At 38.6% G+C, this 70,991-nt stretch overlaps 3 protein-coding genes across 4 annotated transcripts; 1 reads left to right on the top strand and 2 right to left on the bottom strand.

Annotated features, from left to right (window-relative positions):
- Positions 1-7,571: 7,571 nt before the first annotated feature.
- On the bottom strand, positions 7,572-10,341 carry LOC136048450 (interleukin-8-like). Its single transcript, XM_065736102.1, has 4 exons — positions 10,224-10,341; positions 9,640-9,775; positions 8,778-8,861; positions 7,572-8,183 (listed from the first exon to the last, which is right to left on the bottom strand). Exons 1-4 carry the CDS (start codon positions 10,285-10,287, stop codon positions 8,153-8,155), a joined length of 315 nt encoding a protein of 104 aa, XP_065592174.1. The 5' UTR covers positions 10,288-10,341; the 3' UTR covers positions 7,572-8,152.
- Positions 10,342-29,600: 19,259 nt separating this feature from the next.
- On the top strand, positions 29,601-54,864 carry RASSF6 (Ras association domain family member 6). 2 transcript variants are annotated; one of them, XM_065736784.1, is made up of 11 exons: positions 29,601-29,674; positions 40,564-40,653; positions 46,087-46,165; positions 47,264-47,415; positions 49,350-49,441; positions 49,861-50,045; positions 50,466-50,567; positions 51,595-51,646; positions 52,679-52,797; positions 52,885-52,982; positions 53,783-54,864. In XM_065736784.1, exons 2-11 carry the CDS (start codon positions 40,583-40,585, stop codon positions 53,856-53,858), a joined length of 1,026 nt encoding a protein of 341 aa, XP_065592856.1. In that variant the 5' UTR covers positions 29,601-29,674; positions 40,564-40,582; the 3' UTR covers positions 53,859-54,864. The 2 variants fall into 2 exon arrangements, with proteins under 2 accessions (XP_065592856.1, XP_065592855.1); XM_065736783.1 differs by lacking the exon at positions 29,601-29,674 and adding an exon at positions 36,063-36,182.
- Positions 54,865-58,304: 3,440 nt separating this feature from the next.
- On the bottom strand, positions 58,305-69,007 carry LOC136048885 (alpha-fetoprotein-like). The gene is made up of 14 exons (XM_065736786.1): positions 68,878-69,007; positions 67,427-67,487; positions 67,072-67,207; positions 66,456-66,658; positions 65,777-65,924; positions 65,431-65,528; positions 64,853-64,982; positions 64,055-64,269; positions 63,089-63,221; positions 62,203-62,300; positions 60,909-61,047; positions 60,248-60,471; positions 59,257-59,389; positions 58,305-58,349 (listed from the first exon to the last, which is right to left on the bottom strand). Exons 1-14 carry the CDS (start codon positions 68,960-68,962, stop codon positions 58,305-58,307), a joined length of 1,848 nt encoding a protein of 615 aa, XP_065592858.1. The 5' UTR covers positions 68,963-69,007.
- Between the last annotated feature and the right edge of the window lie 1,984 nt (positions 69,008-70,991).

Raw genomic sequence — 70,991 nt, 5'->3', positions numbered from 1 at the left:
ACATCTGCTGTTGTTTGCTTTATAAATGTCAGTATTGTTAGTAACTAATTTCTCTTTCAGTTACAGTAATCCTAGGTCTCATACAGGGAAATAATAGTAAATGTTATGGTACTACTGTAGACATGCTTGTTAAAGAACTGTGTTGTGTGAATACTGAATATTTGTTTGTTGTGGCTGATAGAAATAACACTGTGCAACAGAGATATTTCAAGGGAAAGCTTGGATTCAAATGCTGATCTGTCATATAAAGGAAGACTTACATTTTTACCCATTTGGAGTGTGTGTGATAAGATGAAGTCATTCTCTGATGCTGTAAAAATTTTGTCCTTTTGACCATGATGACTTCTGCTGTTTGTCATCTACATCCTCAAAGTTTCATGTTTTGTGGTGTGTGGATTTACAGAGACACTTCTCAGCTCTGAAGAGTTAACAACTCGTCTTTAGCATGTTTAATAGTTTATAATTTCTTATATTTTACTGTTTACTATTGGCTACAAACTCACTTGATAAAAGGAAAATCCATCTGTTTCCCGTCACTATCTCAGCTGACCCAGGAAACAAAATAGCCAAGTTTAACTATTCAGCCACTTACTGATTCAACAAAAGATACTACTTCTGGCTGAAAACGGTGCTTCTCCTTAGCTGTATGTCTTACAAAGCTTTCCTGAAAAAATACATCTAGTTTTCTGAAGGCATGAAAAAGGAGGGAATTATACCAGATACTGTATGTTTGTTTTATTGTTTATGTCAAACTTCGAATGAGCTTATTCTGAACAAAATTTGGATGATTCTTTTCTTTAGGGATCTTTTTCTTTATCTCTGCCTCTACATATGTATGCACGCACACAGAGAGTAATTAAAACTTAATTCGTGGTGCTAATTTCTTTGTAATTATTTGCAGCTTTATGTAATTCTGGTGTGCACTGAAGTGCCATTCATTCAAGGGGAAAAAATCCCCCATGGATTACCAATTACAGCCACTGACTTTTTGCCCTCCTTAGTGCTAGAGTAAGCTATTTCCTGAGTGTGGCAGTAACAGAACCGCAAAAAATCCCCAGGACAAAAACGGAGCCAAGAGCCTGCTCCACCTATATGATTAACCCTGCCCTGGGGCTAAGAGTAAGTATCAGTCTAAAGGAGCAGGATGTTTGTAATGAAATAAAAGCCCACTATGTTTTCTAAGAGCTAAAGCGTCTCTTCTCACTAAACTTTTTTTCCAGTATGACACAGTTTCATAAAAATTACGTGAGGATACATAATAGAAATGTTGTGGCATAGAAAGGTTGAGATGTGAAATCAAGCCAAATTCCTGGCACTCCTAACCTGTGTCCCTGGGAGTGCTGTGCTTCACCCAAGTTCTCCCTGTATTCCTTCAACACTTTGCCCAGTATTTGATCCCAGTCCCTGCCTCCATGTGGGAACTCCAAATCCTTTATTTGATTTTGGCTGGGTGTGTTTTCCCAGCAACCATCATAGATGACTTATGCAAATGGAATTGCTGTACCTTTTGAAGGATAATGTCACTGACTGAGCTGATACTGCTGTGAGCAGAGACCTTCCATAGTTAACCGTGTTAAAAAACATGCCACTATGAGAAGAAAGAATTTGGGCAATAAGCCAATTACTGAAAGACTGCTGAAAAGGGAAGGAAATACTTCCTTTGCTTGTCTTTAAGGCAGCGTATGGGATGTGTTCTCCGTGCTGCAGGATGTCAAAAACTATTTTTTTTTTTTACATGACTCAAAGTGTTGTGCAATGAACACAGAAGTCAAAAGTTATTTTTTAGGGTCTTGGCTGGCATCACTTGGAATCTTTGGATTCCAAGCAAAGGACAAGCAAACAGAAGGGATGTGGTCATGTGGTAGGGATTCCTGAGTACTCTGGTGACCAAAAAAGACCATCGTGAGGGATGAGGGAGAGCTGGGCTCCTGTAACTTACTGTACCTGGCTGCCTCAGTTCAAGGTAGATGCTCTAACCTCTGGGCTGATGAAGTTCTTTTCTCTGGTAAAATTAAGAATACATCTTTTTTAGACAAATTCAATTCTCTTCCTTGGAAAGTTGCAATGCAAGACCTTCCCCAGAGGCACAGGAGCCATAGCTTCACTGTAAAATGAGTTAAGCTTATTCATGGTTTGCCCTCTGTGCCAGTCTACACTACCAGTCTTCTGAAGTCACCTTCATTTCCCTGAAAAGGGCTTGAAGTTCACCAGCAATTCCACTTGACCTGTGGTGCATTGCGAATGGTCACTTCTGCTCAAAAACTGTGTACAGTGTTGTGCAAACTCTTGTGGAAGTTTGCTGTGAGGCAACCCGCTGGAAGCAGATACATAGAGAGCAGACTGTCTCCTGAACATCTGTTTTTTACTTAGTGTATTGAGGAAGTCATAACAAGGAAAGGGAAAAAGCTTAGGGCAACTTGTGGGACTTTTTTCACTTTTTTCACACTAAATATAGATGGTTATGTACCTGTAGACTGATAACCACAACTGTTGGACTTTTCTGAATCCCTCTAGAATCACAAGATAGCAGGAGAGCTTTTTTTTTAAATTGATTTACCTTTTAATTTGTAAATAAAGTGGTACAAGTATATACATTTATATTTATATATATATTTATAATAGTTTCAGCTTTGCTTGAAAACAGTCAGTTCTTCATTGTAGTATTCATTTAAAAGACTGTTGTAGGCTAAACAAAATATGAAGTCATTGGCAATGTTATGAATCTAGAAATAAATTATACAATAGCATGCATTATAATATTAATGTAGAATAACTTTAAATATATATATTTGATCTACCTGATATTAACAATGGAGATTCTAAATCCTACTAGAGAGTGTTCAGGGACCAGCAACTAGGGTTTTATCTGCTAGATGAAGGCTGCTTTTATTCCTTTAGTCACATTTTCCTATCATGACTGGCAAGAAGCATTTTGTTACTGCCAAGCAGACTATAGAAGTAAGATGAGGATGTGATGGGAGGAAATGGACAAGAAGTTTGCAGAAGTTTGTCCTGGGAGCTTCTGATTAAATTAGAAGTGAACAGCAGGCAATATACATCACGCATTAATTTCTGATTCTTAAAATGTCATGCTGTTATTCTTCTTTCTGCCTAAACTACAGCCAACAAAGCTTTGTAATGTCAGCTTGAATACTTCCAAGTAGCACAGATTGTTTCAGCCTAAGCCCCTCCTCGGGCAACACACAGAGAGATTGCTGTGCTTTGTCATGCTTCAGCCAGTGGAGCTCTTCATCCTTCATCTTGCTGTGTCTGTCAGTGTCTTATCAGTAAGTGGAAACTAGAGCACAATACGTACCACTTCAGAAATAACACAGGCAGTTTAGTAATTTAGTATTACTAATTTCAGCTGCTTCTTTCTGAAAACCATTAGTTGACTGTCATTAGGCTAACCCTGAGGCTGACAGTGGGTGGCTTAGAACTGCTGATGAGACACAATGAAGCACCTCGCAGAGCATAGTTTAGCTACCAATTTTCTGGATCTAGTAATGAATTCACACCTATCCATTGCTTGCAGCTGTGTTGCATGCCCTGTCAAATATCTTTCAGCTGAAGCCACTTCTAAACACACTTCATCTCCTTTAGTCACTTTCTGACTAATATTCCCCATTTTAGTGAATGGTATCTCTCAGTTATTTAAATATTTTGTTAAAAGATCAGTTTTAAAGATATACTTCCAAAAATTTATTTACTTGGCACACATAGAAAATTAAGCCAGCTTTTGTCTTTGTACTACCCATTATTATGACTGTCAGGAACAGCTGTTATTAAGTATCTCTCCCTCTTTCTCAAGGATGGGTCTTTCTTGGAGAGATGGGTATGAACTCACTTCTACTATGTTCACCCATGGGTGTCTTGCTTTTGAAAGAAAACTCCTAACATTGTATTTGTGTGTATTGGATTTCTTTTTCTGAAATGCTGTTCACTGCTGAACCTCATCCTGCCACTTCTATCATACAACTTCACATAATTCTGTAACCATATCCTAGTGACCAGACTTGAATGCCTCGTTTTTATAGGAGTTTGGGAATTTCTCTTTTTTTAACTGCTTTTGCTATTTCCTGCACTGCCCTTCATCTGGCATTTTACTGCCTACTCTGAGTATCCTAAGGTCCTTCAGCAGTTCATCGAGGTTGATCTTAATCTTTCCTACCCTTCAATTACTGTCATCAGAATACCTTATCTCCTAGCTAATTAGCTTCCCAGATCAATAGTGGATGTGCCAAACCAAACAGGACTGCACACAAACTGGTATGGGAATCCCTGGGTGACTTCCTTTTTCCACAAAAAGCTTACTTTTTTTAATTCTTTCCTTCTTTTCCACATATTCATCTGTTAGTTGTCTAAATCAAAGACCTCTTAACCCCAGTGTCTCATCTCTAATGTTTGCTGAGAGCTGTGAAACTCTTTTGAAAAGGCAATTTGACTAGAACTGTGGGATTTTCCAATCCATAGGCTACTTGTCACCTTACAAGAACTTGTAGTGCATGAAAGACTTCTTGAACCAAAATTTCATCACTTGAACGAATTAGGTTAATATTATTATGTCCACATGTTCTTTATTACTTTCTGCTGTGATCTTCTATTTACTGGTAATTCTCTTCTACACACTCTGTAAGTCTAACATCAAGGAAGTACTGTCATTAACCTGCCAACCAAGAACAAAAGCACAAATAGGAGAAAGTTGTTCAGAAACGAAGAGATACATGGACACATTAAGAAAAGAAAAAATCTTGTTCTTGCGCAAACATTTCTTAAAATTTAGGGTAGGAGATGCATAAAACATGGCATGTAAATATTTTAACTTACTGGCAGAGGTACATTTCCCTCCTAGAAACTGACACAGCTTCTAACAGACTTTTAAAAAACTTTTTAATTCTGAAGGATAATGAATTGAAGATTCACATCTCTTGCAAAAAAATCAACATTCACAGTTTTAACTAGCAGCATTGCTCTTGCAAGTCAGCATAGCATTACCAGCACCCCCTTTGGCCAACCTAAAATAAAATGGCTTTTGCCCTTCTCTAAATCTTGAATTTCTGTCAAGCTTTCTTCATTGAGTTTAAATGCCTTGCACAAAAACTTGTGCCCAACAGAGTTACTTTGACAATGTTGTGGACTGTCTTTTGATAGTTATGATTGTGATCTATATTTTGATAGTGTCTTATTCAGGTAATTTGTTTCTGTTGTTCTGTGAAAGGATTTTGGCTATCATTTTCAGTTTGGCTGAAGGGATTTAGATACCTAGTTCTGTACAAAAAAGCTTTTCTACTCGTTGAGCAGAAAAAGATAAGGTTAAAATGACAGAGGGATTGTCAGCTAAGTCACTTAAGCTATTCTGAATATTTAATTTGTTCTGTCTATGAAAGGAGGGTGTATCTAACAATGTCAGAATAACATCTGGTTCAGATTAGCACAGAGCAAATTTGTTTTTCTTTCTAACATCCTGCAGCTAAAATAATCATAGGTGTTTTAAATAAAAGATGAATAAAAGTCTTAAGTAGAATATCTCTTGAGCATTAAGTATGTATTTTTTTGCTCACTGGGAAATTTAGATATTCTTATTTTTGTGGAGAGAAAAAGGTGATCTCAAAGAAGAAACTGAACCAAAAGGTGATCTGATAAAAGCCAGCATCCATATGAAGTAATTTTGGTAGTTTTCTAAAATTAGTAAAGGAACTGGTTTTGAAAAGGGCTCTGCTAAATTAGAGTCTTGATACGGTGTAGAGGGGAAATTATTGTTTGTTGTGGACATACATAGTGTCTACCTTTTTGTTGTCAGGGAGCAGGACAACACAGGTGGAATTTTTAAGTGTCTCAACATAAAAATATTTTGCTAGGAGAATTAGTCCTTTCATGTCTTCAGAGTTAATATTGGCAAAGCAGGAACAACACACGTGTCCAGCCCAGGTTTGACAAAGGTAATCATCAAGTCAGAAGAGGTATGGTGCTTGTCTTGGTTTGTGATGGGGATCTGAGAATTGGAACTGCGTTTCCAGTAAGAACTGTTATTGCATTCTCAAGAGAGGCCTCTTGTAATTGCATACTGAACAGAATTACATTTCTGTTTTATCATTTCTATCCAGCCTCTCAATCACTTCTCACCTTTGGAGAAAGAAGGGATATGGTTCAGTCTGTACTGATGCTCTACGTGAAGTCCTAGGAGTAATTTGAATGTGAAGCTGAAATTTTGGACAGGAGCATTAAGAAGATACATTCTTTGGCCATTATTCAGCTGACAGTAACTTGGCTGGAATTTTACACATGACAAAGGCCGTGCACGTAATGCTTTACCAATGTTTCCAGTAAAACTGGTCCTAAACCCTGAAGATATACACGTACTTTCATGGCAACGTGTTTGAAGTTTTTCTTCCTCACTTTTTCTTGCTTGCCTCACATTAAGTTACTGAGGTAAGCCAGCTTGTAAAAAATCATCCAGAAACCAGAAGTTTCTGGTCCTCAAAAGCTGGTCCCATGCAAAATTCTGTCCTCTTTACATCTTGAAGTTGAAGTCTAGCAGTCTGTAATGCACTGGGACAGGGGCAGAGATCTGAATGGAGGCAAAGCATGGAAGGGATAGTTGTCATCTTGCGTAAGAACTTGCTTAAACGGTAATAAAAACTGCCTTTTTATCTTCTTGCACCATGAGCAAACATACATTGTTTGTGCAGAGTATAGAGTGGCTCCTTTTTTGGAAAAGGTCAAAGAAAAACAGATATCTAAACAGTTGCTCAACTGTATGATTTTCTGAAGTGTTTGCTTCTGGTATTCTCGCCTTTTCAGTGTAAATCACTGTGTCACAGGGAGGCAGTAGCCTTACAATCAAAGCTCATTCCTTATGATTTCTTCTGGTATAATCCTCCCTTTTCTGTGGATTTCAGAAGGTGCTCGCTGACTCCATTACAGTTTATCAGGTACGCCTGATTACAGTAAGTTAATGAGAAACCTGGTTTTGTGCCAGATCCACAGCTGACATACTGTTTTACACTGCTACTGTGACTGGGATTTCTGTGACTCATCATTGTTTGTTCGTTACTTTCTGCCTGTGGGTTTTATCACCCAGGTCTCTGAAAAAATTAAGTTTAGCAACAAAGGAGGAAGAAAGTTGACCACTTTTGTATTTTTTTTCCTGCTGAAATCATCTGCATGTAGTGCAGACAAGAATTCTCTGATGTACTTATCTGTCCCGAGTCAGCCACCACTTGACCTTGTGAGATGCCTTTATGTGATACAGAAGGAAAGTTAACATATCCTCCTATGTCAATAAGGAAATTAATAACACATGATACTGAAATAAAGACATTTAAACAAGCATTTATTAGGTACCTAAACTTCAATGTTTTTCATAAATAAATAAGTAATGAAAGCATGAAAACGTCATTGTTTTCCCATAAATAAATAAATAAAGCATAAAACCTTCAATTTTTCATAAATAAATAAATAATAAAAGCATGAATACCATCTGCATTCTTACAGTGAAGTATAAATTAATTAATATGAAAGATACAATAAATATCTAACAGAAATCAAATGAATAAAGTGCAGTTTTCATAGTCAAAAATACCATTAAAAAGTATGTTTATAGCTTCACAACAATAATTCACAGTACATAATACCTTGAAAATTATAGCTCCAAAACTGATGCCTCAGACTTCTGGATTACTGACTCTGAAAGCCCTCATTTTCTGGTGTAGCCCACTGTGAGAAGCAGTGACCTAGCTACAGCTGGTGCTGCCTATCAGCACATTCCTAGAGAAAGGAGCTGTTAGGCAATTTCTAAACTATTATCAAAAAGGGAAGATGTCATTTAAAGAAAGACCTGCAGAGAACGCACCACACTGATCCTGCTGTGGCTAGCAAAAATGATTCCAGAATTATCTTCATCTCCTTTTACAAGCCTTTTTTTTTTTCCCCTACTTTTTCTGGTTTCAGTGTTGTTTTTTTCCTGCATAACACCTCTTTAAAAGACATAAACTGTAGTTGTCTATAAGCTACAAAAAGAGGGAGGACATTCTCTAGACTATCATGGAAGTGTGAATGCAGGAGGCAGGAGAGAATGAGCTGCCGGTAGCTGAATGGTGATGTCTCGCACTTCGGACTTCCTGGAGGAGGTAGGATGTTTTTGTTCTTTGCTTTAAGACACAGTCTCAGTCGTGGTGCCTGCCCTATAATGAAAATGGAAAAGAAAAAGATTAAAACTAATGGAACAAGTATCACTTGCTGGAATTGTGTGAAAGGATTTGTGCTGTGTCCAAGTGCCTTGTAAAAGCTGCTACATAAAAATGATAAGGCATGCATTAGTATGCAGTTACCTTTTCACAGGTATTTAGTAACTCAGTGGACCTCAGTAGTTTGATCTTTCATTTAACACATCTTGGGTCAGATTTTCACCCACTCACCTAAATGGTATTCTTTTTGAAAAAGTTATTGTTGCTTTCTACCATTGCAAGGAAAAAAACAATCACTTGATACCTGACATACCGGAGGACTGAGCACTTGAGCTGAGGTTTTCAATATTCTCGTGCCTTATGAGAGCTGTAGCTAGCATTTGCATGGGATGTGTGGCACACTAAGGGGCTGAACCTAATGCTATTAGTAAAGCTCAAAGCAATCACAGTATTTGCTCCGGTTAGTAAACTTCCTGGTAGCAACTTCCTGATGAGACAGAATTGTTGAACAATGTATGCAGTGGCTGTTTGCTAGATTATTCTGAATACTTCTCTTCAATAATTTGTGCCCAGTGAGAAGAAAAGACTCACTTGTCCAAAATTGCCTTGATGATCAGCTTCACCCAGGGAGCAGTGGGATCCAGACACACTTCTCTGCCATCTTTTAGAGTAGCTCTACATTGGAGAAAAATAAGGAAGGCAAAAGGTCTATTTAGTGAATTTTTCCTACTTAGGTAATTTCCCCTTTTTTGTTGCAACATCACGGTTCTCTAGATACACACCGATATGTTCTCCCTTAATTTAAGCTGTTATCAGTTGAGGCTGTAGCCTCATACTTTTCTTTTTTTTCTATGGTTCACATATTGCTGTATGTGTGGATGGATTAAATTATCTTCAGAACTCACTGTTTTGAAAATTGCTTTGGTTTTTTTTAGACAGCTTTGTTCGTATTTGTGATGGTGTTTAACTGAGGAGCTGAATGTTTCCATCTTGATTCAGAAACTGTATTTGCTACTCCATAGAAATGCTGCAACAGTAAGATTTCTGGAATTGTGACTGAACTATGTGAGCTCTATGCTAATGGTTGTTTTCCCATTGACTTCAGTAGAAGTGTGATCATAAAATGCATGTATTGATAAATTGCTCAGTACAGCTCAGTGGCTTTAATTCTCTTATGCCAGAGGAATTCAGAATTTTAGAAATTGGCTTGTTTGATGAGTGCAGGTTTATGCTGAAATATTCCATGTGGTATTTAAGTACAGATTTGCAGAAATGATGCAACATATGACACACATTATGTCATTTGTAAGGGCATCAAGTGTTGCTGTCCTGGATTCTGATTAGCCAGGCCTGCTATCTTGCCACGTCTCTTAGAGAACACTTACATCATCCCTAATGCAAAACCTGTTTCCCTTTTGTTAAGTAACAGTGAAGATTTTGCAAAAGTGCTTACATGACTTCCACGTTCTTGCAGTGAGGTCCGCTAGGGGTGAGGTTCACATTTTGAATGAACTTGGGATGGATGAACTTGGAATGAGTGTCTATGCACTGGCATCGAAGTTCAATCCCTGAACGCACCTGAGCCATACCTGTAAAACAAGGAGAGAAAAAATAAAAGCAGGTAATGTATAGACTGTTTCACTATTTGCACAGAAAACACATCTTGTTTTTTCTTAAAGCATTAGAAATGATTTTTCTTTTTAGGAGTCAGATGACTTGAAAAATGTGCCTTCAGCCATTCTTTTGGGCTGCCCAATAGCTGTCACTATACAAAAACTGTTCTTACTGCAGCAAGTGGTATAGGGAAATGCAAAATGATAATGACTGAGTATCAGCAGTTTTAACACTCAGCTTTTATTAGGCTAAACTTTGTACATGGCTACATGAGATGGATTTACATGGATTTGCTCTTTCCATCAGGGAAAAATCTAGCCCCACATAGAGTTATTTGCTGCACTAAAAGATAGCGTAATATCTCCCCTCATAAGCATTCACATTGGCAATCAGTTATAAGGATTTTAGGAAGGATTTCTTTACCTTTTGTTCCAGCCGTTGAGATCAGAAGAAGAGCCATGACAGCAGCTACAGCCTTGCCCATCATCTTTCAAGAGTTTTTCTTCTGTGTATCACCTGAGTATGGTTCTGTGGTGAGGGGTTTGCTCCTGCAGCCTTGAGGGTGGTCGTGGCTGTGCTCTGGTATCTGCCTTGTTTATATACAGTCCTGGGCCCCCTGCATCATGAGTGGGTCACACCACTGGAAACTCCTGAACCTGTAGCATGCTATTGGAGAGTGAGTCACGGTGGTATGGGCAAACCCCTTTTCTTCAGTGACCATGAACTTGCTTTTCATCAGCAGGAAGAACTTTGTTAACTGAAGAGCAATAAAAACATAGAATATGTACAAAATAGCCCTTTATTTAGCTTTCTGTACTCTGTATTTTCCTGTGTAGCACTTGTTCTCTTGTGAGTGCTCTCTTCCATACCTTTAAACTTTTGCTGTTATTATTATGCTACTCTTTGCAACTTTCCCCTTTTAGTGAAAGGCACGTGATCTGTGACTTTCCACGTGTCTTTGGAACTTTGTGTGGCTTTTTTTTGTGTGTGCGTATATGAGTTGTTCTTGTTTATTTCTTTATGTTATTGTTGGAAGAACTGACAGAACTAGGAACTACAGTTTTGTAGAAATGGCAGATACTAGAACTGGATTTTTTTAAGCTCTCCTCATATGAAGTTTAAAAAATGTTTATTTTCTGGGATGACTTATGTTACTTTTTAGTATAGTGAAGCCTACCATCACTGAAATAAGCAACCAAATACAGACTGTCTTTGGAGTACTATTGAGCATTTTGAACTTTGATTTGGGTAGAGGTGAATTCCAAAAGCTGCTGTAGGATTCTCACTCTGACATTATTGAGACAGTTTTGCATATTTAAATTTGGCCTTGTAAAAATGAGTGTTCTTATGATAAAATTAAAGGAAAGATAAAAATGTGGAGAAGGATTATTCAGGTAGAGTTAGATGTGTACAGACATTTGCATTAATGATACAAAATCATACTACAATCTAAACATAAGATTTTGGGTTTTAATACATAGAAGAACCCTGTTATTGTTTTCTGCCTGGTAATTGAAGACAGGTAAAGGAATAAAACAGGATGAAATAGGAATGAATATATGTTTACTGTTCTTCGACTCATTGTGAAGAACACAGAGCTTTAAGGATGCAAGGTTGAATTCTGCTTAATATTTTCATATGTATCAGTGTCTGTATTTATACAAAAATATATAGATAGTGGATGTGTTCTGAATAGTAGCCAAATAAGATGTGTAGACATGGAATTAACCATCTTTTATTCTATGTAAACTTTCATTTTATAGTGAATACAGCTGGATTAGGTGAGGTAAGCTCATAAGCACTTAATAACAGCCCTTCTTTGTCAAACCTAATGTCTGCCTAGTGAGTATCCTCTCTTCAACCTCAACCATGACCATAGGTTTATGTCTGGGACTATGTAAGAAAAGGACTAGGGTGTTTGAGACTTACTCATATTACAGTCCCATGCTATGCCTGGTTTGATGCCTTCTGACTCTTTTGTTGAAAAAAAGGAATCAGCAATTGATCCTTATCACCAATTTCAAACCCTTCTGTAATTCTATAGTCCTCTATAATATCTCCTCTGGATGATCTCTTGCTACAAAATGCTGTTCTGTTGCCTGTTGCAACATAGATTGGGTTATTCTTTCCTGTGGTTTTTTTTTTTTTTTACTTCTTGGCACACTATTTCTGTGACCAGCAAACAGACTACAGAAATGTAAGCTAAAGATATCAATGGAGACATCTTCTGGGCTACATTCTGGTAGAAAACGGAAGTATGAATGGCATTGCCTGCAGGATGTATACCTCTTCTAAATAAACCCAGTAAACTGTTCTTTGTCTCTAATTTCATTAAAGTTTTTATTAGCTTAAAGATAAACAGCAGATAATAAGAAAGCAGAAAAAATATTTCCATAAAGCAAAATAAGCAGTAAGTTTTACACAAAGATCTATCACCTTCATTGCATATGCAGTACAGAAGCAGTAAGTTTATCTCCAAGTTAATGAATATAATTAAAAAAAGTGCAGTCTCTAGCTGCATAAATGTTTTCTTTGTCATAGGTTATATTACTTGTTGGTGGTAAGGTTTCAGAGAATTATCAGCGCACTGTATGACATATATGAATGCAATCTAGAGACTAATCTAATGTCCTGCAGCTAACTTCTAACACCTAATCTAACATGCCAGTTTGTCACACCCTTGACCAAGTGGTGTGACAAACTGGCATGTTAGATTATTTTGAATAATTCCACAGGTGCTTCTTAAGACTTAAATTTAGCTAATTTCACTAGTGAAGGCTTCCTCATCTGTTTTTGCTATGTCTTAGCAAAAGGTAGGAGAGTGCTTGAGTGAATAAAATGCGATTCTCAGATTATTTCCTAGATACTTCTCCCCAGCTATCCCCAACTGGTGAGTGACTTGAAACTTCACTTTTCCTTATACAACTGTGATCAATGGGGGATTTCTTTCTTTTGGTGTTCCTCCAGCACTGCTTTGACCTCACTCCCCTCAGCAGTTCCTCACCAGTGACTTTAGAAATCCTGCCTCTGTATCTGGAGACATATAAAGGCCAATTGGAAGTAGCTGAATAGCTGAGTCAGTGAATGTGATAACTCCTTCCTTGAGAGAACAGTGAGTTCAGCAAGGAAGTCTAGTACTGCTTCAGCTGTACATTTCCTTTGGGCAAATTCTTCTTATTATTTTCTCACACTTTTGTGACCCTGTATGTAAAATCTATGCATGTCTGTGACCTGTAAAGGGAAAATGTGTCAGCTTCTTTGCATCCTTGTCTGTCAGTCTGCATTTTTTTTTCTCTTTTGGGTGTGAGACTCTACTGTGATCGTTCCTGAGGCAACTTGACTGATTTGTGAGGGACAAATAGAGAATTATCTTTTAGTTACATATAACAGAGGCATATGTCTTGTTCCCCTAACAATTTCTAATTAGGTAGTGACAAAAAACCAAACCCAAACCAAGATGTTAAGTTTGCCTGCTGTCACATGAATTATTTTTATATGAAAGGTATATAAAAAATGGATGTAAATAGAAATGTACTCATAAGTTATGTGTTTAGTACTCGTCTTTCTAATAAGCTTCAGCAGTGTCTGAATCAGCCTTCTGCAAAAATATTTGTTCATCTTTGTTTAGTTAATATGGGATTCCACAAGCCTCACTCATTTGGCTGAGTCCTCCTCCTCAGGAAAGGTTTGCTGAAATTCTTGTGGCTGGCTGTGCAGCTCTTCCTGCAGCTGCTTATGTTCAATATTTAACATTAACAGAACAGAAATCACATTCATTTGTTTCTGGGTGAGCTAGGCATGGAGAATATTGTGTTTCCTAAATAAATCTTCTACCGGGTAGGTGTTATGAAGCTCACTATGTGAGTGATTTAATAAATAAGTATCACTTGGGCGTGAGGTTGCACAAGTTGCCTTATGAGAAGGATGAGAGGCAAAACTCTGCTGTCCCAAAGTGCTACTTCCTCACCACACAGGAGGTGACGATCCCTATTCCTGTATTTTCCGTGTGGTCCCGTGATGCTGCTGCAGAAAAGTACAATTGCAACACTTACATCGGTGAATAGTTTTTTCCACCTCCACTAATGATGAAAGCTCTGTTTTGGAGGCAGAGAAAAGCTTTCAAGTTCCATCTTGACAGGGCTTGGCACGTGGATCTCCCTGCAGCACAAATGAGTGCTCCAACCATAGACAGCTATGTAACACATCTGAAGCTACCGCTATTGATCTTGCTCTGCAAAAATAAATAAATAAATAATCTCTCGATCTTCTACATCATCTGTTGTGCTAGCTTAGTTTATCTTTGTTCATCTATCCTAGTCCAGTGCATTTACTACTCCATCATTCTAAAATCCACTGGTCCCAGTGTTGAGCACTGATTCAGCAAAGTTCCTGAGCCTCAGTCAGAACCCTTATTGTTGACTCATAACTTTGCAGTTTTCAAAATTCCAAAGAAATCCAAAATTGCAGTCTTTTCTTTCTGTGCCCTATGGCCTATTCACAATATAATCAAAAGCCATAGTCAGATTGGTTTTGATGTAAAATATGTCTTTGTATATTCCTGGGGTTTCCCCATGTCTGTAGTAACTACATAGGAAATTAAGTCACCTCAATAAAGGGAAGCAGTATTGAAGCAAAATTAAACAAAACCCACAAAAAATGGACAACAGAAAAAAACTGAAGGGCACTGCTTAAAGAATGATCAGAATGTTCACGCTACTCAACTTACAGCTACTTTTTCAAAACAAAAGGGACTACTGTAATTTAATTGCACTAATTACACTACTTTAAAAAATAACTACTGTAGTAGTATTACTCAGGGACTTTCCAGAATTTCAGCCAGTATCACCATATGTTGTATTTCCTATTAGATAAATATTGTTTTTCATAAGTATGCCAAAATAAATGAACACTAATTACAGTACACAAATCAAAGATTTTTTCAACCAAGGGACATGGCTTAGTGGGAAATATTGGTAATAGGTGGACGGTTGGACTGGATGATCTCAGAGGTCTTTTCCAACCTAGGTGATTCTATGATTCTAGTGCAGCTCTGCTGATAGGATACTGCAGAAACATTATGTGAGTCAGGCAGGTAGCTCTGCCCAAGGAATCAATTTCTTCTGGTTTAGTTACAGGTTCAGCTTAAATATTTGCCTTACTGAGTGCATGGAATCTATTTTGGTAGATAAACAATTTGTATTTGTTCTGTTCCGTGGTATGCTGATTTCTAATATTTGCTGTGGAAGAGATTGCTTTCCCCCTGTTAATGTGTGAAAAATAAGGATTTCTGCTTCTGTTACACTTGGGTATTCTAATTGCTTCTGCAGTTGGTACAGAAACTGGGCAGAACTCAGGAAAGTCAGCTGGGATGGGAACAGACCCTAGGTCCGGTCTCTTCCCACCCAGTCCAGCTCTTCAAGGAAAAGGAGCAAAGAGCACTTCCAGCATTTTTTCTTTTTGGATTTAGTGCAGATAAAACAGTGCTGAAAGGCTATGTTTTTCAGGGAAACCAAATTCATTTTCCTTGCCTCTGGCTTTACTTCTTCTTTCCTTCATTTTAAGTTGTAATTTTATTCCTACATCAAATTGAATATTTACTTTATTCTGACTTCTTGGCAACTCCTGCTGTAAAGAACTTCTTTTAACTCCAATGGATTCTGTAATACTGACTGAAAGTGAACAATTTTACTGTCTATTACCTCAAAATCGATGATGGGTGAGTAACAGTTGAGTATGCCTAATGGCAGACTGAACTAGTGGAACAAGATAGAAACAGTAAATTTCAGCAGTAGGTTGAATGTATGCTCTAGTTATAACCATTTTTACCTTCTCCCATTGCTCATAGACAGTAATATCAAACCAGAATATTTGTGATTTGTGAATTTATTCCTTGTTTTTTCGTTTGTTTGGTTTTTGGTTTTGTTCGTTTTTTGTGGTTTTTTTTTTCCAAGCACTTACAAGTAGCTCTAGTTGTTTAAAGGCTGAGTGTTATGAAGACAGAATTCACATTTTCTAAGCCTCTGTAGGTTGCCTGCCGTAGCACTATTGAAAAGCAGCTGTTTGCACGCAAGATTTCAGATCTAGTGAATTTGACATTAAAAAGATGATTGTTTAGCAGTAAATATATATATATATACTCAACAGTCTTGGCTTAGTTATACTCTGAATCATATCTCCTCATATGCTATTAATATTGTGCATTTACAATTCACCCTGATGCTTTGGGGAAAGTGATGAAGTGATGTTCTTTAACTCTTCAAGAGAAATTGAAATTTGACAATTTCAAGTAGCCATTTTATAATCTGATCTAAACCCTGCCAGCTCAGGATTTATCTCTGGTTAAAAGTGATCTACTTCTCTATGACCGATTTGTGTAAAGTATGACTGTGGGTCTAATGTTCATCGAACCAGCATCAGCCAAGATCTGACCTAGCTTGAACTGTTAGAATGACAGTTGCCTGACATTTTATGCCTTTTCCTAACCATAAGGTGCATCCTGACCTTTGAAAGCCATCATCTCCCTCTGCCAGTCTCACCCTACCCTCTTTCATATTATTCTTCAGTGTTTGTCTGGACTTAGATTCTCATGCATCTGAGCACAGGATTCCATAGAGCAATAGTAGTTTGCCACTGAAGTAGCAGTCAAATTCAAACACTTCCTTAAGTTATACAGTAATCATAGAATCACCTGATGTGGAGAAGACCTATGAGATCATCCAGCCCAACCTTCTTTAACTGCAACAATATAAGCAAAGAAGCCTTTGCCAAAGATAGCTACAGCTGCTCTTACTGATAGTATCAAGCTTCCAGTCATGGCTATTAATGAAGTTTGAATCAAAGATATCTTTGCCCTATTCATTTTAGGAAAAATGTGAGGTCCGAAAATTACTTTTATATATCACTGTTTCTTTTACTTCTAGCCCAGACCTAATTTACTCACATATAAATTATTTTAACTGGAATACACAAATCTACCCACTTCCAAATAAGCATGAATTGTGTGTCAACATGGACCATTAGTGGTGTGTGCCAAACTCAAACCAGGAAAAGAGTCTGAATCTTATGTAAGATATACAAATGTACAGCCAAGAGTTTCATTTTGCCCAGCACTTCCTTCCTGAAGGTCTGCTATACCTGTTTGTTAAGTCCAACCTGCTGAGATCTTCAGTGCTGTTACAGTTAACCAGGAAATCATTATGAGTGCAAGGCATGCACTAGAGGTCGTTACTGAGGGGAATGTTTTAACCACCCACACAAAAACATATCTCTTCCCCATTTTTCTTAATTGTAATAGTAGCTGGAGAGCCTGGTTATTCCAACTTATATAATTTCATTTCTGAAGTGGTGTCCATGACTGTACACTCACTGACAGACTTTCATAAGTTTCATTCTGCTAATCACATGTATTCTTTAGAAAGCATTTCCATTGCTTCTGCAAAGTGTCCACAATTTCTAACGTTTTGGAGGATGAAACCTCCTTGGGTAGAAAGATGACCTCAGGAGGACTTTCTCTTAGATTTTCAGTGAGTAAAAGAAATGTAAGTGATCTAGGACACTTCTTCCTTGGTAAATTTTGTATTTCCATCTACTTTTTTTTTGCTTTGGTGAGATGTTACAGGTTTCCTACTGTAAAGATTGCTCTCATATGTATTAGTTCTATTGTTCTGGTTGGGACTTTTGGCCAAGATCTGTTACACCAAATCTACTATGAATTTGCCAGTCTCGAAAGACACAGATACTTGAGACAAATTTTTCTCCTTAATTCTTAGTGTATTCTTCCTAATAATCTTTCAGATGATCCAAAAGCAGCTCTGACTTTCCCATTACACAGGAGGTCTGATGGAGCAAACCTTATAAAGGGTAAGAAATTTCTCAAGCAACAGTGTAGACTCACCATTCATATCCTTGTTTGTAAAACAGCTCAAAGAGTGAGAACATGCCTTCTCTGTTATTTTGTGATGGTAGCATCAAATGTCTCACCACAAGTTTTTCTTCTTTCTCCAAATCCAACATAGGAAGAAAACTATGTACTTAGATAGCACCTAGGCTTCAGGATAAGGGAACTCTAACTGGTAAATCAGCCTCAATGGGAGCCCAACTCAAGTGCCTGTACACCAGTGCGTGGAGCATGGGGAAGCAGGAGGAGTAGCAGGAGTGTGTGTGTCTAAAGGTCTATGATGTCACTTGCATCACTGAGCTGTGGTGGGATGATTCTTATGACTGGAATGTTAGAATAGATGGGTATAATCTTTTAGAGAAGACAGGCAGGGGAGAAGGGGAGGGGATGTTACCTGCAGTATGACATATGATGATAACCTGATCATTTTGTTGGTGATAACCACACTACACCCTCTCAGCTCAATTTCTGCAATTCTGAAATACTTTCCTCTGTGACATGAGAGTTACTTTGGAAAGTATCGCACAGTAAAATCATCCAGTTCTGTATACCAGGTCAGTCAGAGCAGTTCAAGTGCTTCATCTCTTTTTCTACAGTTAGTGATTGCAAGTAAAACACTATGCAATCAATAATCCATTAGCATTTGTTTGAGATCTAACAACTGAGCTATATTTTTGACTAGGAATGGTTACTAAACTGCAGTTTGAAAACAATTTCCTTCCAGCTAACATTACAAAATGAGCAGGATATGCACTTGAACGTCACACTGTTCACCTTTCATCTGAGTTTTTAAACCACACTGTAGAAGTGTGTGAAGAGGGTTGGCTATAAATTACCCTTACACTCATACATATAACAAAGATTATTTGTTACAATAATCTTTTAATAATAAGGCTTGAACTTCAAGTTATGGAATTGGAGAGGAAGGGGAAAATGACTTCTGGAGTACACTTGCGCAGCCTTTTACAAATTTATACAAGATAAGATTGAATTTATTATGAAACTTTGAAGCATAATGTATCAAAATGTACATTCAAAATGAGAAAGCTGATCTATTCTTTGTTGCCCTGGTATAAATACTTCTATTTAGTATAGTATAGTGATAGATGAGAAGATACTGTACAACGAACTGTAGTTCTTATATTCTAAATTGGTGTTTTGGAAACTTGTTTAGGAAATTAGATGACACACAGTTTTTAAGTACTCTTAAATTCTACCTAGTGCATTCTGAAAGAAATGTTAGTTTTTCCATACCAGCCAGTGCACATCCTACTCTTTTCTCAACACAGTGAGAAAGGAAATGCCAAATTATTGCAGTCATTCAACAAAACAAATTTGAAACGAAAAGCATTTATCTGTTGAAGAATGAATAAAAGGAGATATGCTCTTCTATCTATTTTTGAGTATATGATTGAGTGGTGGGAGCAAGAAACCAGGGCTGATGAAGGCATAGGAACAGTCTAGCTTCCCTGAAGCTGCATACCTCAACCTACTATGAGCAGTAGTAACAGCCTAGAAAATTACTTACTGTAATCTATTGTATGAAGTATCAGACACACTGTGTGGACTGGCAGATAATATCTGAGGGATTAGCAAGGATTGTTCTAAAGCTTTGAACAACTATAGTGTCATCAAATAAGCTGTGGAATTATAAGACATAATGACATTTTTATTGCAGAAGGAATGCTATCTCTATTAAACCTTGTAGAATAACATTTATATAATCTCATTTTTGGCAAGTTCACTCACATTGGCTTGTCCTGCTAGCAGCAGTGGGCATGAAGTGAAGAAGTTTTGGACATACACAAATATGCCGACTCCCTTAACCTTGACACTGACACAAAACAATGAGCAGATACTCAGTTATGCTCAGGAAGCTATCAGATCATACTGTTATTATTTCTAGTTTACAGCAACTATCGTAACTGTTGCATTAGGGCTGGAGCATTGTGCTGCATAGTAGAAAGAGAAAACAGGGAGGCTGGAAGCAGAAGAACAGAAAGGCAAGCAACAGGTGCATCATGTCTTTCAGGCTGTGAATATGACTCCCAACAATGCTTATCTGCAAAAGGTAGAGCTCCAACATCACACTTCTGCAATTTTTGCTGGGCCCTAACCTCAAGCAGACGTGCCAGCATCACTCAACTTGCAAGTGAATCATGCATTGTGAGGACATCCAGAGGCAATTGCTATGTCACTTTACTTGGAGAGAGGAACTTTGTAATGAGTTCCAGAAAGACAATAAAGCTCTACCACATTATGTTGCAATCTCTTTGAGTTGCAGTGTCATCCCAGCCATCCTGTGTAAGAAGTCACTTCTGCACTGCTGGCACGCAAGCACACGGATGCTGTCATTTTGAAACAGCGGTGGTGGTCCATCCTTAAGAGTAGCTGAACAACTTCCTGCCTAGGACACACAACTGGCATTTTAACATTTCTGCTGAGTGCTATTGCTCTAAGAAGATGGTGTTTTCCACCTAAGATCCTAATGCAGCTCATTAGTGAGTTCAGAACAATCATCCATCCTGTAAGAGGCCGCATTAGATCCTCTCTTTCAGCATAAAGCCAGCAAACACAGAAGTTGGGAATAGCAGAGAATGGATATGTGCTGTGTTTCTGACAGCGCTTTCAGTCTTACCAGATGACATCTTAGAGCGTGCAGTGCAGGGCTAACATCAGGTTGTATAACTCCCAACACCTGACAGCAAATATCCTGTTTTGCTAACTCTTCAGGAGTGCTTAAAATAAATGTCCACTTAACAGAAGCAGGGCTTTTTGCACACTGCCACAGCAGAAATGAGTATGGCTGACAGTGATTTAGTGAGCTCTGCACACTGGCCACTGCTGAGCTGCAGCCATTCCAAGTCCTTGGAACCTCTTGCACAACCAGCAGATAATTACTCTTATCTTAAGCAGATCAATTACTCTTACCTTAAGCATCAAAGAGACCCAAATTGCAAGTCTGAGACCAGAACCTGGACTTAAAACTCACATTCCTGTGTCTGTTTGAATGGAAACATCATCTGAAGCCCCCTCCAAAGATTTGAGAAGGCTTTGTTATGTGCCAAAAGAAAATATAGGCTTGTGCATTTTCTGTTTAGAGCATATGAGATGTTAACATTCTTTAGGCAAGATAACCCTTGGGTGTTTGAAAGTTTACACTTGAATCTGTATGTGGGTACTTCACATCTAATTTTCACATCTGCAGTGTATTTCTAACTGCTGATGAGGTTGCTGGATTTTTGTAAAAGCAGTAAGCAGACGATCGAAGTACCTTGCACAAGGAGTGCCCATATGAGTGCGTGGACCCAGTAGGAATTTCACCTTCATGGTAGTCCTTTAAGAAAGAAAATATAAGAACCACCCAGGACAAAATCAGCACATAAATTAGTTTTATTGACTTTACATGATGCGATATATTGAAGATGACCACATGCCTGGAGTGTTAACCTGGAACACAGAAGGTTTCAGGCTAGCTCTTGGCTTTGATGCAGTTTTCAGACTCTGGGATTGTCAGGATAGGAACTACAAAGATGCCAAAAATGGGACTGTCATTGCTTAAGGCAATTCCAGAGCAAATTAACTGCCTTTAAAATTTTGGGTTTATTTCCTTGCACCCGACTTCCCCTCTATAAAATGACCTAACTGCGGAACTAGAAGCCACCTGTCTTCCAGGAGAATTTGAGTTGAATTTGAGTTACCACAGCTGTTTTCCAGAGGTTCAGAAAAAGAAGCACTCTGATGATTACAGCACAAAGAAGTGTTAGTTTAAGGGCTATAAGAATTCAGTGAACAATGTTTCTTTTAGTAAAATACATGTGTACTCAAAAAAAAAAATAATAAAAAGTAAAGAAGGAACATGGGATTGTTGTGGGTTATGTAATTCAATAAATTATTAGTACAGCTCTTAGACATAACAGTACTGACCGCAAACACTGCAAGTTAATCTGGGTTTTGTGAGGTCAACAAGTAGAATTTAAAATGTGTCTAGAATGCCTTTGAAAGACATTATCTTGATTCTCCCCACTGTTCTCGAACAAATGCAATTTAACAATATGAGCATTTCTTTAACACAAAACATTTTAAAACAGATTCAGAATCTGTCATTTAGAAATGCAATAACTTTTTTTCCTTTGTTCTAAAATATATCTACCTTATCATCCTCTAGGAAGGATTCCAGCACTGCATTTCACCCTTGTTGCATTTTATAAACAAGCTAAAACAGGAAAATCAAATATTTATGTTGTATTATGGTTTTGTTCCGCACCTTAGCTACTCTAAGGTAGCTAAATTTAGCTACAGCTGACAACCTGCTTTTTTCTTTTCTTTTTCACAGTAACACTAGTGACAGACACTAGCTAGAAGCTGAATTTCCTGCCAGAAATCAGTTCAGTTAACATTTCCAGTGAAGGATTTTGATTATTTATATCCCTTTTGAAGTAGTTGACCTGATATACTACTGGGGATTACAAGGGTCTTATTCACCCCTCTGAAGTCACCAGTGTGGTTTCCCTGCCATACCTTTCATTTGTGAAATCAGAGATTTTTTCCCTGTCTTACATGCTGTAACAATATTTCTTTAAACTAAAAACACTTACTAGGACTTTCTTCAGGCATGTGACATAGTGCACAATTCAAGAACTGAAGCATCAAGGACTTCTATGACTACCTTGTAACTTTTACACACATGGAATTCAGCAGTCTTTTTGAATTCAGAGGTTTAACTGTTCTGCTTCAGAAAGTCTAAGATAAGCAAATTTAACAGGGATCTGATCTTTACTTGACCAGTACACGTCACTGAAATCTTCTACTTCAAAAAGCCTGAGACAAGCTCTAGAGTAGTAGACACAAGGAGGAAGGGAATGTTGTAGAAAGGTACTGACTGAGGGAAATCATTATTAACAATGGAAGTAAATAAACAGAACCCACTCAAGTGCTTCTTTATGGAAAAATGGGTTGCAAAGAAAAGAATCTTCTCCATTATTACTTGTATCCTACCATATGAACATCTTTAAGTGTTGTTTTCAGTTAATATCAACTGAATTTGTGACATCTAGAGTGAGAGAGTAACCAGAAAATCCTGTCAAGAATCAGGGCTCAAATGCCAAGTGGGCACTTCAACGGTGTATGGATACCAGGCCACAGGTACAGGCCATCTGCTCCCCAGGGGACAGGAGCCAAGCAGTCATCCAATGAGCAGGTGATCCATCCCACCCACCTAAACAAGATGAAGCAGGCAGGCTCGGGGATCACACTCATATTTGACCAAGAGCCCAGATCACAGTGAGAAGACAAGCCCAAGTTCAAGCTGGAACATAAGTTCACAAATCAGGAGAGTGGAATGCCATAAGCCTTTATATACAGATGCATGGGTAATGCTCAACAAGAGACCAGCATTACTTTGAACGCAGCTCTGAAAAAGACAAAACACTGAAGCCAGAGCTTAAATGAACTTCACAGGTGTGAGTGCAGGGGAGGCTTCGGTGCTGTTAGGGTCAGCTGGTGCCCTCAGGCCCGACGAGGACAAGACAGTCTGTGTTGCAGTGAGATCACCAATTCTGGGTTTAGTGAGGTCCTTGAAGTATTCATTCGGAAGTAGTGAAGTAGCAAATATTCTGACAGCAAAGAGTTGTAACAACCAAAAGTTTCTCTTTCTTCAACAAAAATTGAAGTTTAATCTCTATGAGAACTTCTGAGCCCTGAATGCGTGCTTTCTTCCTCACTCTTATAAACAGAAATAGAACTCAAGACCAATTGAAAAATACAGAGGTTTTTCTTCCTGTTCTTGCACAGCAGTTAAGATCTCTCAGAATCTGTGCCATTCATCTTCAATTGGCTGCCACACTGTAGGGATGCATTGCTTTTGGTTGAATTGTATCCAATTCACACCTCTGTGTAAACAGTCCTTTACTAGTTCCTCCATGAGGATACCTGCCCAGTGCCAGATACTGAGGGGATTTAAAATCACATATGCTTGCTATTGGCTTGGTCTTGTGTCCCTCATCACCAATGGCAAAATTGCCTAGTGCTGTGTTGCATGGTCCTGTTGTTTGCTGCCTTCAGCTTTTCTTGAAAACTCAAAAGAGCTGTGATTTTCAGAGTGCACCCTAAGTTGTTTCTCTAAGCCAGGTACATTTAAATTTCAAAGCAGGTATCCAAAACAGTGTAATTATTCAGAAAGAAAAAACACAAACAAACAAACAAACAAAAAAAAAATACCTTGACCCTTATCCATGCATTTCTCCATGTAAAAAATAAGTAAAATCAGTAAAATTCTCTGAGACTTTACTATTAAGTTTTCTACTGTTGTACCAGAATAAATAAATAAGAACGAATACAGAACTATGCTCTCCAAGATGTCACACACAATGAACTTGTTTTCTCACACATTTTGATATGGCATTTATTTTTTTATAAGACACAATAATACATTAGCAGGCCATTTTAGTAGTGCCAGAAGTACTGTCAATGAAATGAATGTGTAAAATGTAGAATAATACTTAAATTATAATCCTGCTTCTCCTGTAGATTTTGAACTGCATGTTCAGAAGCCTTGCAGTGTATTTTAAGATTCTGCTCCAATATGTGGACTAAATTGTCTTTTTGAAGATTGCTTTGAATGGGAGTAGAATAATCTGATGCCCATGTGATTTTCAGAACTGGTGACAAAGAGGTGCTCATATTCTGTTGTATGAGAAATAGCATCATTTATGATACTAGATTGAAAGTAATAAACACCAGCAAGTTACTACATGCACAGATCAACCACACAGGAAATAGCAAGATGTTGGCTGACTCATTGAGAGTTCTCATTTTCCACAGAACTTCTCCATTGTATTGTAAAGCTTGTTCTGGAGTTTGTACTTGCCCTGATTTGCTGTATCAGTTTCGGGCACATCCATCTGGTTCTGGAAGTTGTCACATTATCCGTGTGGGTCATAGCTGGTAAGAAGATTATGTTTTACTAACAGTACATGTCACAAAGCAACCCCAAGTGACAAATGTATAATAAACATTAATGGTCTTATCCCAGGTCTCTCGGCAGCATCCTCTTCTAGTACTTGCCCCTGTATCAATCCCTATATTTCACATAATGTCTTTATTTGCTGCCCACTTGATGAAAACAAAATGAAAAATAATGTCCATACTTCTTGTAGGTGATCCCATGCTGTCAAGCCTCCTAAGGATTGCAGTACACCAATATCTCAATCCTTGTAGGTACTGATAGATCCAGCAGATAAGAGCTCAGTATTACTTATGTGATAGCAGAGTCCAATGGGAAGAGAATGTTAACCACTTTGTTGTCCAGCTATTCATTCACTTGAATGCTAGAAGAAAGAATATAAGAATATTTGCCTATTTACAACAGTGGCAGAAGCAACTTCCTGCATTTGTAAAAGAATAGGCTAGAATGGACATCTGTTTCTTGTCTTGTTTAGGGCACAGCATTTTCAGTCCAGAAAATTTTGCCTTTAATAATACTTGGCCATGCTAGCACTAATGGGATTTCTCTTTGCAAATGTTTCATATACTGTGGTATTACTTCACATTCTTTGTCCAGGACCAGTTACGTTTTTAATCACTGAACCATTGTAAAGCTTTTAACTACCACTAAACATCCCATTGTCTTTCCCTCCTTTTATTTCTTGCCTTGGAAGACCTCCCAGTATCCCAGATCATGGTCTCGTTCTCTCTTTCACATCTGCTCCCATAGCCTCAGCAGTCACTCCTTTGACAGGAAAGTGTTAGGTCTAGTTCCACAGGTTCAGCTCACTGGCTATTGGTGTACTGTGAACTATGACAGATTCATCCAAATCCATCCCATTTCTCTCTTTTCTGTCCCCAGTCACTGCAGTAAAATGCCTCACAATATAATGTTATTACAGCACCTCTTAATGCAACCTAATTAGGAAATAAAGTTTTTCCCCTTGGATCTTTTAGCCAGGAGGTATTTGAAAGGTAAGGCATGAAACCTATGCATGAAACCTCTGCTCCCAGAAACCCTGAGTTTTGTCCCTCACCTTTTCTTTGTTCAAATAAAAAAAAAAAAAAGGTAAGCAGTTTTCAGAGGAGATGGTGTAGTGACTGCAGGCACTTAAACAGCAGGAGATTTGCAAACAGCCCTCTCCAGGATTGCCTCACTCTACCCATGGTTCCACATGGGCCCACAGTTCCACCTTGAGTCCAAGGCTGACACAGAAACCTTTTGCCAGTGACATTAAGAGCTTGCCCTTAATGGTGAGAAATAAATTGATATCACCTCCATAATTCTGTATGCCTAGCTCTGCACTTCTGGGTGAATTCATTCCATTTGACCATTATTTGTGTATAGGACTGTTTTGCTCTTGCACCGGAAGCTACAGCTGTGCTGTGACTTAAATTGCAACCTACCGTTATCTGTAGTTGTGATCATATTAGTGTCATTAGATCATGTATCCCCAGACAGGTTACTAATGGGAGATTTAATTGATACTTGCATGTAACTTAGCTTCCAGAGCTGGGAATCTTCACTTTCCCAATTGGCTTCATGGCAAACAGCACAGGTCTCAAAGTAAATCTGTGGAATTTACTTTGGGACATAAATTCCCTCTGGGAGCCAATATCACCTGGGACCTCCCTCTGCCCTCTTACTGACCTGTACAGACACTTGAGCAGGCCATGAACCACAGCTTCCCCATGCAAAAGCTGGCTCAACCCTTCCCCGGTAATTTATATGTAATCTTGAGTTCATTATCTGTTGTTTGTTTGTTTTTCTCCTAATTTACCTGGTACAAGAGAGTATCTTACTGGTCTGTAATTTCCCAATCTAACACCTACCTTTCTAAACTGTGCTTCTTGTATCCATTTTCAAGTCTGGTACCAAGGCACTTTTAGCAGAGAGGTCTGACATCTGCTAGGTTATGTCTACACATTCATCTCTCTTTTATCTTTTCAAAATTTGATGATTCTATGAACTTCAGAAGCTATCTTTAAAAAGGCCTAATAGCCTCCTTGACGCTGTCTAATTACGCAGGATTTTAAAACAACATTCCAACATAAGCATAACTGTTATTTGCCCTGCCTTCCAAAGAGTCAACAAAACATTCTCAGCAGGCTTTTGACTCTAATACATAAGTGCTGACAGCTCTGAAACCCCCTCAACCAGCAGGAGAGAAATTTTATTCTAGCTTTGCCAAATGTATTATAAGATTTTGTCAAGATGAACTCTCAGCCAAATAGTATCCTTGGGACTGCTCCACCTGGTGGTTCCTCTACTCCACTGCATCTTTATTTTGCTAAGGTTGCAGAACACTCTAGTGTTCATAGTGTTTCTCAGTGTTATTGTTGACATAAATCAGATAAAAATTATTAATGGTGGAGTTTCGTTTTTTTAGAGATCAGAGCAAAGGCTCAAATGCATAACCAGAAATGTGTATAGTCTAAAGAGTGAAGAACTAAGAAACAAGCTCAGTGTAGGAAGTGGTTAGCATACCGAATTACTTTTATTAGTGCATATCACTTACATCTTTTGAATACAGCATCATTTTCAGGGTTAATGTAGCAAAGAAGGGTTGCAATAAGATGTTTCTTAAAATGGACTTGGTGGAAAAAAGAGGTAAAGAAAATCAGAAGACATTGGGATAGACAATGTAAGAGCTGACGCAAATAATTTTTATATTCACAAAAACCTGTTGGGGGGGGGAGGAATAAAAATTTAAAAAAGACAGCATTTTTCTTGTCTTTTGGTTCAAATTTAAAATGTATAAATTTTACAAGATAAATTTAAAACAGAAGATTTTACTTGCAAGGATGTTTGAATATATGCTGCATTCAGTCAGAAAAGGTTTCTCTTCTGAGAACACTTTCACAGCAAATGATCCAAATGATTATTATACTGTAGTGCAGAGGCCCCAGCAGCTTATTAAAGTTTATTGTTGCAGTGGTATGTGCAACATGACCATAGATTTAAGCTCCAAGATACAAAGAACCAGAAACATCTGGATTTGAGTGCCTTAGCTCAATTCTTTTAAGTTACATTTGAGTCTTTGCTTGCATTACTGTGATGGGAAGGTCAAAAGCAGTTAAAATAAAGCTCTCTGAGTAAATATATCATAGTTGCTGAGTCCAGTACAGCAGTCTCTAGGAGATGGAGCGGAGCAAGAGCCATGGCTCGTGTAAATCTGTGCACATTTTGCTGCAGAAGCCGCAAGAGGTCAGTGCAAGCTCGCCATGTGAAATTGCCTGCGGCACAAGGCTGACCAGCAGTAGCAGACTCCCTGCTCAGCTGCTTCCTTGGAGCAGCTTGGCTACTCAGGTCACCAGTTTCAGCGCACTGAGAGAGATACTTTTTATTTTGCAGCATGGAGTTAAGCATGTGTCTACAGCATGGAATCCATTACACGGGAAAAAAAAAAAAAACAGAAAAAAAAACCGTCCTGTTAGTGTGGAGTGGGCAGAGCAGAAGGATCCAGCTTTGGGAAAAATATCACCTCTGATGACATTTCAGGTAACCGTCTGTGAAGAGTCCTATCTATTTTCAAAAACACTGTTGTTTATAGAATCATAGACTCAAACAATCACAGAATGGCTTGAGTTAGAAGGGACCCTAAAACCCACCCAGTCCCAACCCCCTGCTGTGGGCTGATTGCCACCCACCAGTTCAGGCTGCTCAAAGGCCCCATGTGACCTGGCCTTGAACACCTCCAGGGATGGGGAATCCACAGCTTCTCTGGGATCTTATTTAAGTGCAAACTGATCCTGTCACATGCCAAGAGAATCATACCAAGTTGAATATTCAGGTCACTTTATTAAAAGGGCCAATGGCCTGAGAGTCTTCAATTTCAGGATATTTTACTAAATATCCCTTAATTTCTCACAAAGGTATCTGAAATTTATTGCTGTAAATCAAAGCAGAAAAAATCAGCGCCAGCTCCTGCAGCACTACCAAACTGTCTGCTATAGAAGCATGGAGGGATCATGCAGGTATAGGGTGCTTTGGGTGAGCAGAGCTTGGCTCCCCGTCTACATGACTCCAGTAATAGCTGGACATTTATTGCTCAGGCCCAGCTCCCGTTTCTGCAATACCTTTTGAATAAAATGTTACATCTGAAATTACTTCAATTCCTGCACCTGTTCAAACCTGTGCTTTCTGCACAAACCTGGGTGAGCATACCAAGCAACTTATGGTCCTAAAGACACTCCTATTTCTCTCCAATTTTTCAGCTGATTGCACTTCCACTGCTTGGAGACACTCTCTGTCACCTAGCAGCCCATGATTACCTGATGTGAAACTGCCTTCTGCAAGTGTGGTACAGTTTCCTAGTGAGAAGTGCACAGTGGAAGCTGGGACAACACCATCCCAGAGGATGAATTTGCATTTCTAGTGGGCAGCTTGTTCAGATTCTTCACTTGCAGGAACATGTGTACTGGCTGGAAGCAAGGCATCGCCAGCGGGGCTGAGTGACAGTTTCAGGTGGATCAAGTTCCAAACTCAGAGACACACGCTGTGAACAACTGAACAGGGAAGAATCTTTCCAGAATTTCAGTATCTCCTAAACAGCTATTAACTTGTTCGTTACTTTACACAGGAGTGCAGTTCACAATCCAAATCAGAATGCTATTTTACATCCTGCCTTTGTTCTCATCTGGCTTCATTATTCCAGTGTACTTATCAACTAGAAAGAAATTCAGACATCTTCATCAAGGAGGTCAAATCTTCACCTAATTTCCATGAAACCTAGCATCAGTTATAAATGTGATGACCAGGCATCAAGAGAAGATTTTTCACTTCAGAGTTTGAGACACTATTGTGCCATGCAACACCACCAAAATGCCACCGCCTCTGCCACAGAAGTGGCACATAACTGCCACCCATAGCACACAGTGCTCACTGTGCTCTAGGACCCTGCTCAGAAGAGTTTGAGTCTTGGATAGCTGAATGAGAAGAAAAATGCAATTTATAAGGTCCAACACTGAGAGAAGAATATGAAATGATACAGTAAGTATGTAAGTATATTTACTCTTTGTAACGCATGCTAGATAGCTGAACTCCTCTTGAAAGAGTTATTTGGTATTAGAAAATCAGCATTATGCAAGGACATAGAGCTGAAGAATGTCTTTTTGTCAGAGGACAAAAAGGCAACTTATTATATACAATTTCCTACTGTCCACTTAGATATATAATACTGTGCAAAAGGTAAAAAGTTCTCTCTCCAAGCAATTGTTGTGTTGTAAGAAATGAAAGTCTTCAAGTCTTAGATTTCACAATTTCTCTGTGAGCTTCCGAGCAGCTTGATGTATCACTCAAGTTAGTTGTGCTTAGCAGCATACAATGAAGAAGTGTCTGCTGTGCAGGGACACCAGGACACAATGTGAAAAATGTCTGCATGGCACAGCAGCACTGAGCAAAGGCGTGTGGGCAGCTCAGACAGAGGCAGGCTGCGATTGCTATGCATTCCTTCCATGCCCCCAGCTTCTGATTCTTCACTTCATAATTGCATAATAACAACTCATGAGTGCTATTTCTCATGCTATTTTTTTTCAACTTCAGTGCTTTCATTACTCTAAAGGCAGCATACGAGGGCTGCTCTGAAATTAATGCCTCCTATTTTATGGTGTTGCCCCTCGATGTCAGAGGTGGATGTTGGTGGTAAGGCGGTAGAGATTGAACTGTCCTGCCAATACTGGTCCACTTTATTGCTGTGTGACAGATGGCAGCAGATGACAGTCTGACAGGATGGTATCTGGTGTAGAAGTGATATGGAGCAAACGTGTGTCACTGAATTCCTCTTTGCGGAAACAATGGCATCCGCTGACATTCATCAAATCTTGCTGAACCTTGAGGGAAGCCAACTAGTGGATTTAAGCACAGTGAGGCAGTGCGTGGTGCATCAGCAGTGGTGACAGTGACATGAAAAATAAGCCACATTCCAGATAGCCATGCACAGCTGTCACCTCCATTGGCACAGGTGTTTACTAGCACAACTTGCAGGCTCTTTTCACCAGTCCATCACTGGTGAAAATGCACAGCTAACGGTGGTGTCTGTGTTGAAAAATAGTGTTTTGTAGCTGTGAGTTTGCTCTATCAAATATTATTGTTGTGCTCTTTTTATCTGTTATAGTTTTGGTGGAAATTTATAGGAAGATTTTGAAGCAATCATAATGGTATCTGAAGCTCAGTGCGCTTTGCTGCAACAACAAACTGTCTTCATCTGTTGCTGAGGATTGATTGTACACAACTCTAGCTTTAGTGGCAATTAAAGGGTGATTAATATTTTGCTGGTAAATAACAAATTTTGACTGTATAATTCTTAGTAGCATTTAATCATTAGCCAATTTAACACAATGATTTAATGGAAAATACTACAATCAAATACAGCATCTTAAAGGTTCAAGATAGGCAAAGTACACCTGGAACTTACATGAAGGGCATTTCAAACTCCATCACACAGACAAGAACCTTTCCTCCTTGCTAAATTACTCCCTTTTCATTCATTGGTTCTCAGCAGACAATCTCATCCACCTGGGAACCCATCTCAGAAGGGCCTCTTCTTTCTTAACGTTTACCTCAAAAAAAATCCTACCCTGACAGGTGTCCCAGATCAGTGGGAGATCAAGGATCACAGCCCACCATGGTCCACAAGAGCCTAAAGGGCTTTTTACATAGGACCATTGTTTATAGGACCTTGCGATAACTGATCTTAGTCAAAAAGTTTTCCACTCTGGACACAAGCAGTTGAAGCAATTATTAGGTAAGATAATAATTTGGTGAGCTAGTTCTGGAACATTTTCTCCTAGTTGTGCTGTTCTAATGCTCTCTAGCATGTACTGTTTTGGTACCCCATAGATCAAGCTGTGGCTCAAGCAGCAGGAATTCCAGTCACAAACAGAGAGAATCTGGTCATCCCAACTCACTGTATTTCATGCAAGGTCAAAAATGGTAGTTTATCTGTAGATCACAGAGTGACCTGGGAGGCTGCACCACCACATCTGTTCACAAGAAGCTCTGGTCTGTAATGGCTCTTACAGAAAATCTGACTTTCTTCTGGAAAAATGCTTGAATAAATGAAGTGGAATAAATGTCAGTGTGCTCTTCAGACTGCTTATCTGGGTACCTAACCATGAGAAAATAATACAGTAGCTGATCTCTTTCTAGGTGACTTGTGGTTCGGTCTCCTGTATTTATTTTATTATTTTATTATTTATTTATTTATTCGGATGCTGTATTTATTATGAGGTTATCATCTTTCACTAGTGATGGTGTTTCATCAATTTGTGCCATCAAGAAATTTGATCAAGTAAGTTACTGTCATGTAAAATATGGAGATGATGAATAGCTTTTATCACACATTTGTGATTTTTTATTAAAATTAATTTATATTCTCAGTTTCAGTAGAACATCCTCTAAGTGCAGTTTTTCCACTCTGTTATCCTTACCATTTTCTTTCAGTTTGTAAGTTCTAGTAATGCTGGGTGGCAAGGCTGTCAGCCTTTGTTAAAGTTGTTTATGTTTGGTGCTCCAATATAGTGTTGTCTGAAAAAAAGAGTACTTTCTGTTAGCAAATATGAATAGAATGGTGCCTAGGAATCTTTAACCACATAAACATATATGTAAACAATGACAGGATGCTTACGTGAATGCTCTTTCACCCATATCTAACCCTAGCATTAAACCAATTTAACATTAGGAGGTTTTTGCTTCATAGGGATGATTCAGCTTCAATTGCTATGAAGTAGGAAGATTTTTTTTTTAATGTATCTTACATTTTATACACAAAAATTTTGCTTCTGAGTACTGTTCTGAAATTTGCCAGAGATGTGCATGTGATCGGGGTATTTTTAAAACAAGTAGAACTTAGCTTCTTTAAGAAGAAGTAATTAAAGAAAAATCATTAGTGTGTTGGTATTGGGAGTCGGGTGCTATAGTCACATGACCTTCAATGACCATTACAGAGGAGTGACCACAGCACAAGAGCATTCTATATGGTGGCTGTGAGGAAGGGTTGGTGGGTTTTTTTTTTGTGAATGAAGGAGTATGTAAGGACTTGTTTATGGAGTTAAGGGGGGGGGGAAAACATTCTAGGAGATTTTTTTTGTTGTTGTTCTGAAAACCTTGAAAACAAGGGGTAAGGACCTAGAAGAGCTGTGAATGCTGGCTGGGTGTGGTAGGTCTGATTTACTCCTGTGTGGTTGCAGCTTTTTTGTGCAGGGTGCATCTCTCTGGTTCTGCCTTTAATAATTTTTTTAGCTCCAAGTGATGAAAATACATGCATGATTTTATGAGGGTCTGGACTATCAAATGCATGACTTAATGGGACACATGATCGACACCAAGTTATGATGCATGACTAATGCTGATTCAGTCTGTTAAGTAAGACCTACTCCTTTAACAATTTGCTTACAAGGTTAAAGGCAGTGCTGCTTGCAGGCAGGTTTCTACTCAGGCAAAGGTTAGTGCCTGTGAAACATCAGTTCTTTCAGCTGTACGGAATACCATAGCTATTGGCACATGAGTTGTGCCAGACAGCGGGTTCTGTTCCTTCTCTGTTTTCTTAAGAGCTTGAAGCCTCAAAACTCATGAAACGGTATATGGGAGAGATTATGGACCACAAGAGGCTGCCTCATAGAGGCTGTATGTTTTGTATGTTTAGAGATCTGAGCTACTTGTCTGTTTCTTGATAAGCTTGGCCTACAGTAGAAATTAACTAAGTCTGCAAAACAACCTTTTACACAAATATCATTTTTGACACTTGTGTACAATGACAGAAGACAGTCTTGTTAAAGAATTGGTCATCTTTTGTAGGATAAACCCAATTGTTCTGAATTTTCTGATCTGTTGCTGTTAATGGTACCTCCTGGCAAATGCTATAACGTAAAGCAAAGAATTAGACTGTGAAATTCAGATCCTGTCATTTGAGGCTCAGCTTTCTGGCTCAGAAGGTCCAAGAAGCCATTTCCACATTTGGAAATGCTGACCAGAAGTTGTACAGGAACAGCTGTTTGCAAACAACATTGAGGACTTTATTTTTCATTGTGAAGCAGAAAAATCTCTTTTGAGCTTGTGTATGCATATGTTTCTCAAAACATTGCCACTGAAATACAGCATGCCTCTATGATAATGCTGTGGCCAGTCCTCTTTACTGTGACTCTATATTGCAAAAGGGGAATTTATTTATTTTTGCAGGAGGTGTGGGGCTTTTCCTTTTCTTTTACTGTTTGAGATATTATTCTATTCTTAGCAGCCTGTCAGTTAATGATTTGAGGCCAAGTTATAAAGCAACTGAACTGGAACTTCGAATTATTTATTAACCTGAAATAATTGGCATTAATCATGTAAGGAGACAAAACAAACTGTAGTCTTTAAGGACTCAAGGATCATCGTATTCCCTGACTATTCAGAGAAAAAAAAAAAAAAAAAAACCAGCAACTTTTATTTAACCTGTTCATAAACAAGTTGTGACCTTTTTTTTTTATTTCCAAGGCACATGAACTACCAATACTGAGAAAGATGAGGAACTATACTCACTCTGCATGTGAGGTTTTATTATCCTATGAAATGGATAGAAATATTCATTTCTGTAATAACCATTGCTTTGTGGTCCTAAATAATTTTTTTCCTATGCAATTTTTACTCCCAGCCTGCACCAATCAGCTTCCACAAAGTGCTTATCAGTTAATTACACATGACTTTACTGAGATGAGAAAGTCAGAAGGGGGTCAGCAGTATGAGTAGTTCAAATGTGAGAATGAAAATGACACACCAACCTAAGCCATGTTTCCCAAGTATAAAAATCAATCCATGTGGTTTAACTGGAAGTGAGGACTATAGTCTTTCATTACAATATATATTTTTTTTACTGCTTTGGTATCTTAATTTGAGAAGATTGAAAGAATCTAATTAGTAAATATGTAGGGTTTTCAAAGCCTTGCCTTTACACTCACAAGAAGTATCTGTTAACAGCTTACCTGAATAAAAAAAAAAAAAAAAAAAACAACGACCCCACCACACACTCCCAACAACAGCAGCAGCCAAACACATTAAATGTTGGTTGTTAGCATGAACACTGAAGGATAAATGTCACATTTTATTTTAGAATAGTTGGATACCTCCTGGTACCAAATGGCTTCATGGTGTCAGCCTCCAGCAGGGTGGCCCAGCTGTTAGATATGGATGGATTTTATTTTATCTTGGTTTAGGAATTTGAAAGTAGGCTGTGCTTTCTCTCTACTCTAATCCAAGGCTGTCAGGAGAGTCCTCAGGTATCTGAAGGTGCAACAGGAAAAATCTTTTTAAACAAGTTGAAGTTGTATGGATTTGTGTTAAACCATTGCAGGAGTGGTGGAGCTTGATGTGAAGCTCCAAGTTCACCACAGTGTGGAGCTTCTATGCTGTGGTGAATTGAGCAAAAATCCTTCATGTTTACTTCTTCTTGTGCTTTGAGAGACTTCTCAATATTATACCAACCTATAAGATCTGTGTATGTATTTTTCAGGTGTAGGACTAGAGGCTCCACAGCGTGGGTTGTAATCCCAAATATCGGATACATTTTGTTGCATGTATATCTCTCTAGCTCGAGAAGAGCACATCAGAGGATAATGACAGGGCTGGAAAGGAAATATTAACAGGTCTTCTAGTCCCTGACATGAGGTGATATAAACCAGAGTCAACTTGATATTAATCATGGTCAGTAAGACTAGCATGAAGGTAAATTCAGGTCCAGTATTTTTCATACTCTTCTCTCTTTGGCCCAACAATGTTTGGTCTTGAGCTTGATCCTGTGAATAAATTGCTAAAACTGGATGGATAAACAACAGGAGCTTGGAAGGTTTGTTAGTGTGATTTTTTTTTACAGCTTAAGCATCTGTTTATGTGATTAGCCGCTTAGCAATTAAGTTAAGTAATGGTGCTTTCTCTTGCCCAGTGAATAATATTCATAAGATACTGAGTGGGTAAGCAAGAAATTGAGTTTAGAGCTGTTTGTGATGAAATGATCAAGATGTGTTGTCACAGTTTTTGTCGTAATGTTATAAATCCATATATTTATACTTAGACATCACCTGGTTGTATGCATTCTTTATTGCACTAAACACAAGAGACTTCTGTATATCCAGAGAAGGAACAACCACGTTATCCAGTGGAGTAGAAAACAAACATGAGAAGAGTTTAAAGCCTTAGCAGTGCTTCAGCACAGGATGTTTCAGGGTGTACTCTGTCAGCAAATAATTAGCGAGCACCAGCAGGTTGCCTCTCGTTATGGGGTTAGTGATTAAAGCGTTAACTGGAGCCTCCCGTAGGTGCAGCCGTGACTCAGTGAGTGCTCCCTCAGCTGCGGGAGGAAGGAAAGTGGGAAGGTGAATGCTCCCAACATGCACCGAGGTGTGGGGAGTGTCCTGGCTTTCCAGCACTCCCAGTTTGGTGAGCAAAACAGTAATTAGGAGCCCTGTGAGTTCCGTAGAGAAGCAGAGGTAGCTGTCAGCTAGTGCCATGCTGTCATGCTTCTTCCAAGGTACGTAGTACTCCTTTGCTTTTGTTCTGCTAATGCGCACAGGTAAGTGAAACGTAAAGGCTGGAGCTGTTCTGCTAGCTGCATTACCTGCAGTGTCAGGGGAAAGCAAGGTCGTTTGCAGTCATCCAGAACTTGAGTCAGATTATTTTCAGGTAATTATGGTGCCAGAGGGAAGAAGAAACGTTTGGTCAGTTGGAAATTCTTTAAAAAAGTTCCTAAATTTCAAGGTGGCTTGTGTGAGTCCCTTGTGATAAAGGAGGCAGACCCCATGCTGCGTGTCGTTCAGTCACCAGTAAGGTCATAAAGACTGTGTGGTGACCTTGGCTACTCTGTGTGGGGAGCGGAGGCTTTCTGGAGTGACCTGAAATAGAAAGGAACTTCATGGCAATGGGTGCGTCATGTTTGAAGTCCGCTTGGTGAAGATCTGCTGTGCATTTACTGTTTGTGCAAAGGGAGGGAGCCTCTGGGTGTTGGGGGGCCATGTTCACTGATAAACAGCAACTTGCTTTTGGTTTCGATAAGTAAAGCTGGTCTGGAGCTGCATGAGCAGAGGGATTGCAACGCTTTGGGTATTTGAGTAGTGCAGTGTGCTTTACTGTAATAGTGAATTTTAAAATGAAATGTAAGAGTAACTGGAAGACTTAAACTAAAGGGCCTTATTTTTCAGTGGAAAAAAATGGAAGTTTTTGAAATAAGTAATTTCTTGTGATTAGACATTTGCTTTGGCGGCAAGGACATGTGATTATATATTTATATATGTGTAAAAGACTCACAGAACTAAAGCATATGACTGTGAGATAAAGATTGATCAGCAATATTCTGCTGATACTGGATTTCCTATGTATATGAACAGATCCTAAACTTTTTTAGAAATAGATATTATTCAAGAATGGTCTAAATACAGGCACTGCTGAGTTTAGAAAAGTAAAATTATTTGTATTGCTATCATTCTTATAGAGTAAAACTCATTGTGCTGTATAAAATGTTATGTGTGTTTTGCTGATAGCCAAGTAGATATGATTTTGTGATTAAATAGATAGCTGGGCCTTGTTTGGGGTTTTATATGAGAAAATGAGAATGCTCACACAATCCTGATTTCCTGTATTATTGGAATAGCTTTGGAAAGCACAGGTTTAAAATGCATATAAATCCTTAGGGCTTTTCACATTTTAAGTTCTTTTTAACAGTGCTAGGAGCTCTGCATAGCACAATGCTTGCTCTGCAGTCCCCATCTTAATCTATGATTGTGTCAAGAAACACATCCAGGCTGTTGCACATGGCCTCTTTCATAGGCTATTAAATATGAACTAAAATGCTGCTTTGCTGCTTAGCTGAGCTTGTGGGTCAGGTGACCTGTGTTTGCAGCTGCATCCTTTTATCCTGGTGTTAAAATCTATGCGGACTTTTGCTCTTACTTTGATTTGTCGCTCCTCCTTCCCTGTCCTTGTGCTGCTTCCCTGAAGCCAAAAACTTAATAGTAGTGGTACTTAATGAAATTAAATGAGTTCTTTTGTCTCCCCAAGTGCTTTGATTTTTTTTTTCTTTAAGGCATAAATCTTATAAAAAAAGGAAAATTCTATTTGCTTGTCAGATTTGTCATGTATCCTTGTGAGCCTTTTGGTCCTCTCACAGCTCAGCGATTGCATAGTTGTTTTTTTCCCTGTTTTTGTGGACTTCTCTGATAGTTGCCATCTTCCTCTGGAGGTTTTCAGTTTGCATCTGCTCCGTTTCTTATTTACTATTATTTTTTTCCCCTTTCTTTTTTTTTTTTTTTTCCCTAACAAACGTATATTAGGCTTTGGGCAGCCTTCTCCCAAGCATTAAGTTTCTTCTTTATTAGGTCTCAGGCCATGATATTGGTCCTTCCAAGGTCCAGCTTTCAAGGTCTTGCTTCCCTGAGGGAGTTCCGGGGTTCTAGCCCAAGTTAATCTAAGGAGAAAATCTGTCTGACAGGAAGTGAGTCAGGAGATACCGTTGGATTGGTGGCCATAGCTATGCATCGTTGAGAAAGGTGGAAAATTAACACACTTGGATCATACTTTAATGATATTTACTCGCTTAAATGATGCTACTGGTACACATAAAGAACAAATTAAAGAAATGTAGCTTGCAGACACGTGCAGATCCCCAAGGGATCTCCTGCTCTATGACAGGAGTATGTAATTTTCAAATTGGATGGCAGCTCATGAGTTTGCTCAGCTGTTGAGGAGCCTATGGGTGTGGGCTACCCCATCCCTCATGTTGCTCTGGGATGTGCAGATATAAATGTATGGTGTGAGCCTAGTGAGCAGAGCTGCTTAGATGAAAATGACTGGGGGAGGCAATAAGCATCAGCTGTGCTTCTGTGCCAGCTGCAGGTAACAGCTTATTGAGCTGTGAGACAGGGAAAGGGGAGATGTAGGTTATTTCCATCACTGAATGAACTTCAGTTGGTTTCATTGTTAGTGCTTTAAGGTCAACCAGCAGATTTAAGGTATGCTCAGGATTTGTAAGGCAAATACTTCAGTAAGAACCTAGCAGAACAGGTGGTTCAGGAGTAATCTCCTTTTTGTGTTTAAAAAAAATAATAATAAAAAATCACTCGTGTCAGTCTGTAGAGGTCACCTTTTTCATTCATATGAGTCATTTCACAGTCATTATGTTGGAAAGTCTTCAGCAGTGAGCAAGAAGCAGTGCCAGAGCTCACTGGAGTGGCTGCTCTGGCTAATGGTGCCTGAGCTCCCCACTATTCCAGGCAAGTTTTTTCATGTCCTATGGAAAGATGCTTTAGTGTATGCTCAGGTATTCAGGTGCCAATATATATGAGCACCTCTGCATCTTTTGAAACTGTTTTGAAATTAGGTTAGAGTGGGCAGCTGTGTTAGAGATATTAGTAATCTGCTTAAAAGCAGATTTCAAGGTGTGGCTAATGGTTACTGAATTCACCTGAGAGGCCAAGAAACAGCAGCATCAGACTGGAGTGCAGCAATCTCTTCCTTTTAAATAAACTCATCCCAGTACAGGAGTCCCTGGGCTGTTTCAGTAAGTGGATAGATTACACCTTTGCCTGGATATCTGCCAAGACACAGTGGATTTATAGAATCTTTCCTCATGCTGCTCATGTAAAGTTCATCTTAGTAGTGACCTCATTTGATTTTTAGAGATTGTGTAATAACTTATGTCAACCCTCTCTCCTATATGTTCTGTGGGTGGAAGATAATGTGAGAACTTCTAATTTGCCCATGTTTTTCACAAGTGATGCATCTTAGACTATGACGACCTTGATGTCCAACTTTAAAAGAGAACCTTGCTAGTGTGGAATCACTTTTTCCTAACTAGATGTGGTTTCTACAAGCTTTACTTTCATTTCTAACTTGATTTCCTGAACACTATTAGCCTTTACCATAGACAAAGTGATTTTCAGACATCCTTTACAGGACTGGTTCTGTGAGGTCTGACATCAGACTCAGGACATTCTCCAGGCATATGTGCTAATGAACATCAAATGCTACTAGGCAGATCCCTCTGTCACCGTGCTTCAGTTAGAGAGAAATTAAAGTAGAAACTAATGCAGTCCTTGGAGATTGTACTGCTTGCATTATGAATCTTTTTCCCATTTGCTACTTTTTGGGCTGAGATTCAGATTTTTTTTTTCAGTGTAGTACCAGTTGTCAGTCTTGATTTTTCTTTTCTTTTCTTTTTGGTTACTTTCCTCAGTTTACCTTTTATTCTAATACCTGAGGGTGAAAGAAAGCAGCCAAGACTCCACCATTATATTACTAAAGAATGCACTGTTGGAGTCTCATGAGTCCGGCTTTTTGCCTGCACAATGTGCTGAAATCAGTACGTGGAGATCTGTAAATTGTATTGCTACATCACTTTAATTATAGTCTTGCTCACAGTTTAATACTTCAGCTGGTTGTCTTGTGTGCTGCAGCATTCTGCCTGTGATCAACACTTTTTCTCATCTGGTCTCACAAACTGTGTTAAGGGTGGTTTGCTGAGTCACTTTTTTTTTTTTTGTGACCCTGGGCAATGCTCTATCCATAATTAACAAATGAATCCTTAGCAGTAAATGGGTTTCAGTCTACTAAGTACTGAATAGTAGTCATGGAGTTCTGGAGTATTCCCAAAACTACTGGAAAATGTAATGGTGTATGTTGTATGTAGGATTTAAACTACTGTGATATACCTGGTGGGAATGACCTATGGCTTTTTTCTTCTAGGACTGAAAATTATTTGGGTATTAAGGCTACATATTAAGTAGCTGAAGTGTGGTTTATTTAGCCTTTAACTTCAGTGTCTGACTGGGTTTTGCTTTGCAAAACTATGGCTTTGTTGTTGTGCTTACCATTCAGCCTTTTAGTGGAATTGGTGAAAATATTTTTTTCTTTTTGTTTAGTTTCGTCTCTTCCAAATAAATGAAGAAAGTGACTATGAAAGCACAGCATCTGCCTTCTGTTGCCATCAATGAGGAGAAATTTATAACCAGGTAAATTTTTCAAAACAAAATTTAAAAATGCAGTACATTTGCTTTACTCATTGCTATCTGTTTATTCACTAACAGGATCCTGTAGCAGCAGCTGTTCCTACAGCTTGCTTTCTACAGAGCATTGTTAGAACAAAGTGATCCTTTATTTGGATTTCAATTTTGGTCATGGATTTTGCTCATTAGAACAGCACCTTCACAGTCTACTGAAATTAAATTTAAAATTAGGGAAGAAGATCTTTCTGTCCTGGAAAACTGTTGAAATGGAGTTTAGACCCCAGTGTTTAATATGAGTTCCATGTGTTTGAAGCGTGTGGTTTGGTTTCTAGCCACAGATGGTGAGGTTCCTTTGCTGAGCAAGGTCTGTCAGGCTGTCAGCTCTGTTCTGTTGTGAGTAGTAGTTCTCTAACTTACTTAGAAAAGGTTTGGAACTGCACATGAACTGTTTTATGTGAGATGTTTTTCTGCAGTTGAATCTGTTAGTAACTTTCCTAATGTTGCACTAAACTCCGAGCCCTTCCAGTGCATGGTTCCATCACCTTCACAAGGGATGGCTTTTCCCCATGTTGTCAAGAGCATAAGCACTGGAATAGATGGCAGTTTTCTCACATCATTTCCAACCCTCCTTACATTCCTGTAATGGAAGAAGCTAACTACATGTTCCCAGGGATGGAGTCCATGGTAGAATTCTTGGTGCTGCTCTAGTGCTAACATATGAACCCTAATACTCCTATATGGGTTATAAATAGCTGTTGATTCTCCTTTTTTAAGGAAGGTCATTAGAACTCTGCCCAAAGCATGCAAGCAGTAAATACATCTCTCCCTTTTTTTCATGAATATCCCTTCATGCTGCTACTATTTTAATATATAGTGGTTTCATGTCGGAGGTAATTATAAATGTGTTAATTTTCATGTATTTGGTATACAAAAGCATTGGAAATTGGTAATGGGGCTATTCAGCCTGGAGAAGAGAGAGACTGAGAGGAGATCTTGTGAATGCTCATAAATTTCTAATGGGTGAGTGTCAAATGGATGAGGCCAGGCTTTTTTTCGCTAATGGCCAGTGACAGGATGACAGGCAGTGGCCACAAACTGGTACCCAGGAAGCTCTATACAGATATGAGGAAGAACTTCTGTGAAGGTGACAGAGCACTGGAAGAGGCTACTCATAGGCTGTGGAGTTTCCTTCTTTGGAGGTATTCAAAACCTGCCTGGACATTTTTCTGTGCAACCTACACTAAGGATCCTGCTGTAGCAAGGGGTTGAACTAGATGATCTCCGAAGAGCCCTTCCAAACCCTAGGATTCTGTGATTCTGTTAAATGTTCTAGATGAACCAGGTCACCCTCCTTCTGTGTCAGTCATGGTTATAACTACTGTTCAAGTTTCCTTGCCTTGGGCTGTGAGGAAGGAGTGTTTCAGGATTCACTAGTAGATTCCGTGTGCACTCAGACTTGCTTCCAGTGCTATTTGCAGGCTGTAGTCCTCCTGCACCTTGAATTGGCTGTTATGCAGCTCTTCTTCTAGTCATACCACGCAAATCTTGCTGATGTGGTAAGTCTGATGCTTGGGATTTGTATTATGCAGATTACATTTACCTTGCTGAAAAAATCATCACATCTTTAAGCATAACAGCTATAAAAATCCACAGATAAATGCATGGGTCTCAGGTGAGAGGAGGACACAAGTAAACCTTACAGGATTAGTGAACATGTGGTATGCTTTTTGTGGTTTACCACGAGGGCTCTTGACCTAACTACTCCCTTGTATCCTGCCTTCATTACTGAACAAACTAGTGAAGCTGCACTATATGTTAACCTCTTCCTGGTTTGCCACTATGTAGTTCTTCCAGATACTTAGTGCTGGTTTTCATTAATTGCTGTGTTTGACTGTTGTCACAAAGGCACACTGTAAGGAACAGTGTGGCAACACCATGGAGCTGCTGAATTTTCTCACAGCGTAACTCTGAGGATATGGCCATCTGCCTCTTTGTTAGGGCAGTCTTAAAGCCCTCTCAGCCAAGATGTGCTACACTGACTCAATCTGGTGCTTGTAGGCTGGTGCATGTGTTACTCTACATAAGAAAGTAAAAACTTTCCTATGTCTCTCCACTACACCAGAGCAAAGTCCATGTGAGCTACTGTTTAAACCCTCTGTTAGAGTTTTTCTAATAGCTTGATGGTTCATCACCACTAATATAAGACTGAAACCTGAAAGATTTATTTGTGTAAACTTCTGTGGAAATTAATGCTAAGATCATTCTGGAAAAGGCTAGAAACTATATAAAGATCTTCAGAGCATGCTCTGCTGCAGGTTGAACAGAGTCCATTTCACAGACTTCTGGGTCATGGCAACCCTGTCTAGTACAGGTTCTGGGATATAAGATCAAAAAGGACTTGGGGATAGAGATGTCTGGTAAGCTGGACATGAGCCACAGTTGTGCCCTCACAGCCCCAAAACCCATATGTGTCTGGGGCTGCATCAAAAGATGCACGCCAAATGGGTCAAGGGAAGTGATCCTGCCTCTCTACTCTGAAAGGCTTCAACTGGAGTACTGTGTCTATATTTGGAGTCCTCAGTATAGGGGAGAGATAGACCTGTTGGACTAGATCCAGAGGAGGAGCAAAAAAATGATCCAAGGGATAAAACACCTCTCCTGCAAGGACAGGCTGAGAGAGGTTGGTTCAGCCTGGAGAAGGGAAGGCTCTAGGGAGACCTGAGAGCAGCCTTTCATTATCTAAAGTGTGTTGATAAGAAGGAAGGGAGGGATGGACTCTTTAACAGGGTCGCTGTGACAGGCAAGGGGAAGTGATTTCCATCTGAGAAGGGAGATTTAGACAACTGTAAGGAATAAGTTTTTAATGATCAGGATTGTGAGGCACTGGAACCAGTTACCCAGAGAGGTGGTAGATACCTCATACCTGGAGACTTTCGGTGTCAGCCTGGACAGGGCTCTAAACAATCTTATGTAGCCGTAGATGTCTCTGTTCACTGCAGGGGACCAAATATGAGTTGGAAAGGTTCCTTACAGAATAAAATTCTATGATTTTATAACCCTTGCTAAATCACTTTGCTTTTAGCCTGTGACTTCTATTGCCTTTGCAACCAACATGGCCTAAGAGACAGGCCTCACAGGAATACACAAGTCTTCGAGTATTCTTAATCTGATCTCAGGCAACTGACCTCCACAGCTTTCCACCTACAAAAAGACCACCAAAGTAACAGCTGTCAGTGAAATGAGTGCTTGAGATATTAGGCTGTGAAGTGAAGACTTAGGAATTCAGTGTCTTACAAGCAAGATCAGCAGGTCTACTACAACATATGGCAATCAAAAATAGGGATCTCTTGCTTGCACCTTAATCTTACGTTGCATCTGGATTCTGCCTGTCTGTGAGGCCAAGACATGCTTACTCTTGCTTACCTTTAGCCAGTGTGGTGAGTGCTTTTCTTGTACCTGATTCATGCCTAAGTTTGTTATTACTTCCACTTTTGGTGGAATGACCTGAATATAGCTCAATAGCTTAGAAGTCTCAGAACCAGGAACAAGTTATTCCAACTCAGTGGGGAGGAAAAAGGGCTTTTACCACCTGCATTTCTAGCATTTAAGATCTAAGTGACTTAAGGTGGATGTTGAAAGCGTTGTTTTGGAGCCCAATGGGCTTGATAAAGCCAGGATTCAGGAAAACAAACATAAAAATTCTCCCAAAATGTTTCATCCAGTTTCTCATTTCCTAAAATTATGTTGTTAATTCCCTCTCTAAATGTATGTCTCATGGAAGTGTTTAATACTTTGCATATATTCTAGATCAGAATGCTGTTATACCTAGAATTTCCTTGGTGAACTTTGTGACTGTTGCAGAACGTAAAACTTAAATTTCTACTGTATGTGGTTGCTACATGTGATTTGATTCAGTGACGTGGCTACAAGTCAGTTTTCTGACTTGAAATTGGTGTAGAAGTTCTAATAGCACTTCTGATAGTATTCTGGTCTGGAATGACTTCCTTAAGTATCTGTGTAATTTTGCTTGTGAGATAGCAAATGAAAGCCTATTTTAGTATTTGTTACAATATTTTATACTAGATGATATGAAAAATAGAAGCTATTTGAAAGTAAACTTTGTGCTTTCACTCACCACTGCATGTCAGACCTTGAGACAATCTTGACTGTTAGTCATCTCATTTAATTCTTAAACAACATCAGTGAGGCAGAACTCATGCTTCTCTGTGCAGTTTTTATCCATGCTGGTGGAAACTACCTTCTTGAACTGTCGTTTAAATAACCTTTGTTGTTTAACTGGTGTGGGAAGAATGTTTCTTGATACTGAAAATACTCGTTTGGTTTTCTGTTCAACCTTTTCTGTCTTGAGCTGCAACTTTTTTTTCTTCATGGCTCATAGCTCTTACCACTTCCTTTGCTCTCCTTTGGCATCTGTCAATGTAGTGTGCTCTTCTTCAAAAGCAGTACTAAAAAGCAGAAGCATGTTCACCAAACTCAGCCTTCAGATGTAATTCAAGCAGACTGTCTCTGAGGAGGATGCTCCCCTGGTACCTTCTTGTGTGATACAGCATGGCACTGTCTGATGGTACAGAACAGTAACCAGAAGCCATTTTTGCAATCTCCTCCCATTTCATGTTTGTGCATCACAGTATTTATTGTTTCTTCCCCATCTGCAAGGCACATGTGGGCAGCAGTGTCAGAGCTATAGGTTCCTGCAGCACTACAGCTGTTAGATGTGTAACCTAGCTGGGATGTTGCAGAAGCACAGTGTGTGCACCCACAGACTGCTTCGGATTTGCTCTGTGCAGCATTGTCACAGTAGAAGGTTATGCTATGCTTTTTTTAATTGTAGTGTGGTTTTCTGTTTGAAATCTGAGATGATGGGCTTGGTTATAACTCTTGCTTGTAGATGGATGTTCTGTTCATTTCCATCCTTTCTCCTCTGAGTAAAGACTTAAAACTGTAATGTTGCAAGTAGAAAAAAAAACTGAATTATTTTGTCTAGGCACACTGTAGTCATTTTGAAGACGGATGGATGTGAAAACAAAAACACGTTGAAAACTACCATGTGGAGAAAACAAATTGTAACCTAACTAAAATCTTCTGCAACATTTTGTATGGGAGTGTTATTCTTGTTTGCTTCCTGCTATTCTAGCTGAAGTTCAAAGTACCTGTTATTCTAGGGCAGCATTGTTAACATCACTTAGCACCAACTAATTCATTTCCTCTGTGTATCAGGTCTTTAAAGAAGTAACTCACAGTCAACCCTGTGCCTAGACAGAATTTTACTCCTGGAAGATGTATTAATTATTAACAAACCTATTCAGATGTTCAGTGGGTAACAGAGATAAGAAGCATTGCTCTGCCACGTAAGCCCGGGATTTTACAGTAGTAGAGATGTTTAAAAACAATTCATTTTATTGTGATCTTTTATCCTAGAGAGCAGCTCAGTTCTCTCCTGAAGATCTATAATTCTTACTATTCTGATCAAGAAAATCTGCAACTGTCATATAATCAGGTAAGGATTTGTGCAAAAAAAATGATACAAAGAAGTATAATGTGATAGTTGGAAAAGTATTAATGGGGTGCTGATGTTTAGCAGAGTTAGACTGAAGAATGTAGGATGCACACAGCACCTTGTAATGTTAGATGAAATATATCACTATAATCAAAACACCCCAGCAAATGCTGCAGTTGAGTATGTGAGAAGTAAAACAGGAGTGTTCAGACAAGTGGGAATTTGAGCTTTTTTTGAGTGTGATTCCTTGCAAAGCTTTCTGCAACATGCAGCTCCTCTCCTACCCCTTCAACTGGAACAGTAATGGCTGGGCTTAGTTGGTTTAAAGATTATCAGTCTCTCCTCAAATGTGAACCTTCAGTACAGAGAATGCAACTGTAGGCCCAGGAACATCCCTTCTGTGGAGACCAGAGGAGCTTGTGTAATTGAAGGACTGATGTTATGCCTCTAATACCAGAATCCCTGGTTTAGCAGTCTGAATGTCCTTCAGCACTGCAAAATGTGTTTCTGTTTTACCTCAATTAGAAAGTCTCTTAGAACAATTCTAGGCAAATATGGTATGAAAATTGGAAGTCTTCAGCTGTCTATCACAGCTCATTCTACTCACAGACCTAGTGACAAAATTTGATGTCATTAAGAATGGTAAGGCAATGCAACAGTGTTATTGATGACATCAGTGAAGATGACTTAATTAACATTGTCTTCCTCCTTTGGCAGCAATTGTTCTTCCCCTTTTCTGCCTTCCTAGAGCCCTGGTTACAAAAGAACTACTCACCCAAGCAGAACAAATGGGAATCGATTTCTAATTGCCTGTGATTATAGAAATATCAGCTGGAAATAGCTTCTGGAAGAGTTATCAAATCCAGCCTCTTGTTCAGAGCAATGCTGGCACAAGGTCAGGTCAACTCTGGCTTTAGTGAGCCAAGTTTTGGAAATATCTAAGGACAGATATTTCACAACCTCTCTGTGTGACCTTTTCCAGGGCTGTGCCAGGATCAGTGATTTCAGTGTATTCCTGTTTAATTGAGGGGAATTTTTCCAATTCTACTACCATGCAGTGCTCCTTTATTGTCTCTTTTTATTTTTATTTTTTTCCAGCAAGAAGGAAGTCAACCATTTATTGAAGGAATCTTATCAATATTTTGGGGAGTTCGACATCCTATCCACTTAAAAATTCAGGATGAGAAGCAGATACCCTCTTTTGTAACCTTGAAGTCAACAGAGAATGTGGGCTTGTTCCCCAGTAAAAGGTAATATATTATATTCTGTTAGAAGGGAGGCTGGCTGATGTTTCAAGGCAGCTCGTGAGTGACTATGGCACATCCCAGATTTCCCAAAGGCTGCAGTGATCGACTGTGCAGCGATGCTCTTCACCAGGTGTAACTGATCTGGCCTTCACCATCCTCAGTTGGGCTGTAAGATACATCTTGCTCTGGCTTTCTGCTTGAGAGTTATCAAGAATGTGAAGGAGGAAGCTGCTCTTGTCCATGCTGATAGTTCTGATGCAAGTACTGGGGAATTCATGTACATAGAAATGTTTTTAAAAATAAGAATCTCTACATCCACTAACATATGGAGCAGCTGAAGAAACCTCCTATTGGTACATATTCTATGGCATGAAGCAGAAAGCTGGAAGGTTAGTACTAAATTGTTGTCAGTCCTAGGTTACTTTTTCAGATGCTTCAGGTATGACACCATTGCCTTTCAGGGTAAAGTTAAAGCCAGAAATGAATATTTAGTCCATACAAAATCTGATGCTAAAATACATTAAAGATATAAACAGATGAGTTGATCCTTCAGGCAGCTGCCTATGAGTGTTCTATGATTATCTGAATCCTGCTAGATTTCCCAGATCTTTAAGTAAATAATATTCTAAACACTAAGAACATTTTCCTTTTTGTTGTTGTTGTTTTTAATACTGTTTCCGAAGTCTTGGTTGGTGAATTTGGAATTACTTACGACAAGCAAAAGCTGAGTAATGTGTGATATAGAGCCAATGTTTACCCTGAACAATTCCCTGGTAAATTCTGTACTTAAGAGCTCCTTTTCTTAATTATCTGTTGTCATAGGTTGCATGTAGAATGTGTTTGAATTGTGGGTTTAATTCTGTCATCATTGCAGCTGTTTAGCTTCAGTAAAACAGTCTTCTTCCTTGTCTCTTGCTCTTGAAATTAAAAGGAAACCTCAGAAGGAGTAATCAGCAATGAACCTGAGTTTGAGGCAAATCTGGTTCTCTTTGTTTACTTTTATACTGGGCACATTTGTCCTGTGTGATACAGTCCAGTTGAGCAGTTAAATTTCTCTTTGCCTTTTATTCTTTCAAGAGCATATGACTGGTAGCAGATGTGAGTCTTAAAGTAAATATTAATTCACGATCACAGAAATGTGAAACTGCCCTGACATGCTTTAAGGTATGCAGAACAGCTTGATTGTTTGATCTTAACTGAACTTTCTAAATGCACGGAACAAAACTGGGATAGTTGTTTGGCATGCTCATTGGAATTAGTTGAATGTTGTTTTGACTAGTTTTAGGAAATACTTTATTTTTTTTATATTTTATAAATTTTATATATTTTAACATTTTATATTGTTCTCTACAAGTTGGCTATTTCTTGGTCAGAGCACTAACTGGCCAAAGACTTTTTGCTAGAGGTTTTATTCAATGCATTATGGAAATAATGGTAGATAAAAGGTTGGTCTTTAAAACAGGCATTCTTCTCAAGAGATGGCTTGAAATTCCTGCTGTCCTACAGAAATGATTTGGAAAGCTCTCATATCCCAGAAATCACATGTCCCATGACTGTTTAAATGTCAAAGTATTTTTTTTTCTTGTATTTCTGCATGTCATCCTACCTGTGGTCAATCTACAGCACTGTTATTGAAATATGCAAAGAATTACTGCAAATCACTGAAGGGATGTCATGTCCAACTTTCAATAGGCTCTCACTAGGATTTTGTTGTGTTTGGGATCCCTAGTCACACCATTTTTATTTTTTTTATGAACAGCAATTTGATTATGACATGAACTAAAATTATTGCTTTGTATGCCCCACTGAAGGCTGTAATCGTGTTCTGTAAAGTTTTAAACAGGGTTAGGAATGTATTACCTGGAGCCTGGCTGCAGGTTAAATTAAATTCACTAAGTTAATGAGGAATAATCAACTATGAATGTTTGTTGTTTCAGGGGAATGACGCGATGGGGAGAATTTGATGATCTGCATCATATTAGTGGGGAAACATTGAAATGTTCTGAAGAGAAGCTGAACTCTGAGAAAAGTTAGTGTCTGCTCTTGTGTTCACTAAGATCTTTTTTTCTGTGATTGCAGAAATAATTTTGCATATTAGATCTTAGATATATTTTTTTTAGTCTGTTTGCCATCTGTTACATGTTGTTGAAATAGGGGCTTATGACTGGCTAGTGGAAGTATGGCTGTACAGATAACTTTTCAAATTGTATGTGTTAATGGGCTGCAATTTCACCAAAAAATCATTCCCAAGAAGTAGAAAAAGTACTAACTCTTGCCTGTGTTTGCTGCAAGCAGCCTGTTGCTCTTCATTGTGTGCCTGTGCTCAGTTCCCTCCCAGAAATGTAAAATAAAATAAATCCATCCACCATGAATCTTCTCCCTATGTTGGTATTGGCAAGGAGCAAGATGCAGCTGTACAGTATGCTGATGCAGTTTTATTGTGTCCAGGTTATTTGTGTTACGAAAGCAGCACTCTGAAGTCCAAGAGCGAGCAGGAACATGACTGTGCTACTCTGCCCAGGGCAGTCAGCAGTGCTGCAGCTGTAAGGAAGAGGACCAAGTTCCCCATGATTGCAAGAACAGAAGTTGAAACTCACAGATTTTCTATTAATGGCCACTTCTACAACTACGAGGTATGGATGTAGATGGTTATTTTTCTTTACCTGGGGTTTGGGTACTGGAACAGAATAAAACCTCTCACCAGTTTCTGGACCTACCTTGCATCACCTTATCCAAGGAGCACATTCCCCACTTGGTCCCCCCAGTATGGCCATGGGCCATGTCCTTGGGCTTTGGGCTCAGGCTCCAGGGAAGCAAGTGCACACAGCAACTGCACTGTGTAATCAGGAAGGACAGTAGTCCTTCCTTTCTGGGGGAATGCATTCCCTTCTGAAGACACCATGTGCCTTTTGCTTTATAGCAACAGTGACAACGTACTTGACAGTTCACTTTGTCCCAGAGCTGCACTGGTTTACATTCTTTTAAGTCCCAACTGTTGAGTGCAGGAATCCTCATATTCACGTCCTTTTGTTGATTTTTGTTTTGTTTCTTAGACATCGGTTTTTATTCCAGCTTCTGGATCGGAAACCAAAATAAGAATTAACAGCCACATGAGAACAAGAGAAGTAATAGAACAATTGCTCCGAAAGTTCAAGGTAACTGCATCCTTACAGAAGCCAGTGCAAGTACATTTTAGAAATGTTAACTTAATCAGTGTCCCTCCAGTCCTGTGTGAAAAGCAGGAAATAACTGGAATCATAATACATGAAATAGAGTAAAAAAAAAACCCAACAAAAACACACAAGTGAGCCATAGGTAAGAAATGTGTTGCTTTTATTTTGCAAATGCTTCGTGACCAGATATGTCTAGAAGAGATATATAATTTACAGAGAAGGAAGAACTAGTGAACGGCATGGCTTCTTTATGCCTTCATGCACTACAGGGGAAATCGTATCTTCGGAGTTATCCAGCGCAGATAAAGCATGTTTAATGGCTGTGCTTCCCCCTAGCGACAAGCTCTAGTAATTGTATTTTTCTGAAAGCAAAAAGGAGCTGTCGTTTAACGTGAGTGTCTGGTATGCACATTGTATTGGATGCAAGCACACAGCTCCGGAAAGCCAGTTAAAAACAGCACTCGGCATATCTATTGAGTTTGGCTTTGTTTATTCTTTTTCCTCTTGGAATTTCTAAAAACTAAAAGAAGTTGACTACTATACAGTTGTTCAGAATATGTTGAAAAATCATTTTTGAAAAGGACTCCTTTTTTCTGAGCCTGGTGGTTCAGGTAAGTGGATTGGGAGAGATCACAGGTTATTGCCTTAATGATAATATTCTTAGAAAATCTGATTATTGTCTGAAAAGAAAATTTTATGAAATAGTGATGGATACTGAAAGAAAACTCTGGAAAGATCAGTTTTTGCCTGAGATGGGGTGTGTGTTGCTTCTTTAGGCAGTGTGGTACCATTGATAATCATAAGGCAGTGGGGCAGAGGGACAAAGTTAATGGCAGCACAGCTTTAGATCTAATCCAAACACAGTGTCTTCTAACTTGGCCATAAAAAAAGTCCTAGTTAGCAGATTTTGCTTTAGCATTGAGTTGAGAAGCATGTAGCATATCTGCTGCTGAAATGCTCAGGAAACATATCTGTCAGTCTGAATAGTGTTTTGGTTTTGTATTTACAGATAGAAAACAGTCCCCATGAATTTGCACTTTATATTATCCATGTGTCTGGAGGTAAGTCAGATATCGCCACAGGGTCACTTAATGTCTGTTCATCTTTTGTGTATGTGGGGGTACTGCTCACCCTGGAGTGACAGGATTCATCACAGGCATCTGTCCTTGCTCACAGTGCAGCATTTTGGCTTTTCTGGGACCCCTTATATACGTGCACTTCTCTGATGGAGACAAAAACCTGAATAATTGTATTCTGGGTGCTTTGAGTGCTGTGAGTATGGCTGCTTCTATTATACAAGCCTCAGGTTTTCCTTTAATTAACATCTGCTTGAGATGCTCTTCTTCTGTAACTTCTGTTCCAGATGACCACATAGCATTATTGGGATGCCAGTTCTATCTGGCAGTGTTATGGAACGCTTGTACTGGAGAATTTTTATTTGGAAAAGGGGTTATAAGGGTTTTAAAGAGCGGTAGAGAATACCCAGGTTTGCTCTGAAATGCTAACCTTGTGAAAAAACAGACTAACTTGAACACATTTCATGTGGACTTCAGAATTTTGAGACATAGTCTTGAATACCCCAGATGTCTAGTTGAAAGTATTCCGTTTCTGTAGAAAATGCTCACTCTCACAATGTTACAACTCCATTTGTTCTCGAAAACATAAGTATTATTTTTAACAAAAAAAAAAAAAAAAATATATATATATATATATATGAGAGAATGGGAAAATGGAGGGTAATGTACCTTAAATATCAAAATGTGAATTTGAAAGGATGTTTGGAAATTAAAAAGTTAATTTTGTTTCAGTGAATTACAGCCAAACTGTCTAGCCCAGAACCAATCTCTTAAACGCATACTTGATTACCTAAACTGCAACTCCTTTGTGTTGTATTTTGAAAGATAATGGTATGGTAGTATAAATGTAGGTGCTACATCTTCCTGTGAATATGCATTAGAGACTTGTTATATCCATAATAATTGCACATCAGGTGAAGATAAAAATCTTGCTAACAAACGAGACTTCAATTACATCAAGTACTTGGAAGCACTGCTGTATATTCTGTATATCGGCACATTGCTTTTAAATCCCAGAAAAGAAGCAGCTGAGGAGTGGAGACATTCCCTTACTGCACAGACTCCTGCAGGGGCCATCAGAGAAGGTTGCCAAGTTTTTTCTCATGGACAGGGATGTGGAAGAGGTCAGCAGTGATGTATGTATATCATCATTCTAACAGTTCACAGTATTTTTCCCAGTTAACATAGTCACTAACGGCAATTTCTCATCATCTCCTTGATAGGTTGCTCAATATATCCAATTTCATCTTCCCTTTTTGGAATCAATTCTGCACAGAATAAACAAAGAAGAAGAACAGGAGATTCAACAGACAATTGCAAAGTAAATAGAACGGAAATTGGGGGATTGCTTTCAGTCTAGGAGAATGTTTGCAGTTATAGTTTGGCTCAATAGATTAATGCATTTATGTATGATTGTGTGGTTAGAACACTGCTGTTACTGCTTGCACTAAACTTTGTGAGAATCGCAATTGTTTCTGTAACCTGCATCTCTAAATGAGCAGTTGCTGCAGAAGATTCCAGAGTAAATTCCAGACTACTTATACAAGGTTAGAGTTTTCCAGAAAATCAGGAGCCCCAAGGTCACTTCTTTTGTACTTTGGATGTCTTCTGAGCCTTAGACTGGCACTTCAATTTCTACTTGCTGCTGTGTTATTTCCCTGGAATGTGTAAATGCATTAAATATTGTGGAACTATTTAAGTGTCACTGCATTCAATTTAGATAGGTGTAGAACTTCTAACATCCTCTAAAACTTAATTTCTGAAAAATGGCATGAGTGGTTCTGATGGTAGCTCAGTATTCACAACAGCAACGGATTAGAAATGCACCAGTGGCTCTAAAACTATGAGGTCAAAACCCATGTGAATCAAAACTAGCTGTCAATCTGCTATCTAATGTCCATCGAGTCACTTTAAATAAAAACAGCCAGGGAAAGAAAAGAAAAAAAATAAATATAAGCTATTGCTACTTTCTGTCAGAATGACTTTCATTGCAACATTTTTAACCCATTCATATAGCATGCTAAAATTCAGGTTTAAAATGTTTTTTAAAGGATTTTGTGTAAACACATTCTTTTTCTCTCTCTCTCTCTCTCCTTCTTTCCCTCTCTTTCTCTCTCTCAGATACCTTAAAGAGAAGCGTGTGATATGCCAGCACCTTCAAAATCGAACTTTAAAAAAAACAGAGACTACTGTTTGATGTGAATGGCATATTGCAACTACTACCCACTGCCTTTGGCAAAGGAAAGTCTGGGCTTTATTGAATGCACCATTACTGAGGAGCACTTAGAGCACAAGGGTGTGCAGAGTGTTTCTTTTGACAGTTATGCACCTGAAACTGCACGTGCTCCACTATGGCTGTGGAATACAAGTTGGGAACCACCTAAGAAGATGGACTAAGTCATCCAAAAGACAAATTCGGAATTTAACTTGAAACTTCAGATTGGGAAAAGCTCTGTGATGAGAAGTACAGGGCTTTAAAATCTACTAATTTCCAAACCATTACCAGGAGTTTAGTATATATGCAAAATGTTGCAATAACCAATGTGCTAATCTTGCCAAAAATAAGAAAGTATATGGCTTTTCTTCTATTAGAAAAATGATAAATTATATTAGGAGGATGCTTTTCCATAGAGTTAAGAGGCAAAATGTATTTATGTATCTAAGATTGCAATTAGGCATTACACGTAGCTTACAAAAACACCTACACAAGAGAGACCTGAAAGCCCAGTAGTTTCCAATTGATAGGTACCTAACTCATGTTTGAGTTAAAGTTTGCAAAATATAATTGGAAGTCCTCTGTCTTCATAGCTACTCTGTTTTTAAATGTATGAGCAAATGTATCCCTGATGTGTATTGTATGCTGCAAAGAATTCTCACTAAGTTTTGTGGCATCTGCTTGACTTGGTGCTAGAAGGCACCCTGTGTCTTTTTTTTTCATCAAGACAAATGATTCCATGTTACTTCCTGTGTTTTCTATTTGGAGAAGGAAAGGAGAAGTGTTTAGTGAGAGGTTCAACATTACAGCTCTTGTAGGATGGGCTTGGCATCCTTCTGCAGTAGCAGTTTTTGGACAGTCTGACAGTTGCATAGTGTACAGCATTCCTCTGTCAGATCCAGTGTGGTTCAGTCATGTTGAATAGTTAGTCTCAAATTGTAGAGATGTAAGTAAAATTCAATTTGTGCAGAATTAAGTGCCCTGCTGTAGCAGCTTCCTTTTAATGTGATGACTGTGTTTTGTCCCAGCATGTTTGGTTTCTGCAGATAACAGGATATATGTGCTGAGAAGGAGGGTCATTACGTACAGAAAATGTTGCTTAGAAATCATCTGGAATAAATCAAGTGTGAAAAGCTGTACTCCTGTGAGGTGACATTAGCTGGATAGTAACTCAAAAACGAGCAGTCATTGTGCTAATTAAACTATTGTGCTTGGGGCAGGTGCTTGTTTTAATATACAGTCTATTATAATCCTACATAGGATATTATTATGGGCGTGGAAGCACAGAGAGGAGAAATAAAAATTCAGTAGTGAAGCAAGATGCATGGTATTTGTAACAGTTGCTTTGGGTGTGCCCGTGTCTGTTCCTTGAAGCAACAGAATTATGCACACAAATGTCACTGAAATTCCATGAGTGAACCATTCAAATATTGATCAGCCAAGTGTTCAGGAGATGAGTAACTCACTATAAAGTATCATAGGTTGGACTTGAAAGGTTAAATTTCAGACTAAATTAGTCTACAGTCGTGTCTTGTTCTTGTCCAAAACCAAGCAAATGTTGTCAGTTTGAACCATATCAAGGACTGTGGTTTTTTGTTCACCTGCAGCCAGATATGATTTGGTACTAGTTGGCCCTAATGAGTCACTAGATACTACACTACAGTATGGGAACAGACCCCTTAGTTTGGATTTAATACTTTGTTCTGCCTAAATTACTCTAAGGAGCAAATCAGAACTGAAACACAGAGCAATATGCAGGTAGCTCAAACTCATGAGCAGGGAGAAAATCTCACCTACACTCAAAAAACTGCAAGTGCTGCTGCAGGGCTTTCTGCTGCATTGCTGCATCTTCTCATTGTTTTAACTAGGAAAAAGAGAAAGTATTTAAGGTTTTTTATGTAGCTAGATTGTTTTTGTTGTACTCCACTTCGTAAATGCTTGTGGTTGTATGAATGTGCAGTGTGAAAATAATGAAGCACGATGCAGTCAGAAGTCTTTGGTCTGAGATTTGCAACATAAATATAGTGTCAGCGCACTGACTACATGGAAAAGTGTTTGCAAAGCAGGTTGTCCAATCTTGTATGTTCCTAAATGGAGTTGGGTTTTTTTTTTTTCAATCATCTGATGTTAAATACTTGGATCCCGTTGAGTTCAACTTGTCTAGCTGAATTGGAACTGAGCAGTACAGGAAAACTAACAATGGAGCCTAGCACAAGTTATCTGTAGGTTGCTGGATTTAAAGCACTAGTGAAATAAAGCTGCTGTGTTACAATGGTGTGAGTTGTGTGAATATTGTAATCATTTAAATGAATTGTTTCTGACAAATGCTGACAAGAACAGAGGAAGATTTTATTCCAAAGAGTTATTCAGTACTCAAGGTAACAGCAATGAAAAGCAGATGACAGAGGAAATACGAGTTTCTTTTGAATTCAAGGCCTAAGACATAACAAATAAGACGCTAGAGTGAAAAATATTACCTGATTTTGCTGCTACTAACCAACCCAGTGAGAAAAATCCCAAGTCATCACTGGACTTTGAGGATGAAAGATAATATTAAAAACAAACCAAACACCAAAACCCAACCCCAGAATCCAGAAGAGTGATGTGCATCAGAACGTTAAATCCTGAGAAAACTGTGCTGAGAGAAGCTTTATATGATCTCATCACTTGTACTTGGGTAATGTGTGCTGTCTTTTTTGGAGCTCCTTACTTTTCCCAGACCATCAATTCCATTGCTTTGTTCTCCTTTCTTGGTGCTGACTGGCTTTTCTTTGTCCTGGGACCTGTCTTTTTTGATTGGCGAAGACTTCTATCTTCTTATAGCCTTTCTTACTAAACAGCACAACCCCCATGTATTCTGGTTTTCCCTTTTTTTTTTCATGGAACTTTGACTGTTAATTGTTGCTTATTTTTCAGTGGAATTTTGTCTGCAACTGAGACCTAGGATTTGTCCAAGTACCTCAGCAAACTCCTTATAAAAGGTGAGGAAAAATAAAACTGTGATGTGTATATTAGATGTCTCACTCTTCTGTTTTATCTGTTGATAATTGTGTTTATACTATCAGCATGCAAGCATGATGTTACACCTCAATTAGCAGTAAAATATCAGCAACTATTGATCAGTTTGTCATTTGTTGTAACTGCATTGTTATTCATTCAACACTGTAATTAATATTTTTCCTGTACTGTACTACTGTACTGTACTAGTTGCTTAATTATACCTGTCACATGTTTAATTTTTCACAGAACACAGCTGATGTTTTTCTAGGCTATTTTTGTAATTCACCAAGATGATTTTGACATCAGAAGTGCTGCAGTGATATCTGCATCAGCCTCTGCCCACCTCTTTGTCTGTCACAAATTGAATGAATGGTTTTCCTTTCATTATGTCATTAATGAAAACGCTGTCTAGCAGCATACACAGGATGGATTCTGAAGGGACTTCGTTTGGTCAACCTCTTCAATTTGACTCTTAAGAATTATCTCTTGTTATGTACTTTAAATTCAGCAGCATTCTGGTGCTTTCTAGAAATGTTTGTCTGCTGAACAAGAGTGTCATGTTTCACCTTAATGACATTTTGCTCATCTGTCTTCCTCCTTGCTCTGTCTGGGATGACTGAAATAATCTTTCTGTGCCTGAAGGTAATTTTACAATTCCCCACAGCAGCTTGTTAATGAATGAACATGTTGTATTTCAAAGACAGTCCTATTAAAATACCAAAACAATATTTGGTGTTTCAAAAATATTTTAAACATAGTTATGGGAAGATTTTTTTTTCAATCTTGTTTTTCTTTACGCTTCATAAGCCCAGTGTTCATAAGCCCAGTGTTTAGATTACTTTTATTTTGGTCTGTGACTATTTCATACATGAACAATAATATTATATAGCATAAGATTATGGACACATTTAAAACCTCATTTTCCATCCAGTTAAGTTTTGTGCTGCACCTTATTTTTTTATTCAAGTGGGTTTAAGTTATTTGTTTTGGTTTAAATATTACACGCTCTTGATCATTTCGAATCAAAGATGTAAGAGCTAGGCATGATATTTTCATATAAATTTCCCCTCCATCTGAATAAAATTCATACACTTATTCAAATTTCATTTAGGCTGAGCTGTGAAGGAAGACAATATTTACGGTTTCATAGCTTGTGAGATTTTTTTTTCAGGAATGTGATGTTTTACTCGAGGCACCCCTTTACCTTGTTGACAGTGGAAAATCAGACAATGGCAGAACTACAGCTGGTAAAAATTGTACTGACACCATTAGGTTTGTGGGTAAAGAGCCAGAACACGGCATTCTCCAATGTGATAACTCATTCTCCTGCTTATACTTCTTGAATATTTAGAAAAGTTGTGCTCAGTATTTGATTTGTGCTGCTCCATAGTGTTCAGTAAATGTCTTCCAATATGCTAAGTGAGTTCTTCAGGCTGACAGCATTTTTTCACTTCTTTTTATAAGTTCTGGACCCTGAAAGAAATAAAACATCTATAAGCAATAAAATCAGAAAGACTGTGGAATCAAAGAATCACCAAGGTTAGGAAGAACCTTTAAGATCCACCTGTTGCAGTAATTTCCCACTAGACCATGTGCCTCAGTACAACATCCAAACAATTTTTAAACACCTCCAGGGTCTGTGAGTCCACCACCTCCTCAGGCAGCCTGTTCCAGTGCCTGACCACTCTTTAAGATAATATACTTGGTAAGCATATTATGTGTGTACGTCAGGAAGTCAATTCCTTAATGTTTTATGATCTTTACAAGTTGTGTACGAACAATGTACGTATGATACAATGAACGCACTGTTCAGCTCAGATTGTATTAGGTGGTTTCATATTTGTTGGAAAAAAAACTGAAGTAGTTTTATTATGAAGAGTTAGTGCTGTGGTTCTTCGTAGATAGGCTGAGTGAAACAGAGCTGGAAATTTCTTAACTAAAGTGACATTTTATGACATAAAGTGAGGTGAGGTCTTGGTAGAAAAGGGAGTGAGGCTCAAGGGTCATGGGAAGCTTAAACTTTAAGGAATACACTGGAGAGAGCTGAGAATTAAGGAAGAGCAGGTTTACTGGACGGTAGAGAGAAATCTAAGTAACTCTGTAGTATGAAGTTCAAGAAGCTAAAATAACACAGAAGAGAGAAAAGCAGACAAGGGGAAATAAATACAGGAAATGCTTTGACAGAATTTGGAATATTCTTTCCCCTCCCTATTGCATAGGAATTTCTTTTAATAGGAAATTCAGTCAAGTACTGCTAGCCAGGGAAAAGTAACAAAAGGAATTTCAGCTAGTCAGGATTTGCTTTTGTTGCATAATGGAGAAATTTACACTCGTGTTTTCATTTTGATTGAGAATATATAAATGAAAGCAGAACCAATACCTCTTTCACAAAACATGCCTCACGATTCTCTTCTTTGCAGCACTGTTCCCTCATGGCAGTAAAAGCCACAGTGACAGAGGTCAGCTGTTCCTGTGTGATCTGAGGCTTGTATTTGATGAGGTTGATGAGCATTCTGCAAGGGAAGCAAAGTCCTATGAAGCTGGCAGGTGAGCATGCAGCTTAAGAAGCACTTCTCAACCACTAGTCCAATAAGTTCTCTGTTTTCTTATTACACACTTGCTCCCTATAGCTTTTTTTGTCTTTATGAACCACCCAGGGCAGGTATTTACAGTGGGGAGTATCTCCCTATTCTCCTGTGAAGTAAAATGGCAGTACTTGTTTTTGATGTTGTTCCACCATGAATACCCCTGAACAAATGATACAGTTGGTTTGTATTACTACCACTCAGGAGTGTCCAAGACAATATCAGCTTGGCATAACACAGGTTATCTAAGATAACTTGTTTTCCCTTGTAGTGGGGGGTCAAGAATGATAGTTCTATTCGACAAAGACAATCAAGTATCTGTAAATTGAAGGAGAGCTTGGGATATGGATAAATACATAGGCTGTCTCATAGGGATACAAGCTTCAATTAAACCATAAAGGTCATGCAGTAGCTTTCTTGTTCTTGTGGTATGTTTTTATAACATGATTTTCACAGTTCCTGTAAAGAACAGTGTGACAAGGTAACTTCCAGCACTTACTGTTTCCTGTCAGGTGCTGTATATACCAGTAGAACCACCCATCTCTGAAAAGTGACTTTCTTCTAATTAAAGGCAGATAAGTACAGGTTGAACCAGACAGCAAAAGAAAATAGGACAAAGATAAGAAAGAAAAGCAGTTAGGCAGGTGTGTTGCTGAGGCAGGATGTGGCTGCTTTCCAAGGCGTTTTATAGAAGGCAGACAAGTAGAGTAGATGAGGGAAAGGTGAGTATTGCCAGGATATAAATAAGGAACACAGGGGTAAGAGAAAAAAAGAGATTTGCCTTACTCCTGCTTCTTGTGCTGTAACTTTTCATCTTCAGTTGTACACAAGTCTTCATGGAAAGTGAATAGATCAGGTGTTAACGATAAGGGCACATAATTTTCATCAATCTCTAGTTTCCCCATGCACGGCCTCCTAAGAGCGTAGGAGCTACTACAACAGTGGCAAACACCAGGGTTTATTGGATTGGTCAGGTGTCTTCTGCATATTTCTCCAAGCACAAGATCCAGCTTTACAGGAAGAGGTGAAAAACACAATTTCATGTTACTCCTTTATTGTAAAAAAAATCCCTGAAATAGATGCTGCATTTAGTAAAGTTGTAAATAACAACTGAGAATTTAAATTTGGCTGTGTTGGTGAGATAAAAGGGATTTTTTCTGCTGAATGCTTTGCCTACATTCGTTCTGCTAAATGGATTGCCTGCAATGCATACTCACAGAGTAATTCAAGGACTGAATTCAATAACACTGTGTCATGCTTACTGCAGGTGTGTATCTGGAAGTATATCTTCAGGGCAGCTTTGATAGCTCAGTGAACATTTTGCTCGTTTACTGGTATTTCAAGCTCTTGGACTTTGCTCGTAGTGGGAACTGACACAGAGCTTCAGAAAAAAATCAGGACTAAGACAAGTGAAAAAAAACAAAAAACAAAAAATCAACAAACTTACATTTTCTTCAGCACAAGGCAATAACTTGTCCTGGCTTAACTGGCAGCATTTGGAGCCAATTGTAGTCATTTGCTTGGTGAATTTTATCAGCTCTGCAGATGTTAGCTGAGGCATCTTTTTGGTGAAGCTCAGGAGAAGCCTGAAATGATAATATCTTTGGTATTGGTGCTTACATTCAAGCAGGCAGTGGTGAGCAAGCCACTGCTGTCAACTCTGTAAGGCTCCAGCCAAATCCCACAGCAGAATGCTCATTCCCACTAGGGCAGAACTCAGCCTGGTGTGACTCATGTAAGCAAGTATAAGCATGCTCTGTACAAGATCTCTCCTTTTTCTGACCAGTCTCCTACCAGGCTAAGCAAGTTAGTGCTAACATTGCCATTTATACTGTGGTAGGCTCTCTTATGAAATGGTATGTATATTTTCCCTGTGTTGTTCATTTTCCTGGGAAAGCAGGGAGCTTGTTTAGAAGCAAAACTGAACTCCAGTGACTTCTTGGCAGAGCAGATCTCAACAGGAGATAAATTATAAAAGATTTTTTTTCCCAACGTAAAAACTGTGCTTCTTAGCCGTAGTGGCCAGGAAAACCATAAAAACTGGTACAATAGGCAGAAGTAGGATATTGGGCTCTAGTTCCTAAAGTCTTTTAAAGATCAAGCATGCCTAAGAGTACAAAAAGCTCTCTATATCTTTCTCCCCAGACAGCAGAAGCCTAAACTGATGCAAGCGGTTTATAGATTTCAAATTGCTTACATACTTTGTTAGGTATGTGCTCATTAAAATTGCAAATTGAGGCCAGAATTCCTGCAGGAGGCTTGTGCTTGCATGTTGCATTTGAAGCACAGCACATGGTTAAGCTACTCAGGTTTTTCTCTATCTGCTTTAGTTAGTTACTTATTAAAATTGTTAGTATTTACATCTGCTGCTGGAATTAGAGAAAGGTATTTTGAAAAAGAAACTGCCTTTTGGCCGAATTTGTGATTCTTAAATTACAGCTCACAGCTCCAAATGCAGCTATAGAGCAAAACAAAAGCCACCAATCCCTAGTAAAAGTAGATGAGGGATTGAACAAGTTGTCGTTTCACTGCCTTAGTAGCTGAGCGAGGACAGAACATTGTCTTGAAAAAGAGAAGAAAAGAAAATCATAAAAGGCATTAACTTATTGGACCAAACATTCAAGTGATATCTTTTAGTCCAGCTTTTCTCCCATCCATGGATTTATTCCAGCCTACGTTGTGCCTGTCTGGTACAGACATCAGATAAGCAGATTCATATTTTAAAAACGGAAGATAAATACTCATTTTGGAAATAGTAATCTCCTTTCTCCTTGTAAATGTCACAGCTTGTCTTCATCACGCTTTCAGTTTCATAGATGTGTTTCTTCAGTTCTTCTTCCTGAGGAAAATAAATTAATTCAAGGAGTCACTTTTTTGGGAGGAATGCAAAATGCCCTATTGCCTCATAATGAGGCCTTGATCTCCATAGCTACCTGAAATTTACCACCAAGTTTTAATTTTATTAGGTGGTCTTACTGTGTCTAAAACTTCTAAACTGCCTGAATGTGATAGAAGTCCACTTCAATCGTCTTTAAATATTAATTCCATAAGTGATGGAAGGCTAGGTCAGAGACACAGAGGAGCTCCGAACTTCAAACATATAAGATGCTGATGTCTATATCTGAGACCATAACCATAAGAACCATAGAATGGCCTGGGTTGGAAGGGACATTAAAGCCCATCTAGTTCAGGCCTGCCATGGGCTGGTTGCCTCCCACCAGAGCAGGCTGCCCAGGGCCCCATCCAACCTGGCCTTGAATACCTCCAGGGATGGAGCACCCACAGGTCTCTTGCCAGCCTGTGCCACTGCCTCACCATCCTCTGAGTAAAGGCCTTTTCCATTTGCAGGTGTGCAAGTTGGGACTACAGGGAAGCCTAACAGAGACTAGGGTCTCACAGAAATGCTAGCTACCTCCCTCCCACCAGCATCATTGTCTGTCAATGTTAAATCACTTTAGTAGTAGCAGCTTCTTGCAAAATGCCCACAGGGAGAGGAGGAGGCTGGGATACCTGAAATCAGGCATGCACACCAAGAGAGGGTTTTCTCCTGTACCCACACCAGCACTGTTTAGCCAGAACGTGTGGTTGTGTGTCTGAGTTCATCCATGTACTGTGTAAAACACTTACCCCTCTGCTGCAGCAGTTGTCTGGAGAACCAGTTTTGCAGCACTCATCCAGCAGGTCCTCATACCCTTTACCAATTCTTAAAAGCATTTGAGCAGAAAATTCAGGGTGTCTTCTGGAATATTCATAGAGAAACCTGCAACATGTATGCATCAGGAATTAGCAATAAGACAAAACAATGGCTTTCAGGAGATTGGGGATGGGTAGGGACAGTAAGGATGCTTTTGGGGTGCCTTCATCTGGCCTTTCTTTTAGTGGGGAGAATTTCACAAAATTACAGCCCTGGATTCAGCTTGAACCGAACGTGGCTTGTTAAGCTCTTCCTATCTAAATTAAATAATTTCCAGTAACAGAGCAATTTCTCTAAAGATCTTGGAAAGATTAGCTGTTCTGAAAGCCATCGCTCTGCCTAGCATTGTGCTCAGTCTTTTAGCTGCACTGTTCATAAATAGAAGTGGTAGATGTTATTTGAAGTAAATTAATAGTCTTTATTTGTGACTTGATACTGTATCTGTTACAGCTTGTGGCTTTTTTTTTTTCTTTTTGCATAGGTTTGCTACAGGTAGGGTCAGGGCTTCATCACACAAAGGGACGTGTCTAGAAAAGAAATGGATCAAACCAATTGAATCAAAACATGAGCTTCACTTTGGTGTGTGTTTTTATTCCTGTTTAAGAGTGGATCAAAGCTAGATTTTGAGCCTGAGATCACAACTGATAGTACCTAAATTTTACATCCATTTCTTCAGTTTTATCTGAAATAATAGTGTCTTGTTCAGTATTTGTTCCTGTTTCATACCCTCTAAGGTTGGTGTTTTATGAAGATAATTTTGTGCAGTTCCTACATGCTTACAGTGCAGACAAATCTGTGTCTAAATAAGCTGATCTTTGTTTTTCCAACTGCCATCTTTTAACCCAAGTAGTGGAACAGCAAAATTGAAGAGCAGATGTTACCTGTGTAACAAGTGTTACCTGGCTAAGTGGGTATCTTTTTCCTGAGCAAAGCGTTCACATACTCCTTTATCTTCTATAAACTCTCTGACTTGGGGAGACAAGTCTTCAGGTTTGTCATCATTTTCTGCATTAACAATGCATTCACTTCTTTGAAGCAGTGGCTTTTCACAGCACTTTTTAATTTTACTTGATATAATGTCTGGGTTGGTGCAGACATAATGTAGAATTTCTTCCTGAAAAGCAAAGAAAGGAAGAAAGTTCAGTCAGATTTTCACCTTCGGTTTTTATGACCAGCATTGTTATCCCCATTTTACAGGCAGAGAAGCGGACAGTCAAAGGGAGGAGGAGGCTGACCAAAGCTGTACTGTAGTTGTCTGGCAGAGCAGAACAGAAATCTTGTTGCTCTAGCTGCTGATAGGTGCCAGATAACAACTAAACAGAGAAGTTAGCTTTTTAGCAAGACCTCTTGGACAAGTAGTGAGATAGATAGATTTGGTATGATAGGAAAACAGAGAGAGCAGAGGAAGAGCATATAAGTGTTTTGCTGAAAGCTGCACAGAAAATATATGGCACAGCTAGGAGTTGCAATAGGATTTACTAAAACAGAATTAGGCCATTCTAGTCACAAAGTTGATTTGCTGACTTTTTTTTAAGACTTCATAACAGAAAAAAAGTCAAATGGGACAATCACCAAGTTTTTAGACTAAAAGAATTAAGCTCCAAAGCAAACAGTACAACACAGGAGGAAAAAAATCTGAAAAAAAGAGAAAAAGGCATGTAATTTCTCAAAATGTATATAAATATTAAATATTTTACCCTATCACGCATACACTCCAGCATATCTCCACGACAGCAGTCTTTGTGCATGTTAGCAATATCCGACACAAGTTTAGTAACAGTAAAAAAATCAGCTTTAGGGAATTTCTGGCTTATCTGAGCAAGTTTCCTAAAATGAAGAAAAATAGTTATTGCTACTATTCACAATGTGAGACTGTGATAGCTTCCATTATTTGTCTGTAGAAGGCTTTATGCAAATTGGTCAGAGATGGCCTGTTTTTGCTCTCACTGAAGTTCATTAAAAAACAAAAAGGTTCCTTGAAGCCCAGGGCTGAGTTATTCAGAGTCATCTAAGGATCTCATGTGAAATCTAGTGTGAGAAAAAGAAGTGTGGTAGGTGAACATGACATTACAATAACAACCTTATGTCTTATGAGAGCTGAGCTGTATATGACTCTCCAACACTAAATTACAAAGAGCTTTCTTCATTTCAAACTTTGGTTCTGGAGTTTTGAAAGCTAATGAGAGCTTGTAAGAAAACAGTGACTGCTGTCATGCATCAATTTGTACTAGTCTGGTGAGCAAAGCCTTGTTTGGTGAGCATGGGGAGGACTCACAGAGCCTTTATTGTCCTCTCTCCAAACTTCTTCAGGATTCCACATGTGTGTTCCTGCCTCAGGCCATCCTCTCTGATGGGCTTCACCACCTTTGGGGCCTGGTAGAAAGAAGATACAGTCCATGAAAATGGAAGAAAAGCCGAGACAATACTTTGTGGTAAAACTACTGATTTAAGTAGTTAAGTAGCATTCAAGTCAGATTACAGCCTGTCCTTAGCAGGGTGAGTTTTAACGTCAGATGTAGATGCTAAAAAATAAATAGTCAATAGCTCTGCTTCAGCATTTGTTTGGTTATGGGAAAGCCACTGGTCAAATTCTACTAAACCAAACCCTTGCTTTGTAATACCTGTCTCCGAAAGCATTCCTCCAAGTTATGAGTGGAGTCTTCAGCACTTCTGCAGCAGTCCTTCATCATCTTGTCATAATGCATAGCAACAGACAGGATTGTTGGGGCATAGAGGAAAGGATTCCTTCTGGAAACCTCATAGATAAAACTAAAACAGAGATAAATGTCTTTACTATCAGATTAAGCCCTGAAATGTAGGGAGCTGCAGTGGTATTGCAGTATCTGCCAAATTTTAGCTACTAGAAGTAACTGTTGTCTTGTCAAAACAACAAGCTGTATGGCGCAGTGTATCTTGAAATAATTCTGACGAGGCTGGCATTTTTTGGAAATTAAAGGCCGAGATCCTGCCAGATCTGGTTTAGAGGCAGCAAAATGTCTGCTTGGCTTTTAAGGATGGAAGTCAAATCCCTGGTGTTTCAGATGAGTGCTTTATATAAACTACAACAAGATAGATCAGAATGTTTTATGTTTGAAGCTATTTTCAAAGGCTGTGGCAGAACAGGTTTTGCGTGACAACAAATTGACCCAGATGGGTTATTCAAATATTTCTCATTAGGAAGAAAAAAGAGGATGGCTTTACAGCAAGTCTCATTGAACTTTTTGGTTGATAACTGCATTTGTGGTCTCAAGGCTTATAACCATCATACACAGGCAATGAGTCTACAATTTATTTACTTACTATCCTGGTAACGAATGGCGATGCTCTGAGTAATTTTTGCAGGCAGCTTCAGCGTTTGGCCTTTCAAAAGGAGAAATTAATCCTCTTGACGAATTTTTGAGGGAGAGAAAGCAATCATTTCTTTCAGGGTCCTTTTTAGCACAGCAGTCAGTAAACCTGGGAAGATTGTCCTCCTGGCATATTGTATTGAGGAAGATCCTGTCCTGTGAAAAATTAGAAAGAAGCTAATGTGTGTGAGGATTCCATTTCATCACTGTGAGCTTTCTGAGGAGACTTTTTAACCCAACAAGCCCAAACTTGCATAAATATATAGTTTCTCTCTTTACTACCCCTGGTTTGCCTGTAGTGTCAGAGCGACTTCTAAAACATTTTTGCTAGAAATATCTAATCTGGCTTCTAGTGAATTTTGTTAAGCTAACCGTAGAAGCACAGCTTCACAAATGTTTTATGAGGTTGAAAGCTACTGTGGAATTTTCTGCAAAGGACTTTCTTTTCTTTTCCTCATCTTGAGATATCTCTTAAGTTTGAGCATGGAGAAGGATAGAGTCAATAAGAACAAACTTACACACACAAGTAAACCGTGTCTCCTTTACATTAAAAGTACAAACTTGCTTACCAAAGGCTTCTGACAGTTCGGGTCATTTCTTTCTCCATCAATGCACCTTTTGGCAAGGTCTGTTACAGCTTCAGCCATTTTAACTACTTGGCCAAATGTGCTTCCTTGCATATACTGTGCAAACATGATCATGGCACTGTAGGAAGAATGCAGAGCATTAAGAATGTTGCTATCTAGCTAAAAAAATAACTATTACTTTTTGCATGAGTGTCAACAATACTAGGAGGGTTTCTATCACCAATTGGCTCAGGCTGGTGAAACAGGGACTGTGCTACTTGAAGTGCACGTTCATCTCCAAATAACACAAAATGGCATAGAGGTGTTCACTGATAGAGAATTTGCCCGGACAACTTACATGGCTTTAAAATTATTCTCTTGCAGCTGAGAAAACCGCTGGCTGATGCTGTTTTTTTCCTCTGAAAAACAAGATAGTTGGTGTTTGAATAAAATGGTTCAAATGCTACATTAAACACTTTTTTATTATTATTATTCTTTATACTAGAGTTTCAGAAAAAAAATATAATCCAGTGCCAGGAGTACTGTCCTAAGGTGGAAAGTGTGAGACCATGCTATCTATTCGACTTGAGGGTGTGAAACAATTTGTTTTTGAGCTACAGTGTAATTTCTCTGCACAGTTAAATCTAGAAGATGTTCAGGTATGATGGTGTACATCGCATGATTAAATAAACACCTTAGAAATTACTTTTTAGTCTTGTCTTAGCTATTTTAAAGTGTACTTGATGATCACTTGGCTGCAGGTGAAGGCTTCCCTGTGTAGAAAATGTGCAATACATTGAGGGCTACATTGGTAAACAAAGCTCGACAAAAAATCACAGTACTTCATCCTTCTGTATGTGCCATTAACTGGCCCAGTGGAACACAATGTGCCTAATTTAACTGAAGATTATATGCAAATATTTTCCTTTGCCAGTGGATCTTTCGTTAATGGCCAAGCCTAAATCCAATCATTTCTTGTTTATTAGAGAATACTGTCAGAGACTAATTTTGACATAAGGAGCATCTTCCCTAATCAGGATGATTCTATCTCACACCCATGACAATAAGGCTGAGGGCAGCATGAAGGATCAGAAAAAAAGAAATGCTAACCTAGTTTCTCTAAGTAATGAGGAAGTGTCAACTGGGATGGTGATTAAAGATAAATAAGACAAACAGCAGTTGTTAGTGCATTTGAAAGTTCTAAAGATGAGAACATTTGACCAGTGACAGAAATATATAATGTGAGAGACTCATCAGACCTACGTGTGGGAGGTTTTCAGCTGTTTCCTTTTTGAGGACTGAAAACTCAGTGCCAAGTGGAGTCATCATAGGCTCCTTCTGTGGTTAGTGGAGAGTAAGACTCCTCCAAAGAATAACAAAGAGCAATTTCCTAAAATAGCTACTCTGAATAATTAGCTGGATGTAGCATCCTACTCTTTACTTCACTGTCTTTCTCTTGTGGACTATCTACGGATGCTAGAACAACTGCAGCCTTTGCTTTGTCAGGTTTTGGAGTACTTGAAATTTAGTAGAATAACCACACCCCTATAGATTGAAGTACCCTTCAGTACACATCCTCTCAGTAAGCATGGGCTGTACAACACAGCACATGGACTGTCAAGAAGTGATATATCTAAGGCTGATCACAAAAATAGAATTATACAGCTACCTGTATATCTTGCACTTATAAGAAAAAACTAGCATAGAATTTGCAGTGATAAACCAATACCAAATAACCCATGCATGTCAAGTTGCAGTCATCAGTACTGTGTGAAAGAACAGAATAAAAACACAAAGCTGTATGCTTACCTATGTCCCGATAACTTCTAGGCAGGGCTCTGACTATAGTAAAGCTTACTAATAAAATAATATAAATTACTGTTTTCCAGTTCATAATGTCAGCCTTTGACAGGAACAGAGATAGGTTTAGTTTATCTCTGAAAATCAGAAAGACTTAAGGCAGATGATATATATACTCTACCAAACAATTTCTGGTTAATCAAAACCCCTTTAGTGTCATATATAACATTAGCCTTTCTAGAATATTCCCACAATAATTAAACATGCCATTATTTGCTCAGTGTGTTGAACTGATCAACTTGTTGCAAAGAAAGGACTTTGTAGATTTTTTTCCTCCTGAAATTTAGGTAGACATTTTTAACTTATCACACTTCAAACAAGAAGTTTAAACATTCTCTGTGCTTTTTATCGTAAATGTAGATCTTTTCTACTTACAGATTTGTTCAAAGGTGACTGCTGTGCAAAAGGTTCCTTCCTAACACAATGTTGACCAAAGGATCCCAAGTTCATTAGTTAGCCTGAGATTTTTGCCCTCTTCCTTCTGAAAAAGCCATCTCTTGCCCCCATATTCCAAAGTGTCATGGTGAAAAGGCTGAACTAAGTACCCTATATGTTTGAAACATTAACAATTAGCATTAAAATGCATCTGAAATCTTCAAACAAAATCAACCTGAAAATTAGAACAAAGGAGAAAAAAATAACTTATTTTATGTTTTTTTTTTTTCAAAAGTATGCTATAAGCAAAACTGTCAATTTTTGTAGACAGAATGGCTTAAGATATTTATGGCCATGGATATTTGTAACTAAGAGATGAGTGGATAAGGATATGTATATTCAGTCTGAGAGAAAAAAAAAAAATTATTTCTTTAGTGAGAAACCGGCAATACTGTTTGTTTCATTCTGAAGAAGGATAAGGCTTGTTTGATCTCACATGAGACAGTATCAAAAGGAAAAATGATTCTGAGTGAAGGTGGAAGCATGGGGGTAATCTGGGAACTGCCTGGTGCAATTCCAGATCAGTTTCCTCAGAAACAGCAAAGAGAGATACAGGTTAATCCCCTTATTTTTATGATGATACTCAAATACAAGCACGTTACAGTAAACTATAAGGGCAGGGGAGGTGTATTTGCTTGAAGAAAACATTCAGAAGCATCTGAGCCACTGATGCTAGAGGCCTTTTATAGCAGTTTTATAGTGTGTGAGAGCTTATTGATGTGCAATGTGCCATCCTAATTATTTCAGGAAGCTGTACGTAGCTGCTGAAATGCTTAAATTCAACGTCTCCTCTGCCTTTCACCAAGCTTAGTTGGATGGTAAAATACTTCTCACTTTTATTTGAGAATATTTCCTACTATGAGAATGGCAGTGAACAGGCTCTCACCTGTTGAAGGGAATTGTACATAGAGTTTTTAACCTGAACAAATGAAAGAATTATGACTTCTTGTTTTCCAAACCTTGCTGACCAAATCAGTTTTAGACTTGTGGAGACTACAGCTGTTTCCAGGCCTTCTTACAAACTGTCTTGCAAGTTCAAGGGAGAGCTAAAACCAGCTGATACAATTGAGTCATTGATTAATAATCCCTAATTAAGCCACTGAAGAGCAAGCATGTCTCCCTAAAGATCAGGTGCTTAGTTTTTACTTTTACTAATAAGACCAGAATTTATGAATTTAATTTTTGCTTGTGCTGGCTAATTCATGATTCTATAAATATATCCATTCTCTTTCTTGGAAGTCAACCTTGGTGCTTTCTGGTGATGTAAGTAATCTATGTAACAGATTCAGTTGTATTCTTGCATTATGCACTTGCAGACTAGTAGTCTTACAAAATCCTGAAAATTCATTCTGAAATGAATGATATTCGTAGGAAGCTCATATGCCTGGAAGAATTCAGCTTTTTCTCAAGTAGTGAGATAGCTTATCTTTACAAAATCCTAAACTGCTTTGATATTTGGAGTTCTTTTCCTTGTAAATTACTTCCAGTATTGGAATGTGCTGTCTAGTGTTCATACTGAAACTTTCTGAATTCTTTTGTTTAGAAAAGGTCGTTCATATTTTTAAGTGTAATGTCAAAAAAAAAAAAAAAAAAAAAAAAAAAAAAGAAGCTGTCTAGGTTTTAAGGTT

The sequence above is a fragment of the Cyrtonyx montezumae genome, unplaced genomic scaffold (assembly GCF_038088225.1).
Source record: "Cyrtonyx montezumae isolate F1298 unplaced genomic scaffold, pur_monq_1.0 scaffold_2, whole genome shotgun sequence".
In the NCBI taxonomy this organism is placed as follows: domain Eukaryota; kingdom Metazoa; phylum Chordata; class Aves; order Galliformes; family Odontophoridae; genus Cyrtonyx; species Cyrtonyx montezumae.
Note: the sequence above shows the minus strand (reverse complement) of the source record. Positions and strands in the feature narration are given on the sequence as shown.

Excerpts from the sequence above, each read along its gene's own strand:
- LOC136048885 (XM_065736786.1), bottom strand. The coding sequence starts at position 68,962 with ATGAACTGGAAAACAGTAATTTATATTATTTTATTAGTAAGCTTTACT. Across the intron at positions 67,488-68,877 it reads TAGAAGTTATCGGGACATAG|AGGAAAAAAACAGCATCAGC; the intron begins GTAAGCATACAG and ends CTTGTTTTTCAG. Across the intron at positions 67,208-67,426 it reads GAGAATAATTTTAAAGCCAT|TGCCATGATCATGTTTGCAC; the intron begins GTAAGTTGTCCG and ends TTCTTCCTACAG.
- LOC136048450 (XM_065736102.1), bottom strand. The coding sequence starts at position 10,287 with ATGATGGGCAAGGCTGTAGCTGCTGTCATGGCTCTTCTTCTGATCTCA. Across the intron at positions 9,776-10,223 it reads CTCAACGGCTGGAACAAAAG|GTATGGCTCAGGTGCGTTCA; the intron begins GTAAAGAAATCC and ends CTTGTTTTACAG. Across the intron at positions 8,862-9,639 it reads TGCAAGAACGTGGAAGTCAT|AGCTACTCTAAAAGATGGCA; the intron begins GTAAGCACTTTT and ends TCTCCAATGTAG.
- RASSF6 (XM_065736784.1), top strand. The coding sequence starts at position 40,583 with ATGAAGAAAGTGACTATGAAAGCACAGCATCTGCCTTCTGTTGCCATC. Across the intron at positions 46,166-47,263 it reads TGCAACTGTCATATAATCAG|CAAGAAGGAAGTCAACCATT; the intron begins GTAAGGATTTGT and ends ATTTTTTTCCAG. Across the intron at positions 50,046-50,465 it reads GCCACTTCTACAACTACGAG|ACATCGGTTTTTATTCCAGC; the intron begins GTATGGATGTAG and ends TTTGTTTCTTAG.